General features: G+C 45.5%; 3 protein-coding genes and 3 long non-coding RNA genes across 16 annotated transcripts; 3 read left to right on the forward strand and 3 right to left on the reverse strand.

Annotated features, from left to right (window-relative positions):
• Window positions 1-13478: 13478 nt before the first annotated feature.
• On the reverse strand, window positions 13479-20497 carry LOC123431202. 5 transcript variants are annotated; one of them, XR_006623097.1, is made up of 5 exons: window positions 20244-20497; window positions 18205-19689; window positions 16027-16137; window positions 15379-15512; window positions 13479-13833 (listed from the first exon to the last, which is right to left on the reverse strand). It is a non-coding gene; the product is annotated as an uncharacterized LOC123431202 (long non-coding RNA). The 5 variants fall into 5 exon arrangements; XR_006623079.1 differs by lacking the exon at window positions 20244-20497 and having other exon boundaries at window positions 18205-18315; window positions 18408-19899; XR_006623076.1 differs by lacking the exon at window positions 20244-20497 and having other exon boundaries at window positions 18205-18318; window positions 18408-19899.
• Window positions 20498-22743: 2246 nt separating this feature from the next.
• Window positions 22744-26352, forward strand: LOC123404056 (beta-galactosidase 1-like). Its single transcript, XM_045097980.1, has 11 exons — window positions 22744-22908; window positions 23004-23279; window positions 23366-23458; window positions 23587-23739; window positions 23854-23942; window positions 24107-24212; window positions 24335-24422; window positions 24552-24673; window positions 24775-25133; window positions 25225-25313; window positions 25409-26352. Exons 1-11 carry the CDS (start codon window positions 22744-22746, stop codon window positions 26350-26352), a joined length of 2484 nt encoding a protein of 827 aa, XP_044953915.1.
• A 10582-nt stretch (window positions 26353-36934) lies between these two features.
• Window positions 36935-43953, reverse strand: LOC123431477. 5 transcript variants are annotated; one of them, XR_006623289.1, is made up of 5 exons: window positions 43700-43953; window positions 41661-43145; window positions 39483-39593; window positions 38835-38968; window positions 36935-37289 (listed from the first exon to the last, which is right to left on the reverse strand). It is a non-coding gene; the product is annotated as an uncharacterized LOC123431477 (long non-coding RNA). The 5 variants fall into 5 exon arrangements; XR_006623186.1 differs by lacking the exon at window positions 43700-43953 and having other exon boundaries at window positions 41661-41771; window positions 41864-43355; XR_006623135.1 differs by lacking the exon at window positions 43700-43953 and having other exon boundaries at window positions 41661-41774; window positions 41864-43355.
• A 2246-nt stretch (window positions 43954-46199) lies between these two features.
• Window positions 46200-49808, forward strand: LOC123431413 (beta-galactosidase 1-like). Its single transcript, XM_045115212.1, has 11 exons — window positions 46200-46364; window positions 46460-46735; window positions 46822-46914; window positions 47043-47195; window positions 47310-47398; window positions 47563-47668; window positions 47791-47878; window positions 48008-48129; window positions 48231-48589; window positions 48681-48769; window positions 48865-49808. The coding sequence occupies exons 1-11, from the start codon at window positions 46200-46202 to the stop codon at window positions 49806-49808; spliced, it is 2484 nt and encodes an 827-aa protein (XP_044971147.1).
• A 4058-nt stretch (window positions 49809-53866) lies between these two features.
• On the reverse strand, window positions 53867-59908 carry LOC123431754. 3 transcript variants are annotated; one of them, XR_006623511.1, is made up of 4 exons: window positions 58417-59908; window positions 58214-58324; window positions 56036-56146; window positions 53867-55521 (listed from the first exon to the last, which is right to left on the reverse strand). It is a non-coding gene; the product is annotated as an uncharacterized LOC123431754 (long non-coding RNA). The 3 variants fall into 3 exon arrangements; XR_006623451.1 differs by having other exon boundaries at window positions 58214-58327; XR_006623391.1 differs by having other exon boundaries at window positions 58214-59908.
• A 2844-nt stretch (window positions 59909-62752) lies between these two features.
• LOC123395075 (beta-galactosidase 1-like) lies at window positions 62753-66361 on the forward strand. The gene is made up of 11 exons (XM_045090009.1): window positions 62753-62917; window positions 63013-63288; window positions 63375-63467; window positions 63596-63748; window positions 63863-63951; window positions 64116-64221; window positions 64344-64431; window positions 64561-64682; window positions 64784-65142; window positions 65234-65322; window positions 65418-66361. Exons 1-11 carry the CDS (start codon window positions 62753-62755, stop codon window positions 66359-66361), a joined length of 2484 nt encoding a protein of 827 aa, XP_044945944.1.
• The last annotated feature ends 5497 nt before the right edge of the window (window positions 66362-71858 follow it).

Below are 71858 nucleotides of genomic sequence, written 5' to 3' on the forward strand. Positions count from 1 at the left end.
AACCTTCCGGTAATCAAATGAGGTCATCCTATATATCAATCTTCGTTTCCGGACCATTCCGGAAACCCTCGTGACGTCTGTGATCTCATCCGGGACTCCGAACAACATTCGGTAACCAACCATATAACTCAAATACGCATAAAACAACGTCGAACCTTAAGTGTGCAGACCCTCCGGGTTCGAGAACTATGTAGACATGACCCGAGAGACTCCTCGGTCAATATCCAATAGCGGGACCTGGATGCCCATATTGGATCCTACATATTCTACGAAGATCTTATCGTTTGAACCTCAGTGCCCAGGATTCATATAATCCCGTATGTCATTCCTTTTGAACTTCGGTATGTTACTTGCCCGAGATTCGATCGTCAGTATCCGTATACCTATTTCAATCTCGTTTACCGGCAAGTCTCTTTACTCGTTCTGTAATACAAGATCCCGCAACTTACAATAAGTCACATTGCTTGCAAGGCTTGTGTGTGATGTTGTATTACCGAGTGGGCCCCGAGATACCTCTCCGTCACACGGAGTGACAAATCCTTGTCTTGATCCATACTAACTCAACTAACACCTTCAGAGACACCTGTAGAGCATCTTTATAGTCACCCAGTTACGTTGCGACGTTTGATACACACAAAGCATTCCTCCGGTGTCAGTGAGTTATATGATCTCATGGTCATAGGAATAAATACTTGACACGCAGAAAACAGTAGCAACAAAATGACACGATCAACATGCTACGTCTATTAGTTTGGGTCTAGACCATCACGTGATTCTCCTAATGACGTGATCCAGTTATCAAGCAACAACACCTTGTTCATAATCATAAGACACTGACTATCTTTGATCAACTGGCTAGCCAACTAGAGGCTTGCTAGGGACGGTGTTTTGTCTATGTATCCACACATGCAAATGAATCTTCATTCAATACAATTATAGCATGGATAATAAACGATTATCTTCATACAGGAATTATAATAATAACTATATTTATTATTGTCTCTAGGGCATAATTCCAACAGTCACCCACTTGCACTAGAGTCAATAATCTAGCCATCACATCATCATGTGAATTACATTGTAATAAATCTAACACCCATACAGTTTTGGTGTTGATCATGTTTTTGCCATGGAAGAGGTTTAGTCAGCGGGTCTGCTACATTCAGATCCGTGTGCACTTTGTATATATTCACGTCCTCTCCCTCGACGTAGTCGCGGATGAGGTTGAAGCGTCGTTTGATGTGTCTGGTCTTCTTGTGAAATCGTGGTTCCTTTGCTAAGGCAATGGCACCCGTGTTGTCACAGAACAAGGTTATTGGATTCAGTGCGCTTGGCACCACTCCAAGATCCATCATGAACTGCTTCATCCAGACACCCTCCTTAGCCGCCTCCGAGGCAGCCATGTACTCCGCTTCACATGTAGAATCTGCTACGACGCTTTGCTTGGAACTGCACCAGCTTACCGCACCCCCATTAAGAATAAATACGTATCCGGTTTGCGACTTAGAGTCGTCCGGATCTGTGTCAAAGCTTGCATCGACGTAACCTTTTACGGCGAGCTCTTCGTCACCTCCATACACGAGAAACATCTCCTTAGTCCCTTTCAGGTATTTCAGGATATTCTTGACCGCTGTCCAGTGATCCACTCCTGGATTACTCTGGAACCTACCTGCCATACTTATGGCCAGGCTAACATCCGGTCTAGTGCACAGCAATGCATACATGATAGAACCTATGGCTGAAGCATAGGGGACGGAGCGCATATGCTCTCTATCTTCATCAGTTGCTGGGCACTGAGTCTTACTCAATCTCGTACCTTGTAAAACTGGCAAGAACCCTTTCTTGGACTGTTCCATTTTGAACCTCTTCAAAACTTTATCAAGGTATGTGCTTTGTGAAAGTCCTATCAGGCGTTTTGATCTATCCCTATAGATCTTAATGCCTAGAATGTAAGCAGCTTCTCCTAGGTCCTTCATAGAGAAACTTTTATTCAAGTAGTCCTTTATGCTCTCCAAAAACTCCACGTTGTATCCAATCAGCAATATGTCATCCACATATAATATTAGAAACGCCACAGAGCTCCCACTCACTTTCTTGTAAATACAAGATTCTCCAACCACTTGTATAAACCCAAATGCTTTGATCACCTCATCAAAACGTTTGTTCCAACTCCGAGATGCTTGCACCAGTCCATAAATGGATCGCTGGAGCTTGCACACCGTGTTAGCATTCTTAGGATCGACAAAACCTTCGGGTTGCATCATATACAATTCTTCCTTAAGGAAACCGTTAAGGAACGCCGTCTTGACATCCATCTGCCAGATTTCATAATCGAAAAATGCAGCTATTGCTAACATGATTCTGACGGACTTAAGCATCGCTACGGGTGAGAATGTCTCATCGTAGTCAACTCCTTGAACTTGTGAAAAACCCTTTGCCACAAGTCGAGCTTTATAAACGGTCACATTGCCGTCAGCGTTCGTCTTCCTCTTAAAGATCCATTTGTTCTGAATAGCCTTGCGGCCCTCAGGCAGTACTTCCAAAGTCCACACTTTGTTCTCATACATGGATCCTATCTCGGACTTCATGGCTTCTAGCCATTTGTTGGAATCTGGGCCCACCATTGCTTCTTCATAATTTGCAGGTTCATCGTTGTCCAACAACATGACTGATAAGACGGGATTACCGTACCACTCTGGAGCAGCACGTGGTCTCGTCGACCTGCGTGGTTCGACAGAAACTTGAACCGGAGTTTCATGATCATTATCATTAACTTCATCCTCAACCGATGTCGCAACGACAGAGGTTTCCCCTTGCCCTGCGCCACCATCCAGAGGGATGAGAGGTTCGACAACCTCGTCAAGTTCTATCTTCCTCCCACTCAATTCTCTCGAGAGAAACTCCTTCTCGAGAAAAGCTCCGTTTTTAGCAACAAACACTTTGCCCTCGGATTTGAGATAGAAGGTGTACCCAACTCTCTGTTTTGGGTAACCTATGAAGACGCACTTTTCCGCTTTGGGTTCCAGCTTTTCAGGCTGAAGCTTTTTGACATAAGCATCACATCCCCAAACTTTAAGAAACGACAACTTTGGCCTTTTGCCATACCACAGTTCGTATGGTGTCGTCTCAACGGATTTTGATGGTGCCCTATTTAAAGTGAATGCAGCTGTTTCTAATGCATAACCCCAAAACGATAACGGCAAATCGGTAAGAGACATCATAGATCGCACCATCTCTAATAAAGTATGATTACGACGTTCGGATACACCATTACGCTGTGGTGTTCCAGGCGGTGTCAACTGTGAAACAATTCCACATTGTCTTAAGTGAGCAGCAAACTCGAAACTCAGATATTCACCCCCACGATCAGACCGTAGGAACTTGATCTTCTTGTTACGATGATTTTCGACTTCACTCTGAAATTGCTTGAACTTTTCAAATGTTTCAGACTTGTGCTTCATTAAGTAGACATAACCATATCTACTCAAATCGTCAGTGAAGGTGAGAAAATAACGATATCCGTCGCGTGCCTCTACGCTCATCGGACCACACACATCGGTATGTATGATTTCCAACAAGTCACTTGCACGCTCCATTGTTCCGGAGAACGGAGTCTTAGTCATCTTGCCCATGAGGCACGGTTCGCACGTGTCAAGTGAATCAAAGTCAAGTGACTCCAAAAGTCCATCAGCATGGAGTTTCTTCATGCGCTTTACACCAATATGACCTAAGCGGCAGTGCCACAAAAATATGGCGCTATCATTGTTAACTCTAACTCTTTTGGTCTCCATGTTATGTATATGCGTATCGCTATCAAGATTCAATATGAACAATCCTCTCACATTAAGTGCATGACCATAAAAGATGTTACTCATAGAAATAGAACAACCATTATTCTCTGACTTAAAAGAGTAACCGTCTCGCAATAAACAAGATCCAGATATAATGTTCATGCTCAACGCAGGCACTAAATAACAATGATTTAAGTTCATCACTAATCCTGATGGTAACTGAAGTGACACTGTGCCGACGGCGATTGCATCAACCTTGGAACCATTTCCTACGCGCATCGTCACTTCATCTTTCGCCAGCCTTCGTCTATTCCGCAGTTCTTGTTTTGAGTTGCCAATATGAGCAACAGAACCGGTATCGAATACCCAGGCACTACTACGAGAGCCGGTTAAGTACACATCAATAACATGTATATCAAATATACCTGATTTTTCTTTGGCCACCTTCTTATCTACCAAATACTTGGGGCAATTGCGCTTCCAGTGACCCATACCCTTGCAATAGTAACACTCTGTTTGAGGCTTAGGTCCAGCTTTGGGTTTCTTCGTCGGATTGGCAACAGGCTTGCCGCTCTTCTTCGAATTGTCCTTCTTGCCTTTGCCGTTTCTCTTGAAACTAGTGGTCTTATTCACCATCAACACTTGATGCTCTTTACGGAGTTCAGACTCTGCGACTTTCAGCATCGCAAACAACTCGCCGGGAGACTTGTTCATCCCTTGCATGTTGTAGTTCAACACAAAGCCTTTATAGCTTGGCGGCAGTGATGGATTCTGTCAGTGATAGCTTCTTGCGGGAGTTCAATCCCCAGCTCAGCTAGACGGTTTGAGTACCCAGACATTTTGAGCACATGTTCACTGACAGACAAGTTTTCCTCCATCTTGCAAGCATAGAATTTATCGGAGGTCTCATACCTCTCGATCCGGGCGTTCTTCTGAAAGATAAACTTCAACTCCTGGAACATCTCAAATGCTCCATGACGCTCAAAGCGACGTTGAAGTCCCGGTTCTAAGCCATACAAGACTGCACATTGAACTATTGAGTAGTCCTCCTTACGTGCTAACCAAGCGTTCTTAACATCCTGATCAGCCGTAGCGGGTGGTTCATCTCCTAGCGCAGCATTAAGGACATAATCCTTCTTCCCAACTTGTAAGATTAGCTTAAGATTACGAGCCCAGTCTACAAAGTTGCTTCCATCATCTTTCAACTTAGCTTTCTCTAGGAACGTATTAAAATTCAGGATGACTGTCGCGTGAGCCATGATCTACAACACAAATATATTCAAAGTGGACTTAGACTATGTTCAAGATAATTACAGTTTAACTTAATCAAATTATTTGCTAAACTCCCACTCAAAAAATACATCTCTCCAGTCATTTGAGTGGTTCATGATCCACTTACACTAGCTCAAGTCCGATCATCACGTGAGTTGAGTATAGTTTCAGTGGTAAGCATCCCTATGCTAATCATATCATCCATATGATTCATGATCGACCTTTCGGTCTCATGTGTTCCGAGGCCATGTCTGCACATGCTAGGCTCGTCAAGCTTAACCCGAGTGTTCCGCGTGCGCAACTGTTTTGCACCCGTTGTATGTGAACGTTGAGTCTATCACACCCGATCATCACGTGGTGTCTCGAAACGACGAACTGTAGCAACGGTGCACAGTCGGGGAGAACACAATTTCGTCTTGAAATTTTAGTGAGAGATCACCTCATAATGCTACCGTCGTTCTTAGCAAAATAAGGTGCATAAAAGGATTATACATGCAATTCATAAGTGACATGATATGGCCATCATCACGTGCTTCTTGATCTCCATCACCAAAGTACCGGCACGATCTTCTTGTCACCGGCGCCACACCATGATCTCCATCAACGTGTTGCCATCGGGGTTGTCGTGCTACTCATGCTATTACTACTAAAGCTACATCCTAGCAAAATAGTAAACGCATCTGCAAGCACAAATGTTAGTATAAAGACAACCCTATGGCTCCTGCCGGTTGCCGTACCATCGACGTGCAAGTCGATATTTTCTATTACAACATGATCATCTCATACATCCAATATATCACATCACATCGTTGGCCATATCACATCACAAGCATACCCTGCAAAAACAAGCATATCACATCACAAGCATACCCTGCAAAAACAAGCATATCACATCACAAGCATCGTTGGCCATGAGTTGCTATTTAACCTCATCCAAGGACCTCCTCGGTCAAATCCGATTCAACTAAAGTTGGAGAAACCGACACTTGCCAGTCATCTTTGAGCAACGGGGTTACTCGTAACGATGAAACTAGTCTCTCGTAAGCGTACGAGTAATGTCGGTCCAAGCCGCTTCAATCCAACAATACCGCGGAATCAAGAAAAGACTAAGGAGGGCAGCAAAACGCACATCACCGCCCACAAAAACTTTTGTGTTCTACTCGAGAAGACATCTACGCATGAACCTAGCTCATGAATGCCACTGTTGGGGAACGTCGCATGGGAAACAAAAATTTTCCTACGCGCACGAAGACCTATCATGGTGATGTCCATCTACGAGAGGGGATGAGTGATCTACGTACCCTTGAAGACCGTACAGCAGAAGCGTTAGAGAACGCGGTTGATGTAGTGGAACGTCCTCACGTCCCTCGATCCGCCCCGCGAACAATCCCGCGATCAGTCCCACGATCTAGTACCGAACGGACGGCACCTCCGTGTTCAGCACACGTACAGCTCGACGATGATCTCAGCCTTCTTGATCCAGCAAGAGAGACGGAGAGGTAGAAGAGTTCTCCGGCAGCGTGACGGCGCTCCGAAGGTTGGTGATGACCTTGTCTCAGCAGGGCTCCGCCCGAGCTCCGCAGAAACGCGATCTAGAGGAAAAACCGTGGAGGTATGTGGTCGGGCTGCCGTGGAAAAGTCCTCTCAAATCAGCCCCAATACCTCCGTATATATAGGTGGGAGGGAGGGGACCTTGCCTTGTTTTTTTTTCTTTCTCTTTTGATTTTCCTTTGTATGGCGCATAGGGCCCTTTTGGGCTGTCCCACCAGCCCACTAAGGGCTGGTGCGCCACCCTTATGGCCTATGGGCTTCCACGGGGTGGGTTGCCCCCCCCCCCCCCCCGGTGAACTCCCGGAACCCATTCGTCATTCCCGGTACATTCCCGGTAACTCCGAAAACCTTCCGGTAATCAAATGAGGTCATCCTATATATCAATCTTCATTTCCGGATCATTTCGGAAACCCTCGTGACGTCCGTGATCTCATCCGGGACTCCGAACAACATTCGGTAACCAACCATATAACTCAAATACGCATAAAACAACGTCGAACCTTAAGTGTGCAGACCCTGCGGGTTCGAGAACTATGTAGACATGACCCGAGAGACTCTTCGGTCAATATCCAATAGCGGGACCTGGATGCCCATATTGGATCCTACATATTCTACGAAGATCTTATCGTTTGAACCTCAGTGCCAAGGATTCATATAATCCCGTATGTCATTCCCTTTGTCCTTCGGTATGTTACTTGCCCGAGATTCGATCGTCAGTATCCGTATACCTATTTTAATCTCATTTACCGGCAAGTCTCTTTACTCGTTCCGTAATACAAGATCCCGCAACTTACACTAAGTCACATTGCTTGCAAGGCTTGTGTGTGATGTTGTATTACCGAGTGGGCCCCGAGATACCTCTCCGTCACACGGAGTGACAAATCCCAGTCTTGATCCATAATAACTCAACTAACACCTTCGGAGACACCTGTAGAGCATCTTTATAGTCACCCAGTTACGTCGCGACGTTTGATACACACAAAGCATTCCTCCGGTGTCAGTGAGTTATATGTTCTCATGGTCATAGGAATAAATACTTGACACGCAGAAAACAGTAGCAACAAAATGACACGATCAACATGCTACGTCTATTAGTTTGGGTCTAGTCCATCACGTGATTCTCCTAATGACGTGATCCAGTTATCAAGCAACAACACCTTGTTCATAATCAGAAGACACTGACTATCTTTGATCAACTGGCTAGCCAACTAGAGGCTTGCTAGGGACGGTGTTTTGTCTATGTATCCACACATGCAAATGAATCTTCATTCAATACAATTATAGCATGGATAATAAACGATTATCTTGATACAGGAATTATAATAATAACTATATTTATTATTGCCTCTAGGGCATAATTCCAACAGAGGTTGGGTAAGAACTCCAGCAGCATGACGGCGTGGTGTCGATGGAGAGACGAGGTCTCCCAGCAGGGCTTCGCCAAGCACTGGCACAGAGGAGGAGGAAGAAGGGCAGGGCTGCACCGAGGGAGAGGCAAAAGTCTAATCTCCAATGGCCAAAAGTGCCCACTATATATAGGGGGCGGGGAGAGGGGGTGCCACCCCTAGGGTTCCCACCCTAGGTGGTGCGGCAGCCCCCCAGATGGGAGGTGCGGCGGCCAGAGGGGGAGGAGGGGGTGGCGCACCACCTGATGGGCCTTAGGCCCACCTGGCTTAGGGTTTGCCCCCCCTTTTCTCTCCCCTGCGCATTGGGCTGAGTGGGGAGGCACACCAGCCCACCTAGGGGCTGGTTCCCACCCCCACTTGGCCCATCTTACCTCCCGGGATTGTTGCCCCCCTTCGGTGGTCCCGGTGGTCCCGGTACGTTACCGGTGATGCCCGAAACACTTCCGGTATCCGAAACCATCCGTCCTATATATCAATCTTTACCTCCGGACCATTCTGGAGCTCCTCATGACGTCCGGGATCTCATCCGGGACTCCGAACAACTTTCGGTAACCTCGTATAACAATTCCCTATAACCCTAGCGTCATCGAACCTTAAGTGTGTAGACCCTACGGGTTCGGGAGATAGGCGGACATGACCGAGACACCTCTCTGGCCAATAACCATCAGCGGGGTCTGGATACCCATGGTGGCTCCCACTTGATCCACGATGATCTCATCGGATGAACCACGATGTCAAGGATTCAATCAATCCCGTATACAATTCCCTTTGTCTGTCGGTATAGAACTTGCCCAAGATTCGATCGTCGGTATACCAATACCTTGTTCAATCTCGTTACCCGTAAGTCTCTTTACTTGTTCCGTAGCACGTCATCGTGTGACTAACTCCTTAGTCACATTGAGCTCATGATGATGTTCTACCGAGTGGGCCCAGAGATACCTCTCCGTCACACGGAGTGACAAATCCCGATCTCGATTCTTACCAACCCAACACACACTTTCGGAGGTACCCGTAGTGCACCTTTATAGTCACCCAGTTACGTTGTGACGTTTGATACACCCAAAGCACTCCTACGATATCCGGGAGTTGCACAATCTCACGGTCGAAGGAAAAGATACTTGACATTAGAAAAGCTTTAGCATACGAACAATACGATCTAGTGCTATGCTTAGGATTGGGTCTTGTCCATCACATCATTCTCCAATGATGTGATCCCGTTATCAATGACATCTAATGCCCATGATCAGGAAACCATGATCATCTATTGACTAACGAGCTAGCCAACTAGAGGCTTGCTAGGGACACATTGTGATCTATTTATTCACACATGTATTACTGTTTCCTGTTAATACAATTGTAGCATGAACAATAGACAATTATCATGAACAAGGAAATATGATAATAACCATTTTATTATTGCCTCTAGGGCATATTTCCAACAGCCTTTTGGTCCCGGTTGGTGTCATCAACCGGGACTAAAGGCCCCCCTGCCTGGCTTGGCCCCAGCGGCCACGTGGAGGCCCATCTGTCCCGGTTCGTGTAAGAACCGGGACTAAAGGCAAAGGGCATTAGTAACGACCTTTTTGTCCCGGTTCCGAAACCGGTACAAAAGGTCCTTATGAATCGGGACAAAGGCCCTTTTTCTACTAGTGTATATATTCCGGCAACGTGCCCGGCTCACCACTCGTGTTGGGTGACTACGGGCGAACAAAGGCGGCCAAGTATTCCTACATTTTAGATGGAGAGTCAACCCTTAGTAAATGTCTATATTGTCACGCCAATTTATTTTCGACAAAGGGTGGATTTTATTCACTCAAAACTGACATTATTCGACAAAGGAGAGTGGTGCAGCACGGAGCAGTTACACATGACCCCACATCTGCGGTGCAAGGTACTAAACTGTTGCTATATGTCATTGGACCATATACAATATCATTCTTATGCATGTGATAATGCAGGGCTCTTGTGTCATTCATCAGTACGTAACACGATGTAACAACCTCATATTCTTCTCACACAGAGTTGACATGTAATTTTTTTGAGAGTTGAGTCAACATGCTGCCTGCCGGCGACATATAAGACTCGGGGGTGGGGTGGGGAGGGGGGAGCTTAACCGGCGACATGCCGCTTCACTTAATATAGTAAGTTGAGTCAAGTGCAAGTGCAAGTGCACCACAAGATTCTATGTTGCCGAGCCGTGTGGTGGTCGGTAGACTGTTCCACTGTATATTCCGGCAACGTGCCTGGCTCACCACTGTCGCTGGGTGGCTACCTGGGGTGAACAAAGGGGGCTGAGTATTCCTTCATTTTAGATGGTATAGGAGAGTTATATAACCCTTAGTAAATGTCTATATTGTCACGTCGATTTCTTTTCAACAAAGGGATTTGGGTGGTCAATTCTGAAATTTGGAATTGTCGTCTCTTTTCTGAAACTCTGAACTTTGCCACTTGATTGTGCCCAGTTAAAATGGACGAGCAGGCCGGCTAGGTGGAGTACTCTGAGACATGTGTATACTGGCAAAAATTTGATTTATTTTGTCTGATCTCTTTACTTCCCTGCCTACCACAACGCCTATAGCTACAGGCTGATGTGAAGAAGCATCTAAATAAGATGTACTTCGACGCGTCAAGTCAGACTTATAATGGCCGGCTGCATTGCTGCAGGCCACGTCCTCATCTCGCCGACTCCGAGTATATTTCAACTCGAAGTCGTTCCACGCGATAGTGACGCCACGCCGTCTCTTCCGATATCGCCGACGACTGATTCTTCTATGATATCTTCACCTCTGGATCAACAAAAACTGCCTCATAACCTAGCTCATAATACCACTTGTTAGAATAATCCGAGGCAATCCGTCGAAGAAAGTGATGACATAAGAAACATCCCACTCTCTGATATCAACAAGGTCTCACTAGGTGATTTGCCCGTCCTCAAGATGAATAGCAACAATTTTGCCATGTGCATGAAGTTTTGCAGCGAGCACCATCAAGTTTTAGTTTTGTTAGAAACAAGGATAATTTTTTTGCAGAAACTACCCTCAAGTTTTAGTTTTGCTACAAACAAGGACAAAATTTTAACAAGTCGGACAGAACTTTTCTCGAAATTTTGGCAGCATATTCTTCTGACACAGAGTTGGCAACAATACTGGCGATCGAGTTACACCCTCATATTCTTCTGACACAGAGTTGGCAACAATACTGGCGATCGAGTTACAACTAGGATGTAGGTTAACCGGCGACATGCCGCTCTCAACGTGCAAGTGCAGCAGCCCTATAACGTGCGTCCACATGGATCTCTGCAGTTGGCCGGTGGAAATCGATGGTGATTCCTATGTATTTCTGGCAATGTGCAGGCTCACTGCTGGCGCTGGGTGGCTACTAGGGGCGTACAAAGGCGGCTAAGTTTTCCTTCATTTTAAATGGTATTCTTGATTTGCGACAATCCTAAGGGCCTATTTAGCGGGAAAAATCTACCAAATACTTTACCTTGATTTTGGTGATACATTGGGTTTTTGAAGGCGGACCGAGAGGGAGCTCGAAGCACGCCTCCTGCAGGTGTAGATGGTCACGGTGGAACACATGCTTTGTGATTGATGAGATATTTTAGGAATTTTACGATGGAAGCCACCCGCAATTGCCCAACAATTTTGTGTGAATATTTACGAAAGACTATGGCTTTGACATTTAAAACATTTGGACATGTCCGAAATGTCTTTGACATTGATTGAAATATGAAAACAATAGAAATTTATGTGAGTATTTATAAATTATGTTTGTGAGCATCGTGAGTGTACCTTTTCAAAGCTACATTTTTGTTTTGTGCGTGTACCATACAGTATTGTACAGGTCGACCAGGATAGAAAACCATGCGTGTTAGGATCTTGTTGCATGCAGCGTCACCATACAATATGAAGGCTCATGCGAGGGATGGTTCCAACTAGACAAAGATAATCCGGTCTTGATAGAGGGGCAAGGCTGTCCCGTCGATAGTTTCCTTGAAAAACCCTGCGATCGCTATGCACGTAGGAAGGGGGTTTGACGAAAAAGCGACGAATAAGTGAACGTCACCAATTTTTTAGATAAGAAAAAGGAGAGGAAGGATGTTTACCGTTTGCTACTCTTAGAGCAGCTCTAGCAGACCCTTATATTACGGACCTATATCGCGCGTTTACGACTGGCGAGGGTTGCGGCAAAACATAACCCGCATCGTGGAACTGTAAAACAGAATATTCACGAATATTCTGTTCTATAGTTCCATGGGCGGGTTTTGTTCTGCCATGGCCCTTGCCAACCCGCAAATCTCAAGAATTCAAACTTACAATTTGGCATCAATTCCATTGATTTGTAGCAAATTTGAACAACCAAACACAATTTTCGCTCAAATTAAACCATTGTTTTTTTTATCAAGACACTAAAAAACATCATGCAAAAGCAACCACCATCTTCACCACCGTCTTGGTTCTCGTTTCTCTCCATAACCGCAAAAGAACCTCACGCAAAAGCCATTATCATCTCCGTGACCATCATCGTCAACATCATCACTCTCCATTTCCGCCACCCATTCCCCCACCGGCGCTGAAGTCATCACACCTTGCAGCCATCTTTCTTCTCTTCAAGATTTCTTTTCTTGCCATATCATGTCATTCTTTGGTGATGTCGTCCATTTTATTGTGATTCATTATCATGATCTTGTTCTCCTCTACAAGAAGCTTGGACAAAGCCTTGTTCTCCTCGGTAAGGGCTTTCCTCTCCTCAATGGCGGCCTTGCACAACCCCTCTTCCTTGAGTAAGGGCCACTTTCTTGCTTCTCCTGCGCTTTCTTCTCGGCCAACACCTGCTTCATCTCCTCATTTGATTGCACCATGATATCTATCTTATCACAACGCCTATAGCTACAGGCTGATGTGAAGAAGCATCTAAATAAGATGTACTTCGACGCGTCAAGTCAGACTTATAATGGCCGGCTGCATTGCTGCAGGCCACGTCCTCATCTCGCCGACTCCGAGTATATTTCAACTCGGCGTCGTTCCACGCGATAGTGACGCCACGCCGTCTCTTCCGATATCGCCGACGACTGATTCTTCTATGATATCTTCACCTCTGGATCAACAAAAACTGCCTCATAACCTAGCTCATAATACCACTTGTTAGAATAATCCGAGGCAATCCGTCGAAGAAAGTGATGACATAAGAAACATCCCACTGTCTGATATCAACAAGGTCTCACTAGGTGATTTGCCCGTCCTCAAGATGAATCGCAACAATTTTGCCATGTGCATGAAGTTTTGCAGCGAGCACCATCAAGTTTTAGTTTTGTTAGAAACAAGGATAATTTTTTTGCAGAAACTACCCTCAAGTTTTAGTTTTGCTACAAACAAGGACAAAATTTTAACAAGTCGGACAGAACTTTTCTCGAAATTTTGGCAGCATAACGGGTTGAAAGAAAATGGAAGGGAACTAGGACAACCATTTTGTATTTCACATAAGAGGGAAAGCAATGTATTGTGTGCCGCTACAACAACTCTGCCATCCACCAGCTCTTAACTATAGCCGGCCACCATACACAAAGGCGTAACACAACAGCCAGCCTATTACACACACCAACAAACCATCCATTGCCAAGGGCAACTCCATCCAGGTCCCATGTCCCGCCTTGTGGATTACAACCTAGTTTCTTTTCACGACGCCTCTTCCTTGAGTCCGGAAACCTTTCTCCTCCCGCACTGACCCGGCCACCAAAGCTAGGCTTGAATAAATGCGGAGGATCATCTTCTATTGCCTTTCAGAGCTAGCAGCACTTCATCTATGCAAAACTAACAAAAGAATTGTCACCGCATGTTAATTTTTATGCCAAACAAACTAACAACAAGAAGCTATGCATATTCTTCTTATTATTCCACTCAAATCATGGTGAAGTCAGATTTGATACAGGGGATTACTCCACTTTAAGATTATATACAATTTAAAGTTCAGAACCGAGTGACCATACCAGCAGAGGAGAGTAGTCTACTTTGAACCATGCTTGCGCCTTTGTTCTCAAATCACGCGAGAAAACCAAAACATACAAACTGTGCGTGCTATGCAGATGTGGAGGAGGGGGGAAGCTCACCATGTTTGCTAGGATGGGCAAGCAGCCATCCGTCTGCTAGTCCTTCCACATGACCAATGTCCAGTCTATAATGAGCAAGCTAAAAAAAGTGTAATGTATGTGTCCAGTAAACATGCACACAACAAAATAGCAATCGGCCGGTCATCTAATCTATGTAAAACAATTCAGTGATCCCACTCCTATCTTGCATTGTTTCATTGACAAAACCCATTAAAATGAGAGTCATGAATGAGTGAAAAGAAATACATGTTCTGTTATGGAGCTAGCAGTTAGGAAATAGCATGTCTAGCTTTCCAAATCAAGAAGATTTAGACAATCGAGCAACAATAGATGATCAAGCAACAGTGAAAATGACCAAATGAACTGTACATGATCATAGGAACGATTGATATCAGGAATGCACTGTTAGGGTACATAGGACAGAACATGCCAGAATTTGATAACAACCCTAGGAATCAAACAACCATGTCATCACTAGTAGACGAATCAGAGTTATAGTGTTTTAGAGGACATGCCATAAGGGGCTTCTTTATAACAAAGCCTGGTAAACCATCACACATATCACACAGCCAAAACATTCCAACCACTGGCATGGAGATCAACCAAGGACCAACTGCAACCAGCACACACATTACCCAGCACGTCGACAAGGGAAACACTCCAGCGCATGCAACACAATACCCGGCAAAAGACAAAAACTCATAGGACTAAAATTGAGGGCTAAATCCACTAATTATTTTACCATAATCACCACGAGAAGCACAAGTGCTTGCATTAGAGACCATCAGCGCAACCCAGAATCCTAGAAATTGCCATGTAATTAAATGTACCAAGGATGGATGGTCATCAGCACAAGTGCTTGCATTGCAAGACGAGTGTTTGTGACTCCTTGAGCATCTCAATGAGTTCAAATCGATTTCCGAATGCAACATCATATGTGAACTATAATTATGTGCAATAATTCTGCCAACATAAACAAAATGATACGAAAACAAGGCATGATCGTACTGAAGAAAACTAATAAAATGAGCCTACTACTAAGTTTTCCACTCATTCAAAATTCATTTGTACTTTCAAGTAATACTTTGACAAAAACTCAGGTATAACTTGGTATTTATAATATAGCAGGCCCCCAAAACAAAACGAAAATAACAAATGGCAACTCATATGTGACAATTCTAGTAAAAAGCAGCAGCAAGTGTGATAAAAGGAAGTTCTTGTACTAGGTTGTAGTAGCAGTTGCTAGTACCTTTCTTCACGGACAGATGAAGAACAATAATGTTCTCTTCCTTTTCCTGACTGAGATCAGCACCACAATCTAGAATGTAACTGAAGAAGGGCGGGTTTAAGCCATCCACGGTGTGCCCCAACCTCCAGGGGAACCTTGACAATGTAACAATTTAATTCATGACACTGACAAAGACCAACATGTATATATATTAGGAAGTAGTAACAAACATGAGCAGGCTAATGGACATGGGAAGTGTGTAATCGTGTAAGGACAGGCTATGGTTTGATATATTCCAAATTATCACCATTTACATGAAAACCAAAAAGAACTGGACATATATTCACATGTTGAGCTATACTGTTTTTCCTGAATCCGAATAATGATAGGATGCCCAGTTTACATAGTGCCTACTCCAGCCACCAAGTCTCTAATTTAGAAAGAATGGGCTATATTCTACACTAACCCAGCAACACAGACATGATGATTCACTCCAACTGTATTTGAATATAAAATATATGTTTGGACCCCGGCTAGTCCCAGGGCCTATGCTAGTCCCAGGTTCCATTGAAACTAGTATAGAGCTTGCAAGTTGCAATTGTTGCATCAACATTGTGTACAATGATGTTTTGCCGGGGGGATGAGAATAGGAACGCGATGATGTGACACCTTTTGCACGCATCCTGGATAGGAGCAGTTAGTAGATACGTGCTTTGCCGACTACTAGAACCGTGGTCCATGGCCATCAATACCACAAATGGAAGGACAGGCTAGTTGGTTCTGTAAATTGAAAAAAAAACATTATTTCCATGTCAAAGTATTATGATAACAATCCGAAAATAGGAAATGGCCGATACTGAAATTTAAAGTATTGAACGTCACAAGCATGGGTACAGCTAGTGTCACACGTCCAACAATCTAAAGTGAGACTACTGCTGCTATCACTGGCAGTGGAGCAGGAAAGGCGCTAGTTTTGACAACTTGTATGTGTACTACTGCAAATGAACCAGATCAACCATGCGGCTAACTGAAAAATGGAAACAAAGTCCTCCACATGCCTTGGAATTATTTCTCACATGTTGACCCGACAAACAATTAACTAGTTGATTACTCGGATGTATGCAGACCGTTATTTATTTCTTCAAGTAATTTTTCGTTTCAGGTGATCCAAGTCTAGCCAGAATTGCACGAGGAATCGTACTTGCAAAATTAACTTGATGCTCGCGAGACTGGAGAGTGCTGCTACATGCACAAATTCAGTCTTCCAGGTTGACCTCTCAAATATTTTAGGTCTTGATAGATGACCATGTCATGGGCTCATGGCAACCTATGGTCACCATAGTACTATTAGAGTATCTCTAGCAGACCCCCTAAAAGGGCCGAACCCGCAAAATAACCGCCAAAATACAGGTCAAGGCGGAAAATGCTGCTAGACCAGACCCCACTACCGCGTCCGGCCCGTAATTTTTTTTTGCGGGGCGCGACAAAATGCCCACCCTAACCCGCGAAAATGCAGGTTCTTCCGCCCACCCCGTCGGTGCCCTGTATATATCTAAGCGGTTAGTTGGTGGGACATTTCACCCGCGCTTTTCCCCCACCTACCGCCGCCGGGTGCCGCCTTCGATTCCGGCCGTACCAGCCGTCCGGATCATGACGGTGGGCCGCCGCAGTCCCAAGATCGGCCTCCACCACGCCCTCGTGCCTCGGCTTACCGGAAAGCTACAAATCGGTGGTTGTTTTGTCGCGACCACCAGATTGGCTTTTCCAGCCACCGTTGGCTGAACCAAAGCCATGGATTGGTCGGGAGCACCCCGCACAGCCTCGGCAAAGCGCGAGCGCCGCATGCAGGTACTGGTTCCATCCTCTAGTTGCTGGCGTCGGTTTGCCGGCAAGGACTCTTCCGGCCATCGCTTGGGCTCGGCTTGCCGATGCCACTCATAGAGTGCGATGACTGCCTAGAAACAGTGTTGCGGCTCACATCCAACACACGGCAGCACCTCGGATGGGTATTCTTCAAATGCAGAAACGACGGGGTATGCCCTTCTTCCTCTTCTGCTTTGTCAACTTATTTGGTTAAATTATGGTAGCTTATTGAGGTGTTCATCTGTGTAGGAAGGTAGATGCTAATTTTGGTATTGGAAAGAAGAATACATCGATCTATTGATAGAAAGAAACTTAATAGATGTTCGTGCACTCCTTAGTATAATTGAACCTAACGATGCAGCTGCATGTGCAATTAGAATAGATATTAGAGGTGAATCAACGTCTAATTGTTTAGAATCAAAGCCGAAGAATGAAGAATGCAAGATGAAGAACCCCTGGATCAACAATGAATGCATGGAGAAGATGTTGATCCAACTAGTGGGAGCAGTTATGGAAGTTGGATATCTTCTAAAATGTCTAATTGTGGTTCTTGTTTTTTTTGGTCTTGCTGTTTTAGCAATAATTTGGTGAATTATGATGTATCCAATGCCTTTGAAGAAAATAAAGAAGCAACTAAATGTGTTTTCATGCCTGAAAATGCAATGGAAATAATAGATTTCGCAGGCCAGCGTGGGCGGCGGCCCAGCAGACCCCGTAAAATGGACCCTCATAAAAGGATATTTTGCCGCACACGCCGGTCCACAAAAGGGTTTTTCCGCGAACTGCAAACGACTTTTGCGGATCGGCTTTATACGAGGTCTGCTATAGATGCTCTTACATATAAGCAGGAGTCAAATACACGAATTCAGACTGAAGAAGCCATACGTACATGTTCCATATATTATCATCTATCATATAAATGAAGCAGGTATTTGTTCTACCCGAGCGCAACCAGAGGGGAGCAGGGGAAGGAGAGGAGCTAACCATGACTGTTATGGAGCCGATGCCGAACAGGCAGCGGGTCCAACGAAAGAGCCTACCACCACACACCTCGATGAACCCCTTGTCATCTCGTGTACCGATGGAATCCTGCTGCTGCTGCACAAGAAGGACATAACGAATGTTGATCTCAAATGGAGAAGGAAAAGAAGAAATCATGTCCTAGTAATGGATCCAGTAACAAAGACCTGTCCTAGACGCTGGAGCGGGGCTCCATGGAGTTCAGCTTGGGGGTGCCCTCCCTGGGTGAGCTTGTCGAGCCCCACCAACACGTACCAATGTTTAGCACCTGCACATGCAGTGCAAAAAAGAGGTCAATCAACATACCAAAGTGATGAGAGGTTTATGACCATTGTCAACCTGAACCCATGGTCAATACTGTTCGATCTAGTACTGGTTTCCGTGTGGATGTGTGCCTAGCCAGTATTCAAATTTATTGATTGAGCTCAATCCTTCTGCTCATGAACTTGCTCGTAGGGCTGCACGGTGGGTTTTTCCTGAAAAGGATGGACCTTTCATGTAGTTAATTCTGCTGGTATGACTTTAATCTTGTTCCTCCAAAATGGGGTAGAACATGGTGGTTTGATGACATATTTATCTGTTGTGGTTACTCTCAGTATCCGGCAATTACTTTCACCAACTCAAGAAATTATACGAGGCCATGAAGTTCAAAATTTTGGATAGACATGTGTCACTTTTTAAAAAGAATGTTGATACAGAAGTGCATCTCTCTCGAAGAAAAAGATACAGCTTTTTTGAAAACACATATACTATAGATAGGCAAGAACCTGTTTTTTTTTTCTTTTCTTTTAGAACAAATATAATAGACTTGGCAAATGGCTGGACCTGTTTTACACGTTATTCAACAGAAGAGCATATAATGAACATTTTATTCCACAGTAATGTCAATGTGAGCACTCAAAAGCAATATGCTTCATTTCAATGGAGGAAAAAATATCCATTTGACACAGGGATACGGTCAATTTCAACAACAAAATAGGCAACATCACAGAAAAATAGAACTCCGGTGAGATTGTAGAGGTGTTGGCAAGAGCCTCTCTCTCTCCCAATGGATGCACACACGCGCGCAAGCTGTTGGAGCAAATTGACACAAGCAAAAACAGAGGAGGAGGAGAGCAGCACACACACAGATTTGTTTTGCAGGCAACGGATGCCTTTTTTCTTTCTTCTTGCTTGACCAACAACACACACCGGTTCTGCTTTTGATGTCCAGTTACAAAAATCATTTTCTTGTACCGAATTTGAGAGGGGAAGATGGGTTAGAGCAGCTTACTACCTTGACGAGCGAGGAGAACCAGAGGAGGGATGTCCATGGCGTACAGAGCAGCAGCACAACAAGCAGGTGCATGTCCCCTAGAGCAGCAGTACAGCAGGCGGATGAAACAACCTTCCTCTCCCATGGCGAAGGTGCTCGATCAGGGAGAGAGAAAAGGTGAGGTGAGGAAGAGCCTACAGAAATATTACGAGACCGAAAGTTGAAGATTTTGGAGAGACATGCGCGGCCTTCTTAAAAAGAATACTGATAGAGGCAAACTAGATGTACACAAAATAGAATAGAGCAGCTCATAATGTCTAGCACTATACACAAAATAGGCAACTTCAGAGAAAAATAGTAGTCGTACTCTAGTGAGATTGTAGGGAGGCGCCAAACCAGATGAGATCATGCGAATAACAAATCATTTTTTTGTAAAGATCTTTCAGGTAGGCAAGAACCTGTTTTTTTTTCGTTTTGAACAACTATAATAGAGCTGGCAAATGGTTGGCTCCTTCTTACAAGTCATTCAAAAGAATAGAACAGCTCCGTGATGTCTAGCACTCGAAAGCAATATGCTTCATTTCAAAGAAGGAAAAACAAAAAGACTCATTTGACAGAATAATAGGGCCAGTTCAACAACAAAATAGGCAACGTCGCAGAAAAATACTACTCTAATGAGCTGGATCATTTTCTTGTACCAAATCTGAGGAAATCTGAGAGGATGAGATGGGTCGGAGCAGCTTATTACTTCCTTTCTGGTTTAGGGTCTTGAGCAGCAGCACATGCCTCCTCTCCCATGGTGCCTTCCACGCTCGCCATGGCCGGTGATAGGGTTCAGGTTCCTCTTGCCTGCTAGGTCGCCATGGCCGCGGGCTAGGGAGGGAGGGACTGCTGCTGGTGTGGCCATGGCATCGAGCTAGGGTTTCGTCCTGAGCTGCTGGATTCGATCTGGGGTGTAGGGAGAGAAGGGTGGCGTAGAAGGCGGAGGCCGGAAGGTCGCCGACGAGTCTGGGAGTGTGGAGCTCGCCGGTTGTCGGAGAGGGAGGTGGTCATTGGCGGCTGGATGGGGATGGGGATGGGATGGGGATGGGGATGAGATGGGGTTGGGGTTGGGGTTGGGGGCGGGGTTGGTTGGGAATCGGGAAGGAGGGCCTATCGTCTCTACTGGTTGGTGTTTGGTTATCTTAAAAATCATTTTTAATTGGCACCGATGGGCCTGCCCGCTGCAATAGTTCAAAACCATGAAAAATTTCATGTGGTCTTGGCGGGCCTGTACGCGCCGGTTCGAAACGAATTTTCCTTCTGGCGCGGACCAACAAGAGCGCGCGAGCCATAGAAGGTTTTCGTCATCGACGAATGCTTCTGATTGGTCAGCGTTGAGCTCTCATGGATCGATCCCCTCCTTCCATTTGGTCCATTCATTTTTTCGAATCCAACGACATACACTTCACGTCACGTGGATCATGCTCATTGCTCTCTGTATATCCCGTTTAACGATTCTAGCCTAAACTTCCTTCACCTATTATATATAAATCTAAATGTAAAACCTAATAAACATGTTCAATACAAATATACTCCCTTCGTCTGGAATTACTTGTCGTAAAAGTAATAAAAATAAATGTATCTACAACTAAAATAAACCTAGATACATCCATTCCAAACGAAGGGACTACGAAACTAAGAAGACGTTCAACTTTGTTGGTATAAGTTTTTTCTTCATGTCTACCTCGTCCCGTGTTCCTCCCTCGTCTGATGGTGGACACCCGACTAGTCCCTATAAATTTGACCATCAACTTTGTTGGTATAAGTTTTTTCTTCATGTCTACCTCTCCTTTTGTTGCTATTATTTTGTCCCTATAAAAGGCACAGTGTCCACAACAGCAGCGATCAATTCATTGCATGCAATGGTATTAATTAGAAAAATTAACATTTTTTTTTCTTTTTTTTCTCTTCGTCTTGGCCGCGATGCACAACCTAAGATGACCTATACACCAAGAAGGAGGAAGTACCTCTCCTTGATACTACCCATAGTGGGAGTAACATAGGTAGTACTCCCTCAATCTGGGTTTTATAGAGCATGTGCTTAGTTCAACTTTGTTGATTCCATGCTTCATGGCGGTAAACGGGCTCAATGCAGTAAGGATCCCGGTGGGATGGTGGATTGCCACTGGAGATAACCCTCCGACTCCATACGTTGGAGGCTCTCTCCAAGCCTTGGACAACGCCTTTCGATGGGCAGAGTACGTAGTCTAATTCACGAAATTGATTTTTTTCGAAACTTATCAATACAAAATTAAAGGAATTATGAATTAATCAACACATTTGTGGATGTATTTGTAGGGCACGCAAGCTAGGAGTGATCATAGGCTTGCAAGAAGCTCTTCGGTTGGGATTATTTCTCAATCAACTTTCACTTTTGGCTATGTTGATGCAATTTCAAACAATGCTTTAGGTTGAATGGCCTACCACAGGAAGCTTCCGTGTCCTTGTACCTTTCTTACAGAATTTCTACCACAGGGAGTTTTTCCACATGGTTTCTCACGAAAGGTTTTTAATGAGGCAATATCAATGCAAGCATGGACGATATATGTCATTTTCTCTTTATTTTCCCACTGGGTTTTAGAAGGAGTTTTTCATGGCATATTGTATGTTTTCTTCTCAATTTTTTCCACAGGGTTTTGGAGGAGAACATTTCAAAGATGATGGGTCTCAAGGACAAGCGAGGATTAGGGGGTGTTAGGATTTATTTTAAACTAATTATAATAATTAGGGAATAATCCTCCCTTGTACAGAACCGCTTCGTGCGGGTTGCTAGCCAACCGACGCGACGGTTTTTTCACGACCCCCACGAGCGGACGCATCCGTTCGTGGCGACGGTTAATTCCCTGTGTATTTAATCCTCATGGATCATCAATGAAAGAGACAGTTCGATCAAATCATACTTTCACAGATGCATGTGCTCTCTCATCGCGACTCTCTCCCTTCCTAATCAAAGAATAGATAAAACGAATAGACCATCTGATTTAAAACAAGAGTCCATGTGAATATGCACTTCCATATACACACGCGTGCTTATCCTACTAATCCATGGCTCTAACGCAGTTTGTTAGCTGCACGCATGAGTGCGTGCGTGGCTCTTTGCTTATCCTACTAATCCACGCCAATATATCTTTCTTTCCCCAATAAATACACACGGCCGGCGGTGCGTGCGTGCATCCTTTCTTCTCCCTAGCTAGCAGCTTCTCGCCATGGAGCGCGTGTCGTGGCAACCACTTGCGCTCCTCCTCCTCGCGGCGGCCGCGGCCGTCGCCAGCGGCACTGAGGTCGGGTACGACGGCCGGTCGATGGTCATCGATGGCGAGCGCCGCCTCCTCATCTCCGGCTCCATCCACTACCCCAGGAGCACGCCAGAGGTATGCATTGCACACGGAGCAGCAGATGAATACACCATCGTCTCGTCTTAGTTTCCATGAATGAATTGTAAGTCTCGATCGTTGCTTGCCTGCAGATGTGGCCGGATCTGATCAGGAAGGCCAAGGAGGGCGGGCTGGACGCCATCGAGACGTACGTCTTCTGGAACGGCCACGAGCCTCGCCGCCGGCAGTACAACTTCGAGGGCAGCTACGACATCGTGCGCTTCTTCAAGGAGGTCCAGGACGCCGGCATGTACGCCATCCTCCGCATCGGCCCCTACATCTGCGGCGAGTGGAACTACGGCGGCCTGCCGGCATGGCTGCGCGACATCTCCGGCATGCAGTTCCGCATGCACAACAACCCCTTCGAGGTACCCACACTGCTAGCAGATCCTTCCCAACAATATAATGGTTTTCCTTGGAGGTCAAAATACGACCAAGTTATTGATGCTTGCAGCAAGAGATGGAGACCTTCACGACCCTCATCGTCGACAAGCTCAAGGAGGCCAAGATGTTCGCCGGACAGGGAGGCCCCATCATCCTCTCTCAGGTACGTAGTAACTAACTAATATTAATTATGTGAAACTTATCTAGCTTGCATTCCTAGCTACTTGTCGTCGACAAAAGAGTGGATCAGTGAATATAACATATATATATGTGAACAATTTACATATATAGATCGAGAACGAGTACGGGAACGTCATGGACAAGCTCAACAACGACGAGTCGGCGTCTGAGTACATCCACTGGTGCGCCGCCATGGCCAACAAGCAGAACGTAGGCGTGCCGTGGATCATGTGCCAGCAGGACCAAGACGTCCCACCCAACGTGGTCAGCGCATGCACATTTTCATCTTTCCTATTTTTGTCTCTACCAATTATTATTCTTCTTTCTTCCCAAGTGTAAAACAAAAAAAACTCAATGCTAAGTCTTCTTAATTACTAGATCAACACCTGCAACGGCTTCTACTGCCACGACTGGTTCCCCAAGAGGACCGACATCCCCAAGATCTGGACTGAGAACTGGACTGGCTGGTACCCTACATATATATATACCTGGATCAACCTTTATATATTAATTTTCCTTCTTTTTTTCTTATGGAACCTACATGCATATGCGCGAAATTGGTTAGCACGTTCTACTATATGTTGAATGAAGTTCAGATTGCTCTTACATTTTATCCACGATATATAATTAGGTTCAAAGCCTGGGACAAGCCTGATTTCCACCGGTCCGCCGAAGACATCGCCTTCTCTGTTGCCATGTTCTTCCAGACGCGAGGATCGCTCCAGAACTACTACATGGTGATTGATTTATAACTAATCTATACTTTTCTCTTCTACATTAATTTCCATCCTCTAGCAGGCTGGCATGAACTGAATTTTACATCATTTGACATGTTGATCGTCAATTTATATGTGATCAGTACCATGGTGGCACCAACTTTGGCCGCACGTCGGGTGGCCCATACATCACAACCAGCTATGACTACGATGCCCCTCTCGATGAGTACGGTACGTGAACCATCTCTTGTTGTTCCTTCAATTCATATATTCGTCCCAAGCTTATTTGCATCTTGTAAATTAATAATTAGTGTCAATATGCAAATCATATTCATTATCCTTTTATGTTTTTGTTTTCAGGTAACATCAGGCAGCCAAAATACGGGCACCTCAAGGACCTCCACAATGTCCTCAAGTCCATGGAGAAGATCCTACTCCATGGGGACTACAAGGACACCACCATGGGCAACACCAACGTCATGGTAACTAACATGCATTCACATACAATACAAAAATCCTAGCACTGTTTTTAATGGTGTTCACAACAAAATTGATCCATTTGGTTCATCAATATCTACACTAGGTTACCAAGTACACGCTGGACAACTCCTCTGCCTGCTTCATCAGCAACAAGTTCGACGACAAGGAGGTCAATGTGACCCTCGACGACGGCGCAACCCATGTCGTGCCCGCATGGTCCGTGAGCATCCTGCCGGACTGCAAGACCGTCGCGTACAACAGCGCCAAGATCAAGACACAGACGTCGGTGATGGTGAAGAGGCCGGGGGTGGAAACCGTGACGGATGGCCTTGCTTGGTCGTGGATGCCCGAGAACCTCCATCCTTTCATGACGGACGAGAAGGGTAACTTCAGGAAGAACGAGCTGCTCGAGCAGATCGCGACGTCGGGCGACCAGAGCGACTACCTATGGTACAGGACAAGGTAATCAAACATCTTGATGCTTAATACAGAACTACACTGTTGCATAAGATTGAAATATAAATTAATCTCTGGTGATGATCAAAATGTGCAGCTTGGAGCACAAGGGGGAATCGAACTACAAGTTGCACGTGAACACGACTGGCCATGAGCTCTACGCTTTCGTCAATGGCAAGCTTGTTGGTGAGCGTCCCAATATACTCTGAGTGGTTTGCACACTGATGGATTAATGAACTTGATCAAGCTAATGTTAATTGATTTGATTAATTGGCATGCAGGGAGGCACTACGCTCCTAATGGCGGATTCGTCTTCCAAATGGAGACACCGGTGAAGCTCCACTCTGGCAAGAACTACATCTCCCTCCTCAGCGCCACCATCGGGCTCAAGAACTATGGTGCTCTGTTCGAGATGATGCCCGCCGGCATCGTGGGAGGGCCGGTGAAGCTCGTCGACACCGTCACCAACACCACCGCCTACGACCTCTCCAACAGCTCCTGGTCCTACAAGGCCGGCCTCGCCGGCGAGTACAGGGAGACCCACCTCGACAAGGCCAAGGACCGCAGCCAATGGAGAGGCGGCACCATCCCGGTGCACCGCCCCTTCACCTGGTACAAGGCGACCTTTGAGGCCCCCACCGGTGAGGAGCCCGTGGTGGCGGACCTGCTGGGGCTTGGCAAGGGCGTGGTGTGGGTCAACGGCAACAACCTGGGCCGCTACTGGCCGTCATACGTCGCCGCGGACATGGACGGCTGCCGGCGGTGCGACTACCGCGGCACATTCATGGCGGATGGCGACGGGCAGAAGTGCCTCACTGGCTGCAACGAGCCGTCCCAGAGGTTCTACCATGTGCCACGGTCGTTCCTCAAGGCCGGCGAGCCCAACACGATGGTGCTGTTCGAGGAGGCCGGCGGCGACCCGACGAGGGTGAGCTTCCACACCGTCGCTGTCGGGGCGGCGTGCGCGGAGGCCGCCGAGGTCGGCGACGAGGTGGCGCTGGCGTGCAGCCATGGCAGGACCATCTCCAGCGTGGACGTGGCCAGCCTCGGCGTCACGCGCGGCAAGTGCGGCGCGTACCAGGGCGGCTGCGAGTCCAAGGCGGCGCTGGCGGCGTTCACGGCAGCGTGCGTCGGCAAGGAGTCGTGCACGGTGCGGCACACGGAGGACTTCCGCGCCGGGTCCGGGTGTGACTCCGGCGTGCTCACCGTGCAGGCAACCTGCTGATCCCCACATGAACCAAGGAATAAATTATAGTTAGTGTCGTTTAGGCTTAGTGTTAGCTAACGTCAATCAGGAGCTAGGCATATGTGTTAGGGGGCTAAGTAATTAGCCCAGAACAATTACATGGTTCGCTTCATGTGATTTTCGATGGAGATCATCGAGGTTAAACCAAGAATTTTTCGCCTCCTCGATCAGTTTGCTATAGGGTGAAGATTTTCGGTTGAAGAAACAGGCAGACAATACATATGCGTTGGTAATTTCTATTTCTTATATACATATGGGTTTGCTTATTTGAATCACAAGTAACAACGTGGGAAAATAAATTTTGCACCTTTAATTAAATTAAATATTTAACAGCATCCACGTATAGTTTAAAAAAATTAACTTTTTCTACATAATGTTCCATTCATTTGGCACAAACAAATACACTTATTTATTTTTAATGTTCTTTCTCATGTCTCATTCTGTTGATAATAAAAAGGTTTGTTTAAACTTCTTGTAAATCTAAATAATACGATTTTCCATTGCTTAACAAAAAAGTATTATTTCATTCTATTACATATATTTTCTGATTAACTCGCACAGTGGCCCTCTCAAGTGTGCGAGCAAGTGTTCTACTATAACCATCACAAACATTATGTAAATAACGTATCACTTATGTGGTAAAGTTCTTTAAATAAGTTATATGACATTTCGGGGAAAACATTTTAAATTGATGATCAAATGTGGTCTTCACATGCGATTGTTAGTGCTCTAAGTGTTAGCTACCGTGAGGAACAGGTTAATTATTCTGCAGGATATGTGTTAGGGGGCTAATTAGCCTAGAACAAATGCATGGTTCAGTTCATGTGATTTTTGATGGATCAAGGTTCAATCTAGAATTTGTTGGGGTGATTGTGGCAGCTCGTTTTGTTATGGGGAAGATTTTCCGTCGGAGACACAGGCACATGAAGAATTTGTTGCGGTGATTTTCCAAGTTTCATATGTACTCATCACATAGTTTGAAACAATAAGGTTCTGTAACTATCACAAATGTTATTCAATTAAAGTCCGGACCAGGAGCATATAGAATTTTAGATCCCACATCTGCGATGCTAGCTACATGTACTAAACTTTTGCTACACCTGGACGAATTCCATGTACCGTATCATTCTGATGCATGTGATAATGCAGGGCTCTTGTGTTAATTATGGTACTATATGCCTATGGACCATCTACAATATCATTCTTATGCATGCGATAACGCAGGCCTCTTGTGTCATTCATCAGCACGTAACACCCTCATATTCTTCTCACACATAGTTGACAATAAGAGTTACACTCGGGGGGGGGGGGGGGGGGGGCTAAACCGGCAGTGTGGTGCAGTACGGAGCAGTTACACATGACGCTGTAACATTCACTTACTCTGGGAGTTGGTCGTAATACTTGGTTAGGCCATGTTGAAGATCTTCTGTTCGCCCCTGTAAACACTGACGCAGTAACAAGTTCGCGAGTTTGCCTTAAAAAATGTACTATTATTCTATACTTGTAAGTTCTATATACTTCAGAGTCATACCAGACCAGGAGCATCTAGAATTTTAGATCCCACATCTGCGGTGCAAGGTACTAAACTGTTGCTACCTGAACGAATTCCATGTATCGTTCTTACTATCTCTTATGCATGTGATCTTGCATGGGCTCTTGTGTTGAGTATGGTATATGCCTCCTATGCATGTGTTATTCTTCACGTAACACCCTCATATTTTTCTGACACAGAGTTGGCAACAATACTGGCGATCGAGTTACAACTGGGATGTAGGTTAACCGGCGACATGCCGCTCTCAACGTGCAAGTGCAGCAGCCCTATAACGTGCGTCCACATGGATCTCTGCAGTTGGCCGGTGGAAATCCATGGTGATTCCTATGTATTTCTGGCAATGTGCAGGCTCACTGCTGGCGCTGGGTGGCTACTAGGGGCGTACAAAGGCGGCTAAGTTTTCCTTCATTTTAAATGGTATTCTTGATTTGCGACAATCCTAAGGGCCTATTTAGCGGGAAAAATCTACCAAAATACTTTACCTTGATTTTGGTGATACATTGGGTTTTCGAAGGCGGACCGAGAGGGAGCTCGAAGCACGCCTCCTGCAGGTGTAGATGGTCACGGTGGAACACATGGTTTGTGATTGATGAGATATTTTAGGAATTTTACGATGGAAGCCACCCGCAATTGCCCAACAATTTTGTGTGAATATTTACGAAAGAGTATGGCTTTGACATTTAAAACATTTGGACATGTCCGAAATGTCTTTGACATTGATTGAAATATGAAAACAATAGAAATTTATGTGAGTATAGTTTCAGTGGTAAGCATCCCTATGCTAATCATATCATCCATATGATTCATGATCGACCTTTCGGTCTCATGTGTTCCGAGGCCATGTCTGCACATGCTAGGCTCGTCAAGCTTAACCCGAGTGTTCCGCGTGCGCAACTGTTTTGCACCCGTTGTATGTGAACGTTGAGTCTATCACACCCGATCATCACGTGGTGTCTCGAAACGACGAACTGTAGCAACGGTGCACAGTCGGGGAGAACACAATTTCGTCTTGAAATTTTAGTGAGAGATCACCTCATAATGCTACCGTCGTTCTTAGCAAAATAAGGTGCATAAAAGGATTATACATGCAATTCATAAGTGACATGATATGGCCATCATCACGTGCTTCTTGATCTCCATCACCAAAGTACCGGCACGATCTTCTTGTCACCGGCGCCACACCATGATCTCCATCAACGTGTTGCCATCGGGGTTGTCGTGCTACTCATGCTATTACTACTAAAGCTACATCCTAGCAAAATAGTAAACGCATCTGCAAGCACAAATGTTAGTATAAAGACAACCCTATGGCTCCTGCCGGTTGCCGTACCATCGACGTGCAAGTCGATATTTTCTATTACAACATGATCATCTCATACATCCAATATATCACATCACATCGTTGGCCATATCACATCACAAGCATACCCTGCAAAAACAAGCATATCACATCACAAGCATACCCTGCAAAAACAAGCATATCACATCACAAGCATCGTTGGCCATGAGTTGCTATTTAACCTCATCCAAGGACCTCCTCGGTCAAATCCGATTCAACTAAAGTTGGAGAAACCGACACTTGCCAGTCATCTTTGAGCAACGGGGTTACTCGTAACGATGAAACTAGTCTCTCGTAAGCGTACGAGTAATGTCGGTCCAAGCCGCTTCAATCCAACAATACCGCGGAATCAAGAAAAGACTAAGGAGGGCAGCAAAACGCACATCACCGCCCACAAAAACTTTTGTGTTCTACTCGAGAAGACATCTACGCATGAACCTAGCTCATGAATGCCACTGTTGGGGAACGTCGCATGGGAAACAAAAATTTTCCTACGCGCACGAAGACCTATCATGGTGATGTCCATCTACGAGAGGGGATGAGTGATCTACGTACCCTTGAAGACCGTACAGCAGAAGCGTTAGAGAACGCGGTTGATGTAGTGGAACGTCCTCACGTCCCTCGATCCGCCCCGCGAACAATCCCGCGATCAGTCCCACGATCTAGTACCGAACGGACGGCACCTCCGTGTTCAGCACACGTACAGCTCGACGATGATCTCAGCCTTCTTGATCCAGCAAGAGAGACGGAGAGGTAGAAGAGTTCTCCGGCAGCGTGACGGCGCTCCGAAGGTTGGTGATGACCTTGTCTCAGCAGGGCTCCGCCCGAGCTCCGCAGAAACGCGATCTAGAGGAAAAACCGTGGAGGTATGTGGTCGGGCTGCCGTGGAAAAGTCCTCTCAAATCAGCCCCAATACCTCCGTATATATAGGTGGGAGGGAGGGGACCTTGCCTTGTTTTTTTTTCTTTCTCTTTTGATTTTCCTTTGTATGGCGCATAGGGCCCTTTTGGGCTGTCCCACCAGCCCACTAAGGGCTGGTGCGCCACCCTTATGGCCTATGGGCTTCCACGGGGTGGGTTGCCCCCCCCCCCCCCCCCGGTGAACTCCCGGAACCCATTCGTCATTCCCGGTACATTCCCGGTAACTCCGAAAACCTTCCGGTAATCAAATGAGGTCATCCTATATATCAATCTTCATTTCCGGATCATTTCGGAAACCCTCGTGACGTCCGTGATCTCATCCGGGACTCCGAACAACATTCGGTAACCAACCATATAACTCAAATACGCATAAAACAACGTCGAACCTTAAGTGTGCAGACCCTGCGGGTTCGAGAACTATGTAGACATGACCCGAGAGACTCTTCGGTCAATATCCAATAGCGGGACCTGGATGCCCATATTGGATCCTACATATTCTACGAAGATCTTATCGTTTGAACCTCAGTGCCAAGGATTCATATAATCCCGTATGTCATTCCCTTTGTCCTTCGGTATGTTACTTGCCCGAGATTCGATCGTCAGTATCCGTATACCTATTTTAATCTCATTTACCGGCAAGTCTCTTTACTCGTTCCGTAATACAAGATCCCGCAACTTACACTAAGTCACATTGCTTGCAAGGCTTGTGTGTGATGTTGTATTACCGAGTGGGCCCCGAGATACCTCTCCGTCACACGGAGTGACAAATCCCAGTCTTGATCCATAATAACTCAACTAACACCTTCGGAGACACCTGTAGAGCATCTTTATAGTCACCCAGTTACGTCGCGACGTTTGATACACACAAAGCATTCCTCCGGTGTCAGTGAGTTATATGTTCTCATGGTCATAGGAATAAATACTTGACACGCAGAAAACAGTAGCAACAAAATGACACGATCAACATGCTACGTCTATTAGTTTGGGTCTAGTCCATCACGTGATTCTCCTAATGACGTGATCCAGTTATCAAGCAACAACACCTTGTTCATAATCAGAAGACACTGACTATCTTTGATCAACTGGCTAGCCAACTAGAGGCTTGCTAGGGACGGTGTTTTGTCTATGTATCCACACATGCAAATGAATCTTCATTCAATACAATTATAGCATGGATAATAAACGATTATCTTGATACAGGAATTATAATAATAACTATATTTATTATTGCCTCTAGGGCATAATTCCAACAGAGGTTGGGTAAGAACTCCAGCAGCATGACGGCGTGGTGTCGATGGAGAGACGAGGTCTCCCAGCAGGGCTTCGCCAAGCACTGGCACAGAGGAGGAGGAAGAAGGGCAGGGCTGCACCGAGGGAGAGGCAAAAGTCTAATCTCCAATGGCCAAAAGTGCCCACTATATATAGGGGGCGGGGAGAGGGGGTGCCACCCCTAGGGTTCCCACCCTAGGTGGTGCGGCAGCCCCCCAGATGGGAGGTGCGGCGGCCAGAGGGGGAGGAGGGGGTGGCGCACCACCTGATGGGCCTTAGGCCCACCTGGCTTAGGGTTTGCCCCCCCTTTTCTCTCCCCTGCGCATTGGGCTGAGTGGGGAGGCACACCAGCCCACCTAGGGGCTGGTTCCCACCCCCACTTGGCCCATCTTACCTCCCGGGATTGTTGCCCCCCTTCGGTGGTCCCGGTGGTCCCGGTACGTTACCGGTGATGCCCGAAACACTTCCGGTATCCGAAACCATCCGTCCTATATATCAATCTTTACCTCCGGACCATTCTGGAGCTCCTCATGACGTCCGGGATCTCATCCGGGACTCCGAACAACTTTCGGTAACCTCGTATAACAATTCCCTATAACCCTAGCGTCATCGAACCTTAAGTGTGTAGACCCTACGGGTTCGGGAGATAGGCGGACATGACCGAGACACCTCTCTGGCCAATAACCATCAGCGGGGTCTGGATACCCATGGTGGCTCCCACTTGATCCACGATGATCTCATCGGATGAACCACGATGTCAAGGATTCAATCAATCCCGTATACAATTCCCTTTGTCTGTCGGTATAGAACTTGCCCAAGATTCGATCGTCGGTATACCAATACCTTGTTCAATCTCGTTACCCGTAAGTCTCTTTACTTGTTCCGTAGCACGTCATCGTGTGACTAACTCCTTAGTCACATTGAGCTCATGATGATGTTCTACCGAGTGGGCCCAGAGATACCTCTCCGTCACACGGAGTGACAAATCCCGATCTCGATTCTTACCAACCCAACACACACTTTCGGAGGTACCCGTAGTGCACCTTTATAGTCACCCAGTTACGTTGTGACGTTTGATACACCCAAAGCACTCCTACGATATCCGGGAGTTGCACAATCTCACGGTCGAAGGAAAAGATACTTGACATTAGAAAAGCTTTAGCATACGAACAATACGATCTAGTGCTATGCTTAGGATTGGGTCTTGTCCATCACATCATTCTCCAATGATGTGATCCCGTTATCAATGACATCTAATGCCCATGATCAGGAAACCATGATCATCTATTGACTAACGAGCTAGCCAACTAGAGGCTTGCTAGGGACACATTGTGATCTATTTATTCACACATGTATTACTGTTTCCTGTTAATACAATTGTAGCATGAACAATAGACAATTATCATGAACAAGGAAATATGATAATAACCATTTTATTATTGCCTCTAGGGCATATTTCCAACAGCCTTTTGGTCCCGGTTGGTGTCATCAACCGGGACTAAAGGCCCCCCTGCCTGGCTTGGCCCCAGCGGCCACGTGGAGGCCCATCTGTCCCGGTTCGTGTAAGAACCGGGACTAAAGGCAAAGGGCATTAGTAACGACCTTTTTGTCCCGGTTCCGAAACCGGTACAAAAGGTCCTTATGAATCGGGACAAAGGCCCTTTTTCTACTAGTGTATATATTCCGGCAACGTGCCCGGCTCACCACTCGTGTTGGGTGACTACGGGCGAACAAAGGCGGCCAAGTATTCCTACATTTTAGATGGAGAGTCAACCCTTAGTAAATGTCTATATTGTCACGCCAATTTATTTTCGACAAAGGGTGGATTTTATTCACTCAAAACTGACATTATTCGACAAAGGAGAGTGGTGCAGCACGGAGCAGTTACACATGACCCCACATCTGCGGTGCAAGGTACTAAACTGTTGCTATATGTCATTGGACCATATACAATATCATTCTTATGCATGTGATAATGCAGGGCTCTTGTGTCATTCATCAGTACGTAACACGATGTAACAACCTCATATTCTTCTCACACAGAGTTGACATGTAATTTTTTTGAGAGTTGAGTCAACATGCTGCCTGCCGGCGACATATAAGACTCGGGGGTGGGGTGGGGAGGGGGGAGCTTAACCGGCGACATGCCGCTTCACTTAATATAGTAAGTTGAGTCAAGTGCAAGTGCAAGTGCACCACAAGATTCTATGTTGCCGAGCCGTGTGGTGGTCGGTAGACTGTTCCACTGTATATTCCGGCAACGTGCCTGGCTCACCACTGTCGCTGGGTGGCTACCTGGGGTGAACAAAGGGGGCTGAGTATTCCTTCATTTTAGATGGTATAGGAGAGTTATATAACCCTTAGTAAATGTCTATATTGTCACGTCGATTTCTTTTCAACAAAGGGATTTGGGTGGTCAATTCTGAAATTTGGAATTGTCGTCTCTTTTCTGAAACTCTGAACTTTGCCACTTGATTGTGCCCAGTTAAAATGGACGAGCAGGCCGGCTAGGTGGAGTACTCTGAGACATGTGTATACTGGCAAAAATTTGATTTATTTTGTCTGATCTCTTTACTTCCCTGCCTACCACAACGCCTATAGCTACAGGCTGATGTGAAGAAGCATCTAAATAAGATGTACTTCGACGCGTCAAGTCAGACTTATAATGGCCGGCTGCATTGCTGCAGGCCACGTCCTCATCTCGCCGACTCCGAGTATATTTCAACTCGAAGTCGTTCCACGCGATAGTGACGCCACGCCGTCTCTTCCGATATCGCCGACGACTGATTCTTCTATGATATCTTCACCTCTGGATCAACAAAAACTGCCTCATAACCTAGCTCATAATACCACTTGTTAGAATAATCCGAGGCAATCCGTCGAAGAAAGTGATGACATAAGAAACATCCCACTCTCTGATATCAACAAGGTCTCACTAGGTGATTTGCCCGTCCTCAAGATGAATAGCAACAATTTTGCCATGTGCATGAAGTTTTGCAGCGAGCACCATCAAGTTTTAGTTTTGTTAGAAACAAGGATAATTTTTTTGCAGAAACTACCCTCAAGTTTTAGTTTTGCTACAAACAAGGACAAAATTTTAACAAGTCGGACAGAACTTTTCTCGAAATTTTGGCAGCATATTCTTCTGACACAGAGTTGGCAACAATACTGGCGATCGAGTTACACCCTCATATTCTTCTGACACAGAGTTGGCAACAATACTGGCGATCGAGTTACAACTAGGATGTAGGTTAACCGGCGACATGCCGCTCTCAACGTGCAAGTGCAGCAGCCCTATAACGTGCGTCCACATGGATCTCTGCAGTTGGCCGGTGGAAATCGATGGTGATTCCTATGTATTTCTGGCAATGTGCAGGCTCACTGCTGGCGCTGGGTGGCTACTAGGGGCGTACAAAGGCGGCTAAGTTTTCCTTCATTTTAAATGGTATTCTTGATTTGCGACAATCCTAAGGGCCTATTTAGCGGGAAAAATCTACCAAATACTTTACCTTGATTTTGGTGATACATTGGGTTTTTGAAGGCGGACCGAGAGGGAGCTCGAAGCACGCCTCCTGCAGGTGTAGATGGTCACGGTGGAACACATGCTTTGTGATTGATGAGATATTTTAGGAATTTTACGATGGAAGCCACCCGCAATTGCCCAACAATTTTGTGTGAATATTTACGAAAGACTATGGCTTTGACATTTAAAACATTTGGACATGTCCGAAATGTCTTTGACATTGATTGAAATATGAAAACAATAGAAATTTATGTGAGTATTTATAAATTATGTTTGTGAGCATCGTGAGTGTACCTTTTCAAAGCTACATTTTTGTTTTGTGCGTGTACCATACAGTATTGTACAGGTCGACCAGGATAGAAAACCATGCGTGTTAGGATCTTGTTGCATGCAGCGTCACCATACAATATGAAGGCTCATGCGAGGGATGGTTCCAACTAGACAAAGATAATCCGGTCTTGATAGAGGGGCAAGGCTGTCCCGTCGATAGTTTCCTTGAAAAACCCTGCGATCGCTATGCACGTAGGAAGGGGGTTTGACGAAAAAGCGACGAATAAGTGAACGTCACCAATTTTTTAGATAAGAAAAAGGAGAGGAAGGATGTTTACCGTTTGCTACTCTTAGAGCAGCTCTAGCAGACCCTTATATTACGGACCTATATCGCGCGTTTACGACTGGCGAGGGTTGCGGCAAAACATAACCCGCATCGTGGAACTGTAAAACAGAATATTCACGAATATTCTGTTCTATAGTTCCATGGGCGGGTTTTGTTCTGCCATGGCCCTTGCCAACCCGCAAATCTCAAGAATTCAAACTTACAATTTGGCATCAATTCCATTGATTTGTAGCAAATTTGAACAACCAAACACAATTTTCGCTCAAATTAAACCATTGTTTTTTTTATCAAGACACTAAAAAACATCATGCAAAAGCAACCACCATCTTCACCACCGTCTTGGTTCTCGTTTCTCTCCATAACCGCAAAAGAACCTCACGCAAAAGCCATTATCATCTCCGTGACCATCATCGTCAACATCATCACTCTCCATTTCCGCCACCCATTCCCCCACCGGCGCTGAAGTCATCACACCTTGCAGCCATCTTTCTTCTCTTCAAGATTTCTTTTCTTGCCATATCATGTCATTCTTTGGTGATGTCGTCCATTTTATTGTGATTCATTATCATGATCTTGTTCTCCTCTACAAGAAGCTTGGACAAAGCCTTGTTCTCCTCGGTAAGGGCTTTCCTCTCCTCAATGGCGGCCTTGCACAACCCCTCTTCCTTGAGTAAGGGCCACTTTCTTGCTTCTCCTGTGCTTTCTTCTCGGCCAACACCTGCTTCATCTCCTCATTTGATTGCACCATGATATCTATCTTATCACAACGCCTATAGCTACAGGCTGATGTGAAGAAGCATCTAAATAAGATGTACTTCGACGCGTCAAGTCAGACTTATAATGGCCGGCTGCATTGCTGCAGGCCACGTCCTCATCTCGCCGACTCCGAGTATATTTCAACTCGGCGTCGTTCCACGCGATAGTGACGCCACGCCGTCTCTTCCGATATCGCCGACGACTGATTCTTCTATGATATCTTCACCTCTGGATCAACAAAAACTGCCTCATAACCTAGCTCATAATACCACTTGTTAGAATAATCCGAGGCAATCCGTCGAAGAAAGTGATGACATAAGAAACATCCCACTGTCTGATATCAACAAGGTCTCACTAGGTGATTTGCCCGTCCTCAAGATGAATCGCAACAATTTTGCCATGTGCATGAAGTTTTGCAGCGAGCACCATCAAGTTTTAGTTTTGTTAGAAACAAGGATAATTTTTTTGCAGAAACTACCCTCAAGTTTTAGTTTTGCTACAAACAAGGACAAAATTTTAACAAGTCGGACAGAACTTTTCTCGAAATTTTGGCAGCATAACGGGTTGAAAGAAAATGGAAGGGAACTAGGACAACCATTTTGTATTTCACATAAGAGGGAAAGCAATGTATTGTGTGCCGCTACAACAACTCTGCCATCCACCAGCTCTTAACTATAGCCGGCCACCATACACAAAGGCGTAACACAACAGCCAGCCTATTACACACACCAACAAACCATCCATTGCCAAGGGCAACTCCATCCAGGTCCCATGTCCCGCCTTGTGGATTACAACCTAGTTTCTTTTCACGACGCCTCTTCCTTGAGTCCGGAAACCTTTCTCCTCCCGCACTGACCCGGCCACCAAAGCTAGGCTTGAATAAATGCGGAGGATCATCTTCTATTGCCTTTCAGAGCTAGCAGCACTTCATCTATGCAAAACTAACAAAAGAATTGTCACCGCATGTTAATTTTTATGCCAAACAAACTAACAACAAGAAGCTATGCATATTCTTCTTATTATTCCACTCAAATCATGGTGAAGTCAGATTTGATACAGGGGATTACTCCACTTTAAGATTATATACAATTTAAAGTTCAGAACCGAGTGACCATACCAGCAGAGGAGAGTAGTCTACTTTGAACCATGCTTGCGCCTTTGTTCTCAAATCACGCGAGAAAACCAAAACATACAAACTGTGCGTGCTATGCAGATGTGGAGGAGGGGGGAAGCTCACCATGTTTGCTAGGATGGGCAAGCAGCCATCCGTCTGCTAGTCCTTCCACATGACCAATGTCCAGTCTATAATGAGCAAGCTAAAAAAAGTGTAATGTATGTGTCCAGTAAACATGCACACAACAAAATAGCAATCGGCCGGTCATCTAATCTATGTAAAACAATTCAGTGATCCCACTCCTATCTTGCATTGTTTCATTGACAAAACCCATTAAAATGAGAGTCATGAATGAGTGAAAAGAAATACATGTTCTGTTATGGAGCTAGCAGTTAGGAAATAGCATGTCTAGCTTTCCAAATCAAGAAGATTTAGACAATCGAGCAACAATAGATGATCAAGCAACAGTGAAAATGACCAAATGAACTGTACATGATCATAGGAACGATTGATATCAGGAATGCACTGTTAGGGTACATAGGACAGAACATGCCAGAATTTGATAACAACCCTAGGAATCAAACAACCATGTCATCACTAGTAGACGAATCAGAGTTATAGTGTTTTAGAGGACATGCCATAAGGGGCTTCTTTATAACAAAGCCTGGTAAACCATCACACATATCACACAGCCAAAACATTCCAACCACTGGCATGGAGATCAACCAAGGACCAACTGCAACCAGCACACACATTACCCAGCACGTCGACAAGGGAAACACTCCAGCGCATGCAACACAATACCCGGCAAAAGACAAAAACTCATAGGACTAAAATTGAGGGCTAAATCCACTAATTATTTTACCATAATCACCACGAGAAGCACAAGTGCTTGCATTAGAGACCATCAGCGCAACCCAGAATCCTAGAAATTGCCATGTAATTAAATGTACCAAGGATGGATGGTCATCAGCACAAGTGCTTGCATTGCAAGACGAGTGTTTGTGACTCCTTGAGCATCTCAATGAGTTCAAATCGATTTCCGAATGCAACATCATATGTGAACTATAATTATGTGCAATAATTCTGCCAACATAAACAAAATGATACGAAAACAAGGCATGATCGTACTGAAGAAAACTAATAAAATGAGCCTACTACTAAGTTTTCCACTCATTCAAAATTCATTTGTACTTTCAAGTAATACTTTGACAAAAACTCAGGTATAACTTGGTATTTATAATATAGCAGGCCCCCAAAACAAAACGAAAATAACAAATGGCAACTCATATGTGACAATTCTAGTAAAAAGCAGCAGCAAGTGTGATAAAAGGAAGTTCTTGTACTAGGTTGTAGTAGCAGTTGCTAGTACCTTTCTTCACGGACAGATGAAGAACAATAATGTTCTCTTCCTTTTCCTGACTGAGATCAGCACCACAATCTAGAATGTAACTGAAGAAGGGCGGGTTTAAGCCATCCACGGTGTGCCCCAACCTCCAGGGGAACCTTGACAATGTAACAATTTAATTCATGACACTGACAAAGACCAACATGTATATATATTAGGAAGTAGTAACAAACATGAGCAGGCTAATGGACATGGGAAGTGTGTAATCGTGTAAGGACAGGCTATGGTTTGATATATTCCAAATTATCACCATTTACATGAAAACCAAAAAGAACTGGACATATATTCACATGTTGAGCTATACTGTTTTTCCTGAATCCGAATAATGATAGGATGCCCAGTTTACATAGTGCCTACTCCAGCCACCAAGTCTCTAATTTAGAAAGAATGGGCTATATTCTACACTAACCCAGCAACACAGACATGATGATTCACTCCAACTGTATTTGAATATAAAATATATGTTTGGACCCCGGCTAGTCCCAGGGCCTATGCTAGTCCCAGGTTCCATTGAAACTAGTATAGAGCTTGCAAGTTGCAATTGTTGCATCAACATTGTGTACAATGATGTTTTGCCGGGGGGATGAGAATAGGAACGCGATGATGTGACACCTTTTGCACGCATCCTGGATAGGAGCAGTTAGTAGATACGTGCTTTGCCGACTACTAGAACCGTGGTCCATGGCCATCAATACCACAAATGGAAGGACAGGCTAGTTGGTTCTGTAAATTGAAAAAAAAACATTATTTCCATGTCAAAGTATTATGATAACAATCCGAAAATAGGAAATGGCCGATACTGAAATTTAAAGTATTGAACGTCACAAGCATGGGTACAGCTAGTGTCACACGTCCAACAATCTAAAGTGAGACTACTGCTGCTATCACTGGCAGTGGAGCAGGAAAGGCGCTAGTTTTGACAACTTGTATGTGTACTACTGCAAATGAACCAGATCAACCATGCGGCTAACTGAAAAATGGAAACAAAGTCCTCCACATGCCTTGGAATTATTTCTCACATGTTGACCCGACAAACAATTAACTAGTTGATTACTCGGATGTATGCAGACCGTTATTTATTTCTTCAAGTAATTTTTCGTTTCAGGTGATCCAAGTCTAGCCAGAATTGCACGAGGAATCGTACTTGCAAAATTAACTTGATGCTCGCGAGACTGGAGAGTGCTGCTACATGCACAAATTCAGTCTTCCAGGTTGACCTCTCAAATATTTTAGGTCTTGATAGATGACCATGTCATGGGCTCATGGCAACCTATGGTCACCATAGTACTATTAGAGTATCTCTAGCAGACCCCCTAAAAGGGCCGAACCCGCAAAATAACCGCCAAAATACAGGTCAAGGCGGAAAATGCTGCTAGACCAGACCCCACTACCGCGTCCGGCCCGTAATTTTTTTTTGCGGGGCGCGACAAAATGCCCACCCTAACCCGCGAAAATGCAGGTTCTTCCGCCCACCCCGTCGGTGCCCTGTATATATCTAAGCGGTTAGTTGGTGGGACATTTCACCCGCGCTTTTCCCCCACCTACCGCCGCCGGGTGCCGCCTTCGATTCCGGCCGTACCAGCCGTCCGGATCATGACGGTGGGCCGCCGCAGTCCCAAGATCGGCCTCCACCACGCCCTCGTGCCTCGGCTTACCGGAAAGCTACAAATCGGTGGTTGTTTTGTCGCGACCACCAGATTGGCTTTTCCAGCCACCGTTGGCTGAACCAAAGCCATGGATTGGTCGGGAGCACCCCGCACAGCCTCGGCAAAGCGCGAGCGCCGCATGCAGGTACTGGTTCCATCCTCTAGTTGCTGGCGTCGGTTTGCCGGCAAGGACTCTTCCGGCCATCGCTTGGGCTCGGCTTGCCGATGCCACTCATAGAGTGCGATGACTGCCTAGAAACAGTGTTGCGGCTCACATCCAACACACGGCAGCACCTCGGATGGGTATTCTTCAAATGCAGAAACGACGGGGTATGCCCTTCTTCCTCTTCTGCTTTGTCAACTTATTTGGTTAAATTATGGTAGCTTATTGAGGTGTTCATCTGTGTAGGAAGGTAGATGCTAATTTTGGTATTGGAAAGAAGAATACATCGATCTATTGATAGAAAGAAACTTAATAGATGTTCGTGCACTCCTTAGTATAATTGAACCTAACGATGCAGCTGCATGTGCAATTAGAATAGATATTAGAGGTGAATCAACGTCTAATTGTTTAGAATCAAAGCCGAAGAATGAAGAATGCAAGATGAAGAACCCCTGGATCAACAATGAATGCATGGAGAAGATGTTGATCCAACTAGTGGGAGCAGTTATGGAAGTTGGATATCTTCTAAAATGTCTAATTGTGGTTCTTGTTTTTTTTGGTCTTGCTGTTTTAGCAATAATTTGGTGAATTATGATGTATCCAATGCCTTTGAAGAAAATAAAGAAGCAACTAAATGTGTTTTCATGCCTGAAAATGCAATGGAAATAATAGATTTCGCAGGCCAGCGTGGGCGGCGGCCCAGCAGACCCCGTAAAATGGACCCTCATAAAAGGATATTTTGCCGCACACGCCGGTCCACAAAAGGGTTTTTCCGCGAACTGCAAACGACTTTTGCGGATCGGCTTTATACGAGGTCTGCTATAGATGCTCTTACATATAAGCAGGAGTCAAATACACGAATTCAGACTGAAGAAGCCATACGTACATGTTCCATATATTATCATCTATCATATAAATGAAGCAGGTATTTGTTCTACCCGAGCGCAACCAGAGGGGAGCAGGGGAAGGAGAGGAGCTAACCATGACTGTTATGGAGCCGATGCCGAACAGGCAGCGGGTCCAACGAAAGAGCCTACCACCACACACCTCGATGAACCCCTTGTCATCTCGTGTACCGATGGAATCCTGCTGCTGCTGCACAAGAAGGACATAACGAATGTTGATCTCAAATGGAGAAGGAAAAGAAGAAATCATGTCCTAGTAATGGATCCAGTAACAAAGACCTGTCCTAGACGCTGGAGCGGGGCTCCATGGAGTTCAGCTTGGGGGTGCCCTCCCTGGGTGAGCTTGTCGAGCCCCACCAACACGTACCAATGTTTAGCACCTGCACATGCAGTGCAAAAAAGAGGTCAATCAACATACCAAAGTGATGAGAGGTTTATGACCATTGTCAACCTGAACCCATGGTCAATACTGTTCGATCTAGTACTGGTTTCCGTGTGGATGTGTGCCTAGCCAGTATTCAAATTTATTGATTGAGCTCAATCCTTCTGCTCATGAACTTGCTCGTAGGGCTGCACGGTGGGTTTTTCCTGAAAAGGATGGACCTTTCATGTAGTTAATTCTGCTGGTATGACTTTAATCTTGTTCCTCCAAAATGGGGTAGAACATGGTGGTTTGATGACATATTTATCTGTTGTGGTTACTCTCAGTATCCGGCAATTACTTTCACCAACTCAAGAAATTATACGAGGCCATGAAGTTCAAAATTTTGGATAGACATGTGTCACTTTTTAAAAAGAATGTTGATACAGAAGTGCATCTCTCTCGAAGAAAAAGATACAGCTTTTTTGAAAACACATATACTATAGATAGGCAAGAACCTGTTTTTTTTTTCTTTTCTTTTAGAACAAATATAATAGACTTGGCAAATGGCTGGACCTGTTTTACACGTTATTCAACAGAAGAGCATATAATGAACATTTTATTCCACAGTAATGTCAATGTGAGCACTCAAAAGCAATATGCTTCATTTCAATGGAGGAAAAAATATCCATTTGACACAGGGATACGGTCAATTTCAACAACAAAATAGGCAACATCACAGAAAAATAGAACTCCGGTGAGATTGTAGAGGTGTTGGCAAGAGCCTCTCTCTCTCCCAATGGATGCACACACGCGCGCAAGCTGTTGGAGCAAATTGACACAAGCAAAAACAGAGGAGGAGGAGAGCAGCACACACACAGATTTGTTTTGCAGGCAACGGATGCCTTTTTTCTTTCTTCTTGCTTGACCAACAACACACACCGGTTCTGCTTTTGATGTCCAGTTACAAAAATCATTTTCTTGTACCGAATTTGAGAGGGGAAGATGGGTTAGAGCAGCTTACTACCTTGACGAGCGAGGAGAACCAGAGGAGGGATGTCCATGGCGTACAGAGCAGCAGCACAACAAGCAGGTGCATGTCCCCTAGAGCAGCAGTACAGCAGGCGGATGAAACAACCTTCCTCTCCCATGGCGAAGGTGCTCGATCAGGGAGAGAGAAAAGGTGAGGTGAGGAAGAGCCTACAGAAATATTACGAGACCGAAAGTTGAAGATTTTGGAGAGACATGCGCGGCCTTCTTAAAAAGAATACTGATAGAGGCAAACTAGATGTACACAAAATAGAATAGAGCAGCTCATAATGTCTAGCACTATACACAAAATAGGCAACTTCAGAGAAAAATAGTAGTCGTACTCTAGTGAGATTGTAGGGAGGCGCCAAACCAGATGAGATCATGCGAATAACAAATCATTTTTTTGTAAAGATCTTTCAGGTAGGCAAGAACCTGTTTTTTTTTCGTTTTGAACAACTATAATAGAGCTGGCAAATGGTTGGCTCCTTCTTACAAGTCATTCAAAAGAATAGAACAGCTCCGTGATGTCTAGCACTCGAAAGCAATATGCTTCATTTCAAAGAAGGAAAAACAAAAAGACTCATTTGACAGAATAATAGGGCCAGTTCAACAACAAAATAGGCAACGTCGCAGAAAAATACTACTCTAATGAGCTGGATCATTTTCTTGTACCAAATCTGAGGAAATCTGAGAGGATGAGATGGGTCGGAGCAGCTTATTACTTCCTTTCTGGTTTAGGGTCTTGAGCAGCAGCACATGCCTCCTCTCCCATGGTGCCTTCCACGCTCGCCATGGCCGGTGATAGGGTTCAGGTTCCTCTTGCCTGCTAGGTCGCCATGGCCGCGGGCTAGGGAGGGAGGGACTGCTGCTGGTGTGGCCATGGCATCGAGCTAGGGTTTCGTCCTGAGCTGCTGGATTCGATCTGGGGTGTAGGGAGAGAAGGGTGGCGTAGAAGGCGGAGGCCGGAAGGTCGCCGACGAGTCTGGGAGTGTGGAGCTCGCCGGTTGTCGGAGAGGGAGGTGGTCATTGGTGGCTGGATGGGGATGGGGATGGGATGGGGATGGGGATGAGATGGGGTTGGGGTTGGGGTTGGGGGCGGGGTTGGTTGGGAATCGGGAAGGAGGGCCTATCGTCTCTACTGGTTGGTGTTTGGTTATCTTAAAAATCATTTTTAATTGGCACCGATGGGCCTGCCCGCTGCAATAGTTCAAAACCATGAAAAATTTCATGTGGTCTTGGCGGGCCTGTACGCGCCGGTTCGAAACGAATTTTCCTTCTGGCGCGGACCAACAAGAGCGCGCGAGCCATAGAAGGTTTTCGTCATCGACGAATGCTTCTGATTGGTCAGCGTTGAGCTCTCATGGATCGATCCCCTCCTTCCATTTGGTCCATTCATTTTTTCGAATCCAACGACATACACTTCACGTCACGTGGATCATGCTCATTGCTCTCTGTATATCCCGTTTAACGATTCTAGCCTAAACTTCCTTCACCTATTATATATAAATCTAAATGTAAAACCTAATAAACATGTTCAATACAAATATACTCCCTTCGTCTGGAATTACTTGTCGTAAAAGTAATAAAAATAAATGTATCTACAACTAAAATAAACCTAGATACATCCATTCCAAACGAAGGGACTACGAAACTAAGAAGACGTTCAACTTTGTTGGTATAAGTTTTTTCTTCATGTCTACCTCGTCCCGTGTTCCTCCCTCGTCTGATGGTGGACACCCGACTAGTCCCTATAAATTTGACCATCAACTTTGTTGGTATAAGTTTTTTCTTCATGTCTACCTCTCCTTTTGTTGCTATTATTTTGTCCCTATAAAAGGCACAGTGTCCACAACAGCAGCGATCAATTCATTGCATGCAATGGTATTAATTAGAAAAATTAACATTTTTTTTTCTTTTTTTTCTCTTCGTCTTGGCCGCGATGCACAACCTAAGATGACCTATACACCAAGAAGGAGGAAGTACCTCTCCTTGATACTACCCATAGTGGGAGTAACATAGGTAGTACTCCCTCAATCTGGGTTTTATAGAGCATGTGCTTAGTTCAACTTTGTTGATTCCATGCTTCATGGCGGTAAACGGGCTCAATGCAGTAAGGATCCCGGTGGGATGGTGGATTGCCACTGGAGATAACCCTCCGACTCCATACGTTGGAGGCTCTCTCCAAGCCTTGGACAACGCCTTTCGATGGGCAGAGTACGTAGTCTAATTCACGAAATTGATTTTTTTCGAAACTTATCAATACAAAATTAAAGGAATTATGAATTAATCAACACATTTGTGGATGTATTTGTAGGGCACGCAAGCTAGGAGTGATCATAGGCTTGCAAGAAGCTCTTCGGTTGGGATTATTTCTCAATCAACTTTCACTTTTGGCTATGTTGATGCAATTTCAAACAATGCTTTAGGTTGAATGGCCTACCACAGGAAGCTTCCGTGTCCTTGTACCTTTCTTACAGAATTTCTACCACAGGGAGTTTTTCCACATGGTTTCTCACGAAAGGTTTTTAATGAGGCAATATCAATGCAAGCATGGACGATATATGTCATTTTCTCTTTATTTTCCCACTGGGTTTTAGAAGGAGTTTTTCATGGCATATTGTATGTTTTCTTCTCAATTTTTTCCACAGGGTTTTGGAGGAGAACATTTCAAAGATGATGGGTCTCAAGGACAAGCGAGGATTAGGGGGTGTTAGGATTTATTTTAAACTAATTATAATAATTAGGGAATAATCCTCCCTTGTACAGAACCGCTTCGTGCGGGTTGCTAGCCAACCGACGCGACGGTTTTTTCACGACCCCCACGAGCGGACGCATCCGTTCGTGGCGACGGTTAATTCCCTGTGTATTTAATCCTCATGGATCATCAATGAAAGAGACAGTTCGATCAAATCATACTTTCACAGATGCATGTGCTCTCTCATCGCGACTCTCTCCCTTCCTAATCAAAGAATAGATAAAACGAATAGACCATCTGATTTAAAACAAGAGTCCATGTGAATATGCACTTCCATATACACACGCGTGCTTATCCTACTAATCCATGGCTCTAACGCAGTTTGTTAGCTGCACGCATGAGTGCGTGCGTGGCTCTTTGCTTATCCTACTAATCCACGCCAATATATCTTTCTTTCCCCAATAAATACACACGGCCGGCGGTGCGTGCGTGCATCCTTTCTTCTCCCTAGCTAGCAGCTTCTCGCCATGGAGCGCGTGTCGTGGCAACCACTTGCGCTCCTCCTCCTCGCGGCGGCCGCGGCCGTCGCCAGCGGCACTGAGGTCGGGTACGACGGCCGGTCGATGGTCATCGATGGCGAGCGCCGCCTCCTCATCTCCGGCTCCATCCACTACCCCAGGAGCACGCCAGAGGTATGCATTGCACACGGAGCAGCAGATGAATACACCATCGTCTCGTCTTAGTTTCCATGAATGAATTGTAAGTCTCGATCGTTGCTTGCCTGCAGATGTGGCCGGATCTGATCAGGAAGGCCAAGGAGGGCGGGCTGGACGCCATCGAGACGTACGTCTTCTGGAACGGCCACGAGCCTCGCCGCCGGCAGTACAACTTCGAGGGCAGCTACGACATCGTGCGCTTCTTCAAGGAGGTCCAGGACGCCGGCATGTACGCCATCCTCCGCATCGGCCCCTACATCTGCGGCGAGTGGAACTACGGCGGCCTGCCGGCATGGCTGCGCGACATCTCCGGCATGCAGTTCCGCATGCACAACAACCCCTTCGAGGTACCCACACTGCTAGCAGATCCTTCCCAACAATATAATGGTTTTCCTTGGAGGTCAAAATACGACCAAGTTATTGATGCTTGCAGCAAGAGATGGAGACCTTCACGACCCTCATCGTCGACAAGCTCAAGGAGGCCAAGATGTTCGCCGGACAGGGAGGCCCCATCATCCTCTCTCAGGTACGTAGTAACTAACTAATATTAATTATGTGAAACTTATCTAGCTTGCATTCCTAGCTACTTGTCGTCGACAAAAGAGTGGATCAGTGAATATAACATATATATATGTGAACAATTTACATATATAGATCGAGAACGAGTACGGGAACGTCATGGACAAGCTCAACAACGACGAGTCGGCGTCTGAGTACATCCACTGGTGCGCCGCCATGGCCAACAAGCAGAACGTAGGCGTGCCGTGGATCATGTGCCAGCAGGACCAAGACGTCCCACCCAACGTGGTCAGCGCATGCACATTTTCATCTTTCCTATTTTTGTCTCTACCAATTATTATTCTTCTTTCTTCCCAAGTGTAAAACAAAAAAAACTCAATGCTAAGTCTTCTTAATTACTAGATCAACACCTGCAACGGCTTCTACTGCCACGACTGGTTCCCCAAGAGGACCGACATCCCCAAGATCTGGACTGAGAACTGGACTGGCTGGTACCCTACATATATATATACCTGGATCAACCTTTATATATTAATTTTCCTTCTTTTTTTCTTATGGAACCTACATGCATATGCGCGAAATTGGTTAGCACGTTCTACTATATGTTGAATGAAGTTCAGATTGCTCTTACATTTTATCCACGATATATAATTAGGTTCAAAGCCTGGGACAAGCCTGATTTCCACCGGTCCGCCGAAGACATCGCCTTCTCTGTTGCCATGTTCTTCCAGACGCGAGGATCGCTCCAGAACTACTACATGGTGATTGATTTATAACTAATCTATACTTTTCTCTTCTACATTAATTTCCATCCTCTAGCAGGCTGGCATGAACTGAATTTTACATCATTTGACATGTTGATCGTCAATTTATATGTGATCAGTACCATGGTGGCACCAACTTTGGCCGCACGTCGGGTGGCCCATACATCACAACCAGCTATGACTACGATGCCCCTCTCGATGAGTACGGTACGTGAACCATCTCTTGTTGTTCCTTCAATTCATATATTCGTCCCAAGCTTATTTGCATCTTGTAAATTAATAATTAGTGTCAATATGCAAATCATATTCATTATCCTTTTATGTTTTTGTTTTCAGGTAACATCAGGCAGCCAAAATACGGGCACCTCAAGGACCTCCACAATGTCCTCAAGTCCATGGAGAAGATCCTACTCCATGGGGACTACAAGGACACCACCATGGGCAACACCAACGTCATGGTAACTAACATGCATTCACATACAATACAAAAATCCTAGCACTGTTTTTAATGGTGTTCACAACAAAATTGATCCATTTGGTTCATCAATATCTACACTAGGTTACCAAGTACACGCTGGACAACTCCTCTGCCTGCTTCATCAGCAACAAGTTCGACGACAAGGAGGTCAATGTGACCCTCGACGACGGCGCAACCCATGTCGTGCCCGCATGGTCCGTGAGCATCCTGCCGGACTGCAAGACCGTCGCGTACAACAGCGCCAAGATCAAGACACAGACGTCGGTGATGGTGAAGAGGCCGGGGGTGGAAACCGTGACGGATGGCCTTGCTTGGTCGTGGATGCCCGAGAACCTCCATCCTTTCATGACGGACGAGAAGGGTAACTTCAGGAAGAACGAGCTGCTCGAGCAGATCGCGACGTCGGGCGACCAGAGCGACTACCTATGGTACAGGACAAGGTAATCAAACATCTTGATGCTTAATACAGAACTACACTGTTGCATAAGATTGAAATATAAATTAATCTCTGGTGATGATCAAAATGTGCAGCTTGGAGCACAAGGGGGAATCGAACTACAAGTTGCACGTGAACACGACTGGCCATGAGCTCTACGCTTTCGTCAATGGCAAGCTTGTTGGTGAGCGTCCCAATATACTCTGAGTGGTTTGCACACTGATGGATTAATGAACTTGATCAAGCTAATGTTAATTGATTTGATTAATTGGCATGCAGGGAGGCACTACGCTCCTAATGGCGGATTCGTCTTCCAAATGGAGACACCGGTGAAGCTCCACTCTGGCAAGAACTACATCTCCCTCCTCAGCGCCACCATCGGGCTCAAGAACTATGGTGCTCTGTTCGAGATGATGCCCGCCGGCATCGTGGGAGGGCCGGTGAAGCTCGTCGACACCGTCACCAACACCACCGCCTACGACCTCTCCAACAGCTCCTGGTCCTACAAGGCCGGCCTCGCCGGCGAGTACAGGGAGACCCACCTCGACAAGGCCAAGGACCGCAGCCAATGGAGAGGCGGCACCATCCCGGTGCACCGCCCCTTCACCTGGTACAAGGCGACCTTTGAGGCCCCCACCGGTGAGGAGCCCGTGGTGGCGGACCTGCTGGGGCTCGGCAAGGGCGTGGTGTGGGTCAACGGCAACAACCTGGGCCGCTACTGGCCGTCATACGTCGCCGCGGACATGGACGGCTGCCGGCGGTGCGACTACCGCGGCACATTCATGGCGGATGGCGACGGGCAGAAGTGCCTCACTGGCTGCAACGAGCCGTCCCAGAGGTTCTACCATGTGCCACGGTCGTTCCTCAAGGCCGGCGAGCCCAACACGATGGTGCTGTTCGAGGAGGCCGGCGGCGACCCGACGAGGGTGAGCTTCCACACCGTCGCTGTCGGGGCGGCGTGCGCGGAGGCCGCCGAGGTCGGCGACGAGGTGGCGCTGGCGTGCAGCCATGGCAGGACCATCTCCAGCGTGGACGTGGCCAGCCTCGGCGTCACGCGCGGCAAGTGCGGCGCGTACCAGGGCGGCTGCGAGTCCAAGGCGGCGCTGGCGGCGTTCACGGCAGCGTGCGTCGGCAAGGAGTCGTGCACGGTGCGGCACACGGAGGACTTCCGCGCCGGGTCCGGGTGTGACTCCGGCGTGCTCACCGTGCAGGCAACCTGCTGATCCCCACATGAACCAAGGAATAAATTATAGTTAGTGTCGTTTAGGCTTAGTGTTAGCTAACCTCAATCAGGAGCTAGGCATATGTGTTAGGGGGCTAAGTAATTAGCCCAGAACAATTACATGGTTCGCTTCATGTGATTTTCGATGGAGATCATCGAGGTTAAACCAAGAATTTTTCGCCTCCTCGATCAGTTTGCTATAGGGTGAAGATTTTCGGTTGAAGAAACAGGCAGACAATACATATGCGTTGGTAATTTCTATTTCTTATATACATATGGGTTTGCTTATTTGAATCACAAGTAACAACGTGGGAAAATAAATTTTGCACCTTTAATTAAATTAAATATTTAACAGCATCCACGTATAGTTTAAAAAAATTAACTTTTTCTACATAATGTTCCATTCATTTGGCACAAACAAATACACTTATTTATTTTTAATGTTCTTTCTCATGTCTCATTCTGTTGATAATAAAAAGGTTTGTTTAAACTTCTTGTAAATCTAAATAATACGATTTTCCATTGCTTAACAAAAAAGTATTATTTCATTCTATTACATATATTTTCTGATTAACTCGCACAGTGGCCCTCTCAAGTGTGCGAGCAAGTGTTCTACTATAACCATCACAAACATTATGTAAATAACGTATCACTTATGTGGTAAAGTTCTTTAAATAAGTTATATGACATTTCGGGGAAAACATTTTAAATTGATGATCAAATGTGGTCTTCACATGCGATTGTTAGTGCTCTAAGTGTTAGCTACCGTGAGGAACAGGTTAATTATTCTGCAGGATATGTGTTAGGGGGCTAATTAGCCTAGAACAAATGCATGGTTCAGTTCATGTGATTTTTGATGGATCAAGGTTCAATCTAGAATTTGTTGGGGTGATTGTGGCAGCTCGTTTTGTTATGGGGAAGATTTTCCGTCGGAGACACAGGCACATGAAGAATTTGTTGCGGTGATTTTCCAAGTTTCATATGTACTCATCACATAGTTTGAAACAATAAGGTTCTGTAACTATCACAAATGTTATTCAATTAAAGTCCGGACCAGGAGCATATAGAATTTTAGATCCCACATCTGCGATGCTAGCTACATGTACTAAACTTTTGCTACACCTGGACGAATTCCATGTACCGTATCATTCTGATGCATGTGATAATGCAGGGCTCTTGTGTTAATTATGGTACTATATGCCTATGGACCATCTACAATATCATTCTTATGCATGCGATAACGCAGGCCTCTTGTGTCATTCATCAGCACGTAACACCCTCATATTCTTCTCACACATAGTTGACAATAAGAGTTACACTCGGGGGGGGGGGGGCTAAACCGGCAGTGTGGTGCAGTACGGAGCAGTTACACATGACGCTGTAACATTCACTTACTCTGGGAGTTGGTCGTAATACTTGGTTAGGCCATGTTGAAGATCTTCTGTTCGCCCCTGTAAACACTGACGCAGTAACAAGTTCGCGAGTTTGCCTTAAAAAATGTACTATTATTCTATACTTGTAAGTTCTATATACTTCAGAGTCATACCAGACCAGGAGCATCTAGAATTTTAGATCCCACATCTGCGGTGCAAGGTACTAAACTGTTGCTACCTGAACGAATTCCATGTATCGTTCTTACTATCTCTTATGCATGTGATCTTGCATGGGCTCTTGTGTTGAGTATGGTATATGCCTCCTATGCATGTGTTATTCTTCACGTAACACCCTCATATTTTTCTGACACAGAGTTGGCAACAATACTGGCGATCGAGTTACAACTGGGATGTAGGTTAACCGGCGACATGCCGCTCTCAACGTGCAAGTGCAGCAGCCCTATAACGTGCGTCCACATGGATCTCTGCAGTTGGCCGGTGGAAATCCATGGTGATTCCTATGTATTTCTGGCAATGTGCAGGCTCACTGCTGGCGCTGGGTGGCTACTAGGGGCGTACAAAGGCGGCTAAGTTTTCCTTCATTTTAAATGGTATTCTTGATTTGCGACAATCCTAAGGGCCTATTTAGCGGGAAAAATCTACCAAAATACTTTACCTTGATTTTGGTGATACATTGGGTTTTCGAAGGCGGACCGAGAGGGAGCTCGAAGCACGCCTCCTGCAGGTGTAGATGGTCACGGTGGAACACATGGTTTGTGATTGATGAGATATTTTAGGAATTTTACGATGGAAGCCACCCGCAATTGCCCAACAATTTTGTGTGAATATTTACGAAAGAGTATGGCTTTGACATTTAAAACATTTGGACATGTCCGAAATGTCTTTGACATTGATTGAAATATGAAAACAATAGAAATTTATGTGAGTATTTATAAATTATGTTTGTGAGCATCGTGAGTGTACCTTTTCAAAGCTACATTTTTGTTTTGTGCGTGTACCATACAGTATTGTACAGGTCGACCAGGATAGAAAACCATGCGTGTTAGGATCTTGTTGCATGCAGCGTCACCATACAATATGAAGGCTCATGCGAGGGATGGTTCCAACTAGACAAAGATAATCCGGTCTTGATAGAGGGGCAAGGCTGTCCCGTCGACAGTTTTCTTGAAAAACCCTGCGATCGCTATGCACGTAGGAAGGGGGTTTGACAAAAAAGCGACGAATAGGTGAACGTCACCAATTTTTTAGATAAGAAAAAGGAGAAGAAGGATGTTTACCGTTTGCTAGCAGACCCTTATATTACGGACCTATATCGCGCGTTTACAGTTTGCAAAAAATCGCTTTTTACGACTAGCGAGGGTCGCGGCAAAACATAACCCGCATCGTGGAACTATAAAACAGAATATTCACGAATATTCTGTTCTACAGTTTCATGGGCAGGTTCTGTTCTGCCATGGCCCTTGCCAACCCGCAAATCGCAAGAATTCAAACTTACAATTTGGCATCAATTCCATTGATTTGTAGCAAATTTGAACAACCAAACACAATTTTCGCTCAAATTAAACCATTGTTTTTTTTATCAAGACACTAAAGAACATCATGCAAAAGCAACCACCATCTTCACCACCGTCTTGGTTCTCGTTTCTCTCCACAACCCCAAAAGAATCTCACGCAAAAGCCATTATCATCTCCGTGACCATCATCGTCAACATCATCACTCTCCATTTCCGCCACCCATTCCCCCACCGGCGCTGAAGTCATCACACCTTGCAGCCATCATTCTTCTCTTCAAGATTTCTTTTCTTGCCATATCATGTCATTCTTTGGTGATGTCGTTCATTTTATTGTGATTCATTGTCATGATCTTGTTCTCCTCTGCAAGAAGCTTGGACAAAGCCTTGTTCTCCTCGGTAAGGGCTTTCCTCTCCTCAATGGCGGCCTTGCACAACCCTTCTTCCTTGAGTAAGGGCCACTTTCTTGCTTCTCCTGCGCTTTCTTCTCGGCCAACTCCTGCTTCATCTCCTCATTTGATTGCACCATGATATCTATCTTATCATGCAAGCTTGATGCCTTCGATTCCCTCTTGATCTTGTCCTTCGCCTTTTTGTTTCCATCCGACTTGTTCTTGTTTCTTGGGCCATCATCATCTTCATCATCATCATCCGTCTCGGTGAGGGAGCCATTCTTCGGTGGGGATTCTTCCTCAATGAACTCCCAGTTTTGGCTATGTTGATGCAATTTCGAACAATGCTCTAGGTTGAATGACCTACCATGGGAAGCTTCCATGTCCTTGTACCTTTCTTGCACAATTACTCCTAAAAAACAAAAACAAAATTCAACATATGAAACATGTTTCAAACATTTAAAGTACAACGTGAGAAAGAACTCACATAGTTCAATTCAACGGTATCACTTGGTGGTGCATTGCGGTCTTATTCCAAGCAAGCAGCCCAACGGCTACAAACCGGCTTGATAGCGTCCCAACGACCTTGAAGAGACCTCAAGGTGAGCGGTGTTCTATTGGGATACTTCGCCATGAAGCAGAGGAATTGACCCTCTATCATTTGCCAATAGCACTTGGCGGTTTGTCTGTGATGGTCGTCGCATCAAGAGACACAACTTCCCACGCCTTGATAAAAAACTAACAAAAGAATTGTCACCGCATGTTAATTTTTATGCCAAACAAACTAACAACAAGAAGCTATGCATATTCTTCTTATTATTCCACTCAAATCATGGTGAAGTCAGATTTGATACAGGGGATTACTCCACTTTAAGATTATATACAATTTAAAGTTCAGAACCGAGTGACCATACCAGCAGAGGAGAGTAGTCTACTTTGAACCATGCTTGCGCCTTTGTTCTCAAATCACGCGAGAAAACCAAAACATACAAACTGTGCGTGCTATGCAGATGTGGAGGAGGGGGGAAGCTCACCATGTTTGCTAGGATGGGCAAGCAGCCATCCGTCTGCTAGTCCTTCCACATGACCAATGTCCAGTCTATAATGAGCAAGCTAAAAAAAGTGTAATGTATGTGTCCAGTAAACATGCACACAACAAAATAGCAATCGGCCGGTCATCTAATCTATGTAAAACAATTCAGTGATCCCACTCCTATCTTGCATTGTTTCATTGACAAAACCCATTAAAATGAGAGTCATGAATGAGTGAAAAGAAATACATGTTCTGTTATGGAGCTAGCAGTTAGGAAATAGCATGTCTAGCTTTCCAAATCAAGAAGATTTAGACAATCGAGCAACAATAGATGATCAAGCAACAGTGAAAATGACCAAATGAACTGTACATGATCATAGGAACGATTGATATCAGGAATGCACTGTTAGGGTACATAGGACAGAACATGCCAGAATTTGATAACAACCCTAGGAATCAAACAACCATGTCATCACTAGTAGACGAATCAGAGTTATAGTGTTTTAGAGGACATGCCATAAGGGGCTTCTTTATAACAAAGCCTGGTAAACCATCACACATATCACACAGCCAAAACATTCCAACCACTGGCATGGAGATCAACCAAGGACCAACTGCAACCAGCACACACATTACCCAGCACGTCGACAAGGGAAACACTCCAGCGCATGCAACACAATACCCGGCAAAAGACAAAAACTCATAGGACTAAAATTGAGGGCTAAATCCACTAATTATTTTACCATAATCACCACGAGAAGCACAAGTGCTTGCATTAGAGACCATCAGCGCAACCCAGAATCCTAGAAATTGCCATGTAATTAAATGTACCAAGGATGGATGGTCATCAGCACAAGTGCTTGCATTGCAAGACGAGTGTTTGTGACTCCTTGAGCATCTCAATGAGTTCAAATCGATTTCCGAATGCAACATCATATGTGAACTATAATTATGTGCAATAATTCTGCCAACATAAACAAAATGATACGAAAACAAGGCATGATCGTACTGAAGAAAACTAATAAAATGAGCCTACTACTAAGTTTTCCACTCATTCAAAATTCATTTGTACTTTCAAGTAATACTTTGACAAAAACTCAGGTATAACTTGGTATTTATAATATAGCAGGCCCCCAAAACAAAACGAAAATAACAAATGGCAACTCATATGTGACAATTCTAGTAAAAAGCAGCAGCAAGTGTGATAAAAGGAAGTTCTTGTACTAGGTTGTAGTAGCAGTTGCTAGTACCTTTCTTCACGGACAGATGAAGAACAATAATGTTCTCTTCCTTTTCCTGACTGAGATCAGCACCACAATCTAGAATGTAACTGAAGAAGGGCGGGTTTAAGCCATCCACGGTGTGCCCCAACCTCCAGGGGAACCTTGACAATGTAACAATTTAATTCATGACACTGACAAAGACCAACATGTATATATATTAGGAAGTAGTAACAAACATGAGCAGGCTAATGGACATGGGAAGTGTGTAATCGTGTAAGGACAGGCTATGGTTTGATATATTCCAAATTATCACCATTTACATGAAAACCAAAAAGAACTGGACATATATTCACATGTTGAGCTATACTGTTTTTCCTGAATCCGAATAATGATAGGATGCCCAGTTTACATAGTGCCTACTCCAGCCACCAAGTCTCTAATTTAGAAAGAATGGGCTATATTCTACACTAACCCAGCAACACAGACATGATGATTCACTCCAACTGTATTTGAATATAAAATATATGTTTGGACCCCGGCTAGTCCCAGGGCCTATGCTAGTCCCAGGTTCCATTGAAACTAGTATAGAGCTTGCAAGTTGCAATTGTTGCATCAACATTGTGTACAATGATGTTTTGCCGGGGGGATGAGAATAGGAACGCGATGATGTGACACCTTTTGCACGCATCCTGGATAGGAGCAGTTAGTAGATACGTGCTTTGCCGACTACTAGAACCGTGGTCCATGGCCATCAATACCACAAATGGAAGGACAGGCTAGTTGGTTCTGTAAATTGAAAAAAAAACATTATTTCCATGTCAAAGTATTATGATAACAATCCGAAAATAGGAAATGGCCGATACTGAAATTTAAAGTATTGAACGTCACAAGCATGGGTACAGCTAGTGTCACACGTCCAACAATCTAAAGTGAGACTACTGCTGCTATCACTGGCAGTGGAGCAGGAAAGGCGCTAGTTTTGACAACTTGTATGTGTACTACTGCAAATGAACCAGATCAACCATGCGGCTAACTGAAAAATGGAAACAAAGTCCTCCACATGCCTTGGAATTATTTCTCACATGTTGACCCGACAAACAATTAACTAGTTGATTACTCGGATGTATGCAGACCGTTATTTATTTCTTCAAGTAATTTTTCGTTTCAGGTGATCCAAGTCTAGCCAGAATTGCACGAGGAATCGTACTTGCAAAATTAACTTGATGCTCGCGAGACTGGAGAGTGCTGCTACATGCACAAATTCAGTCTTCCAGGTTGACCTCTCAAATATTTTAGGTCTTGATAGATGACCATGTCATGGGCTCATGGCAACCTATGGTCACCATAGTACTATTAGAGTATCTCTAGCAGACCCCCTAAAAGGGCCGAACCCGCAAAATAACCGCCAAAATACAGGTCAAGGCGGAAAATGCTGCTAGACCAGACCCCACTACCGCGTCCGGCCCGTAATTTTTTTTTGCGGGGCGCGACAAAATGCCCACCCTAACCCGCGAAAATGCAGGTTCTTCCGCCCACCCCGTCGGTGCCCTGTATATATCTAAGCGGTTAGTTGGTGGGACATTTCACCCGCGCTTTTCCCCCACCTACCGCCGCCGGGTGCCGCCTTCGATTCCGGCCGTACCAGCCGTCCGGATCATGACGGTGGGCCGCCGCAGTCCCAAGATCGGCCTCCACCACGCCCTCGTGCCTCGGCTTACCGGAAAGCTACAAATCGGTGGTTGTTTTGTCGCGACCACCAGATTGGCTTTTCCAGCCACCGTTGGCTGCACCAAAGCCATGGATTGGTCGGGAGCACCCCGCACAGCCTCGGCAAAGCGCGAGCGCCGCATGCAGGTACTGGTTCCATCCTCTAGTTGCTGGCGTCGGTTTGCCGGCAAGGACTCTTCCGGCCATCGCTTGGGCTCGGCTTGCCGATGCCACTCATAGAGTGCGATGACTGCCTAGAAACAGTGTTGTGGCTCACATCCAACACACGGCAGCACCTCGGATGGGTATTCTTCAAATGCAGAAACGACGGGGTATGCCCTTCTTCCTCTTCTGCTTTGTCAACTTATTTGGTTAAATTATGGTAGCTTATTGAGGTGTTCATCTGTGTAGGAAGGTAGATGCTAATTTTGGTATTGGAAAGAAGAATACATCGATCTATTGATAGAAAGAAACTTAATAGATGTTCGTGCACTCCTTAGTATAATTGAACCTAACGATGCAGCTGCATGTGCAATTAGAATAGATATTAGAGGTGAATCAACGTCTAATTGTTTAGAATCAAAGCCGAAGAATGAAGAATGCAAGATGAAGAACCCCTGGATCAACAATGAATGCATGGAGAAGATGTTGATCCAACTAGTGGGAGCAGTTATGGAAGTTGGATATCTTCTAAAATGTCTAATTGTGGTTCTTGTTTTTTTTGGTCTTGCTGTTTTAGCAATAATTTGGTGAATTATGATGTATCCAATGCCTTTGAAGAAAATAAAGAAGCAACTAAATGTGTTTTCATGCCTGAAAATGCAATGGAAATAATAGATTTCGCAGGCCAGCGTGGGCGGCGGCCCAGCAGACCCCGTAAAATGGACCCTCATAAAAGGATATTTTGCCGCACACGCCGGTCCACAAAAGGGTTTTTCCGCGAACTGCAAACGACTTTTGCGGATCGGCTTTATACGAGGTCTGCTATAGATGCTCTTACATATAAGCAGGAGTCAAATACACGAATTCAGACTGAAGAAGCCATACGTACATGTTCCATATATTATCATCTATCATATAAATGAAGCAGGTATTTGTTCTACCCGAGCGCAACCAGAGGGGAGCAGGGGAAGGAGAGGAGCTAACCATGACTGTTATGGAGCCGATGCCGAACAGGCAGCGGGTCCAACGAAAGAGCCTACCACCACACACCTCGATGAACCCCTTGTCATCTCGTGTACCGATGGAATCCTGCTGCTGCTGCACAAGAAGGACATAACGAATGTTGATCTCAAATGGAGAAGGAAAAGAAGAAATCATGTCCTAGTAATGGATCCAGTAACAAAGACCTGTCCTAGACGCTGGAGCGGGGCTCCATGGAGTTCAGCTTGGGGGTGCCCTCCCTGGGTGAGCTTGTCGAGCCCCACCAACACGTACCAATGTTTAGCACCTGCACATGCAGTGCAAAAAAGAGGTCAATCAACATACCAAAGTGATGAGAGGTTTATGACCATTGTCAACCTGAACCCATGGTCAATACTGTTCGATCTAGTACTGGTTTCCGTGTGGATGTGTGCCTAGCCAGTATTCAAATTTATTGATTGAGCTCAATCCTTCTGCTCATGAACTTGCTCGTAGGGCTGCACGGTGGGTTTTTCCTGAAAAGGATGGACCTTTCATGTAGTTAATTCTGCTGGTATGACTTTAATCTTGTTCCTCCAAAATGGGGTAGAACATGGTGGTTTGATGACATATTTATCTGTTGTGGTTACTCTCAGTATCCGGCAATTACTTTCACCAACTCAAGAAATTATACGAGGCCATGAAGTTCAAAATTTTGGATAGACATGTGTCACTTTTTAAAAAGAATGTTGATACAGAAGTGCATCTCTCTCGAAGAAAAAGATACAGCTTTTTTGAAAACACATATACTATAGATAGGCAAGAACCTGTTTTTTTTTTCTTTTCTTTTAGAACAAATATAATAGACTTGGCAAATGGCTGGACCTGTTTTACACGTTATTCAACAGAAGAGCATATAATGAACATTTTATTCCACAGTAATGTCAATGTGAGCACTCAAAAGCAATATGCTTCATTTCAATGGAGGAAAAAATATCCATTTGACACAGGGATACGGTCAATTTCAACAACAAAATAGGCAACATCACAGAAAAATAGAACTCCGGTGAGATTGTAGAGGTGTTGGCAAGAGCCTCTCTCTCTCCCAATGGATGCACACACGCGCGCAAGCTGTTGGAGCAAATTGACACAAGCAAAAACAGAGGAGGAGGAGAGCAGCACACACACAGATTTGTTTTGCAGGCAACGGATGCCTTTTTTCTTTCTTCTTGCTTGACCAACAACACACACCGGTTCTGCTTTTGATGTCCAGTTACAAAAATCATTTTCTTGTACCGAATTTGAGAGGGGAAGATGGGTTAGAGCAGCTTACTACCTTGACGAGCGAGGAGAACCAGAGGAGGGATGTCCATGGCGTACAGAGCAGCAGCACAACAAGCAGGTGCATGTCCCCTAGAGCAGCAGTACAGCAGGCGGATGAAACAACCTTCCTCTCCCATGGCGAAGGTGCTCGATCAGGGAGAGAGAAAAGGTGAGGTGAGGAAGAGCCTACAGAAATATTACGAGACCGAAAGTTGAAGATTTTGGAGAGACATGCGCGGCCTTCTTAAAAAGAATACTGATAGAGGCAAACTAGATGTACACAAAATAGAATAGAGCAGCTCATAATGTCTAGCACTATACACAAAATAGGCAACTTCAGAGAAAAATAGTAGTCGTACTCTAGTGAGATTGTAGGGAGGCGCCAAACCAGATGAGATCATGCGAATAACAAATCATTTTTTTGTAAAGATCTTTCAGGTAGGCAAGAACCTGTTTTTTTTTCGTTTTGAACAACTATAATAGAGCTGGCAAATGGTTGGCTCCTTCTTACAAGTCATTCAAAAGAATAGAACAGCTCCGTGATGTCTAGCACTCGAAAGCAATATGCTTCATTTCAAAGAAGGAAAAACAAAAAGACTCATTTGACAGAATAATAGGGCCAGTTCAACAACAAAATAGGCAACGTCGCAGAAAAATACTACTCTAATGAGCTGGATCATTTTCTTGTACCAAATCTGAGGAAATCTGAGAGGATGAGATGGGTCGGAGCAGCTTATTACTTCCTTTCTGGTTTAGGGTCTTGAGCAGCAGCACATGCCTCCTCTCCCATGGTGCCTTCCACGCTCGCCATGGCCGGTGATAGGGTTCAGGTTCCTCTTGCCTGCTAGGTCGCCATGGCCGCGGGCTAGGGAGGGAGGGACTGCTGCTGGTGTGGCCATGGCATCGAGCTAGGGTTTCGTCCTGAGCTGCTGGATTCGATCTGGGGTGTAGGGAGAGAAGGGTGGCGTAGAAGGCGGAGGCCGGAAGGTCGCCGACGAGTCTGGGAGTGGGGAGCTCGCCGGTTGTCGGAGAGGGAGGTGGTCATTGGCGGCTGGATGGGGATGGGGATGGGATGGGGATGGGGATGAGATGGGGTTGGGGTTGGGGTTGGGGGCGGGGTTGGTTGGGAATCGGGAAGGAGGGCCTATCGTCTCTACTGGTTGGTGTTTGGTTATCTTAAAAATCATTTTTAATTGGCACCGATGGGCCTGCCCGCTGCAATAGTTCAAAACCATGAAAAATTTCATGTGGTCTTGGCGGGCCTGTACGCGCCGGTTCGAAACGAATTTTCCTTCTGGCGCGGACCAACAAGAGCGCGCGAGCCATAGAAGGTTTTCGTCATCGACGAATGCTTCTGATTGGTCAGCGTTGAGCTCTCATGGATCGATCCCCTCCTTCCATTTGGTCCATTCATTTTTTCGAATCCAACGACATACACTTCACGTCACGTGGATCATGCTCATTGCTCTCTGTATATCCCGTTTAACGATTCTAGCCTAAACTTCCTTCACCTATTATATATAAATCTAAATGTAAAACCTAATAAACATGTTCAATACAAATATACTCCCTTCGTCTGGAATTACTTGTCGTAAAAGTAATAAAAATAAATGTATCTACAACTAAAATAAACCTAGATACATCCATTCCAAACGAAGGGACTACGAAACTAAGAAGACGTTCAACTTTGTTGGTATAAGTTTTTTCTTCATGTCTACCTCGTCCCGTGTTCCTCCCTCGTCTGATGGTGGACACCCGACTAGTCCCTATAAATTTGACCATCAACTTTGTTGGTATAAGTTTTTTCTTCATGTCTACCTCTCCTTTTGTTGCTATTATTTTGTCCCTATAAAAGGCACAGTGTCCACAACAGCAGCGATCAATTCATTGCATGCAATGGTATTAATTAGAAAAATTAACATTTTTTTTTCTTTTTTTTCTCTTCGTCTTGGCCGCGATGCACAACCTAAGATGACCTATACACCAAGAAGGAGGAAGTACCTCTCCTTGATACTACCCATAGTGGGAGTAACATAGGTAGTACTCCCTCAATCTGGGTTTTATAGAGCATGTGCTTAGTTCAACTTTGTTGATTCCATGCTTCATGGCGGTAAACGGGCTCAATGCAGTAAGGATCCCGGTGGGATGGTGGATTGCCACTGGAGATAACCCTCCGACTCCATACGTTGGAGGCTCTCTCCAAGCCTTGGACAATGCCTTTCGATGGGCAGAGTACGTAGTCTAATTCACGAAATTGATTTTTTTCGAAACTTATCAATACAAAATTAAAGGAATTATGAATTAATCAACACATTTGTGGATGTATTTGTAGGGCACGCAAGCTAGGAGTGATCATAGGCTTGCAAGAAGCTCTTCGGTTGGGATTATTTCTCAATCAACTTTCACTTTTGGCTATGTTGATGCAATTTCAAACAATGCTTTAGGTTGAATGGCCTACCACAGGAAGCTTCCGTGTCCTTGTACCTTTCTTACAGAATTTCTACCACAAGGAGTTTTTCCACATGGTTTCTCACGAAAGGTTTTTAATGAGGCAATATCAATGCAAGCATGGACGATATATGTCATTTTCTCTTTATTTTCCCACTGGGTTTTAGAAGGAGTTTTTCATGGCATATTGTATGTTTTCTTCTCAATTTTTTCCACAGGGTTTTGGAGGAGAACATTTCAAAGATGATGGGTCTCAAGGACAAGCGAGGATTAGGGGGTGTTAGGATTTATTTTAAACTAATTATAATAATTAGGGAATAATCCTCCCTTGTACAGAACCGCTTCGTGCGGGTTGCTAGCCAACCGACGCGACGGTTTTTTCACGACCCCCACGAGCGGACGCATCCGTTCGTGGCGACGGTTAATTCCCTGTGTATTTAATCCTCATGGATCATCAATGAAAGAGACAGTTCGATCAAATCATACTTTCACAGATGCATGTGCTCTCTCATCGCGACTCTCTCCCTTCCTAATCAAAGAATAGATAAAACGAATAGACCATCTGATTTAAAACAAGAGTCCATGTGAATATGCACTTCCATATACACACGCGTGCTTATCCTACTAATCCATGGCTCTAACGCAGTTTGTTAGCTGCACGCATGAGTGCGTGCGTGGCTCTTTGCTTATCCTACTAATCCACGCCAATATATCTTTCTTTCCCCAATAAATACACACGGCCGGCGGTGCGTGCGTGCATCCTTTCTTCTCCCTAGCTAGCAGCTTCTCGCCATGGAGCGCGTGTCGTGGCAACCACTTGCGCTCCTCCTCCTCGCGGCGGCCGCGGCCGTCGCCAGCGGCACTGAGGTCGGGTACGACGGCCGGTCGATGGTCATCGATGGCGAGCGCCGCCTCCTCATCTCCGGCTCCATCCACTACCCCAGGAGCACGCCAGAGGTATGCATTGCACACGGAGCAGCAGATGAATACACCATCGTCTCGTCTTAGTTTCCATGAATGAATTGTAAGTCTCGATCGTTGCTTGCCTGCAGATGTGGCCGGATCTGATCAGGAAGGCCAAGGAGGGCGGGCTGGACGCCATCGAGACGTACGTCTTCTGGAACGGCCACGAGCCTCGCCGCCGGCAGTACAACTTCGAGGGCAGCTACGACATCGTGCGCTTCTTCAAGGAGGTCCAGGACGCCGGCATGTACGCCATCCTCCGCATCGGCCCCTACATCTGCGGCGAGTGGAACTACGGCGGCCTGCCGGCATGGCTGCGCGACATCTCCGGCATGCAGTTCCGCATGCACAACAACCCCTTCGAGGTACCCACACTGCTAGCAGATCCTTCCCAACAATATAATGGTTTTCCTTGGAGGTCAAAATACGACCAAGTTATTGATGCTTGCAGCAAGAGATGGAGACCTTCACGACCCTCATCGTCGACAAGCTCAAGGAGGCCAAGATGTTCGCCGGACAGGGAGGCCCCATCATCCTCTCTCAGGTACGTAGTAACTAACTAATATTAATTATGTGAAACTTATCTAGCTTGCATTCCTAGCTACTTGTCGTCGACAAAAGAGTGGATCAGTGAATATAACATATATATATGTGAACAATTTACATATATAGATCGAGAACGAGTACGGGAACGTCATGGACAAGCTCAACAACGACGAGTCGGCGTCTGAGTACATCCACTGGTGCGCCGCCATGGCCAACAAGCAGAACGTAGGCGTGCCGTGGATCATGTGCCAGCAGGACCAAGACGTCCCACCCAACGTGGTCAGCGCATGCACATTTTCATCTTTCCTATTTTTGTCTCTACCAATTATTATTCTTCTTTCTTCCCAAGTGTAAAACAAAAAAAACTCAATGCTAAGTCTTCTTAATTACTAGATCAACACCTGCAACGGCTTCTACTGCCACGACTGGTTCCCCAAGAGGACCGACATCCCCAAGATCTGGACTGAGAACTGGACTGGCTGGTACCCTACATATATATATACCTGGATCAACCTTTATATATTAATTTTCCTTCTTTTTTTCTTATGGAACCTACATGCATATGCGCGAAATTGGTTAGCACGTTCTACTATATGTTGAATGAAGTTCAGATTGCTCTTACATTTTATCCACGATATATAATTAGGTTCACAGCCTGGGACAAGCCTGATTTCCACCGGTCCGCCGAAGACATCGCCTTCTCTGTTGCCATGTTCTTCCAGACGCGAGGATCGCTCCAGAACTACTACATGGTGATTGATTTATAACTAATCTATACTTTTCTCTTCTACATTAATTTCCATCCTCTAGCAGGCTGGCATGAACTGAATTTTACATCATTTGACATGTTGATCGTCAATTTATATGTGATCAGTACCATGGTGGCACCAACTTTGGCCGCACGTCGGGTGGCCCATACATCACAACCAGCTATGACTACGATGCCCCTCTCGATGAGTACGGTACGTGAACCATCTCTTGTTGTTCCTTCAATTCATATATTCGTCCCAAGCTTATTTGCATCTTGTAAATTAATAATTAGTGTCAATATGCAAATCATATTCATTATCCTTTTATGTTTTTGTTTTCAGGTAACATCAGGCAGCCAAAATACGGGCACCTCAAGGACCTCCACAATGTCCTCAAGTCCATGGAGAAGATCCTACTCCATGGGGACTACAAGGACACCACCATGGGCAACACCAACGTCATGGTAACTAACATGCATTCACATACAATACAAAAATCCTAGCACTGTTTTTAATGGTGTTCACAACAAAATTGATCCATTTGGTTCATCAATATCTACACTAGGTTACCAAGTACACGCTGGACAACTCCTCTGCCTGCTTCATCAGCAACAAGTTCGACGACAAGGAGGTCAATGTGACCCTCGACGACGGCGCAACCCATGTCGTGCCCGCATGGTCCGTGAGCATCCTGCCGGACTGCAAGACCGTCGCGTACAACAGCGCCAAGATCAAGACACAGACGTCGGTGATGGTGAAGAGGCCGGGGGTGGAAACCGTGACGGATGGCCTTGCTTGGTCGTGGATGCCCGAGAACCTCCATCCTTTCATGACGGACGAGAAGGGTAACTTCAGGAAGAACGAGCTGCTCGAGCAGATCGCGACGTCGGGCGACCAGAGCGACTACCTATGGTACAGGACAAGGTAATCAAACATCTTGATGCTTAATACAGAACTACACTGTTGCATAAGATTGAAATATAAATTAATCTCTGGTGATGATCAAAATGTGCAGCTTGGAGCACAAGGGGGAATCGAACTACAAGTTGCACGTGAACACGACTGGCCATGAGCTCTACGCTTTCGTCAATGGCAAGCTTGTTGGTGAGCGTCCCAATATACTCTGAGTGGTTTGCACACTGATGGATTAATGAACTTGATCAAGCTAATGTTAATTGATTTGATTAATTGGCATGCAGGGAGGCACTACGCTCCTAATGGCGGATTCGTCTTCCAAATGGAGACACCGGTGAAGCTCCACTCTGGCAAGAACTACATCTCCCTCCTCAGCGCCACCATCGGGCTCAAGAACTATGGTGCTCTGTTCGAGATGATGCCCGCCGGCATCGTGGGAGGGCCGGTGAAGCTCGTCGACACCGTCACCAACACCACCGCCTACGACCTCTCCAACAGCTCCTGGTCCTACAAGGCCGGCCTCGCCGGCGAGTACAGGGAGACCCACCTCGACAAGGCCAAGGACCGCAGCCAATGGAGAGGCGGCACCATCCCGGTGCACCGCCCCTTCACCTGGTACAAGGCGACCTTTGAGGCCCCCACCGGTGAGGAGCCCGTGGTGGCGGACCTGCTGGGGCTCGGCAAGGGCGTGGTGTGGGTCAACGGCAACAACCTGGGCCGCTACTGGCCGTCATACGTCGCCGCGGACATGGACGGCTGCCGGCGGTGCGACTACCGCGGCACATTCATGGCGGATGGCGACGGGCAGAAGTGCCTCACTGGCTGCAACGAGCCGTCCCAGAGGTTCTACCATGTGCCACGGTCGTTCCTCAAGGCCGGCGAGCCCAACACGATGGTGCTGTTCGAGGAGGCCGGCGGCGACCCGACGAGGGTGAGCTTCCACACCGTCGCTGTCGGGGCGGCGTGCGCGGAGGCCGCCGAGGTCGGCGACGAGGTGGCGCTGGCGTGCAGCCATGGCAGGACCATCTCCAGCGTGGACGTGGCCAGCCTCGGCGTCACGCGCGGCAAGTGCGGCGCGTACCAGGGCGGCTGCGAGTCCAAGGCGGCGCTGGCGGCGTTCACGGCAGCGTGCATCGGCAAGGAGTCGTGCACGGTGCGGCACACGGAGGACTTCCGCGCCGGGTCCGGGTGTGACTCCGGCGTGCTCACCGTGCAGGCAACCTGCTGATCCCCACATGAACCAAGGAATAAATTATAGTTAGTGTCGTTTAGGCTTAGTGTTAGCTAACGTCAATCAGGAGCTAGGCATATGTGTTAGGGGGCTAAGTAATTAGCCCAGAACAATTACATGGTTCGCTTCATGTGATTTTCGATGGAGATCATCGAGGTTAAACCAAGAATTTTTCGCCTCCTCGATCAGTTTGCTATAGGGTGAAGATTTTCGGTTGAAGAAACAGGCAGACAATACATATGCGTTGGTAATTTCTATTTCTTATATACATATGGGTTTGCTTATTTGAATCACAAGTAACAACGTGGGAAAATAAATTTTGCACCTTTAATTAAATTAAATATTTAACAGCATCCACGTATAGTTTAAAAAAATTAACTTTTTCTACATAATGTTCCATTCATTTGGCACAAACAAATACACTTATTTATTTTTAATGTTCTTTCTCATGTCTCATTCTGTTGATAATAAAAAGGTTTGTTTAAACTTCTTGTAAATCTAAATAATACGATTTTCCATTGCTTAACAAAAAAGTATTATTTCATTCTATTACATATATTTTCTGATTAACTCGCACAGTGGCCCTCTCAAGTGTGCGAGCAAGTGTTCTACTATAACCATCACAAACATTATGTAAATAACGTATCACTTATGTGGTAAAGTTCTTTAAATAAGTTATATGACATTTCGGGGAAAACATTTTAAATTGATGATCAAATGTGGTCTTCACATGCGATTGTTAGTGCTCTAAGTGTTAGCTACCGTGAGGAACAGGTTAATTATTCTGCAGGATATGTGTTAGGGGGCTAATTAGCCTAGAACAAATGCATGGTTCAGTTCATGTGATTTTTGATGGATCAAGGTTCAATCTAGAATTTGTTGGGGTGATTGTGGCAGCTCGTTTTGTTATGGGGAAGATTTTCCGTCGGAGACACAGGCACATGAAGAATTTGTTGCGGTGATTTTCCAAGTTTCATATGTACTCATCACATAGTTTGAAACAATAAGGTTCTGTAACTATCACAAATGTTATTCAATTAAAGTCCGGACCAGGAGCATATAGAATTTTAGATCCCACATCTGCGATGCTAGCTACATGTACTAAACTTTTGCTACACCTGGACGAATTCCATGTACCGTATCATTCTGATGCATGTGATAATGCAGGGCTCTTGTGTTAATTATGGTACTATATGCCTATGGACCATCTACAATATCATTCTTATGCATGCGATAACGCAGGCCTCTTGTGTCATTCATCAGCACGTAACACCCTCATATTCTTCTCACACATAGTTGACAATAAGAGTTACACTCGGGGGGGGGGGGGGGGGCTAAACCGGCAGTGTGGTGCAGTACGGAGCAGTTACACATGACGCTGTAACATTCACTTACTCTGGGAGTTGGTCGTAATACTTGGTTAGGCCATGTTGAAGATCTTCTGTTCGCCCCTGTAAACACTGACGCAGTAACAAGTTCGCGAGTTTGCCTTAAAAAATGTACTATTATTCTATACTTGTAAGTTCTATATACTTCAGAGTCATACCAGACCAGGAGCATCTAGAATTTTAGATCCCACATCTGCGGTGCAAGGTACTAAACTGTTGCTACCTGAACGAATTCCATGTATCGTTCTTACTATCTCTTATGCATGTGATCTTGCATGGGCTCTTGTGTTGAGTATGGTATATGCCTCCTATGCATGTGTTATTCTTCACGTAACACCCTCATATTTTTCTGACACAGAGTTGGCAACAATACTGGCGATCGAGTTACAACTGGGATGTAGGTTAACCGGCGACATGCCGCTCTCAACGTGCAAGTGCAGCAGCCCTATAACGTGCGTCCACATGGATCTCTGCAGTTGGCCGGTGGAAATCCATGGTGATTCCTATGTATTTCTGGCAATGTGCAGGCTCACTGCTGGCGCTGGGTGGCTACTAGGGGCGTACAAAGGCGGCTAAGTTTTCCTTCATTTTAAATGGTATTCTTGATTTGCGACAATCCTAAGGGCCTATTTAGCGGGAAAAATCTACCAAAATACTTTACCTTGATTTTGGTGATACATTGGGTTTTCGAAGGCGGACCGAGAGGGAGCTCGAAGCACGCCTCCTGCAGGTGTAGATGGTCACGGTGGAACACATGGTTTGTGATTGATGAGATATTTTAGGAATTTTACGATGGAAGCCACCCGCAATTGCCCAACAATTTTGTGTGAATATTTACGAAAGAGTATGGCTTTGACATTTAAAACATTTGGACATGTCCGAAATGTCTTTGACATTGATTGAAATATGAAAACAATAGAAATTTATGTGAGTATTTATAAATTATGTTTGTGAGCATCGTGAGTGTACCTTTTCAAAGCTACATTTTTGTTTTGTGCGTGTACCATACAGTATTGTACAGGTCGACCAGGATAGAAAACCATGCGTGTTAGGATCTTGTTGCATGCAGCGTCACCATACAATATGAAGGCTCATGCGAGGGATGGTTCCAACTAGACAAAGATAATCCGGTCTTGATAGAGGGGCAAGGCTGTCCCGTCGACAGTTTTCTTGAAAAACCCTGCGATCGCTATGCACGTAGGAAGGGGGTTTGACAAAAAAGCGACGAATAGGTGAACGTCACCAATTTTTTAGATAAGAAAAAGGAGAAGAAGGATGTTTACCGTTTGCTAGCAGACCCTTATATTACGGACCTATATCGCGCGTTTACAGTTTGCAAAAAATCGCTTTTTACGACTAGCGAGGGTCGCGGCAAAACATAACCCGCATCGTGGAACTATAAAACAGAATATTCACGAATATTCTGTTCTACAGTTTCATGGGCAGGTTCTGTTCTGCCATGGCCCTTGCCAACCCGCAAATCGCAAGAATTCAAACTTACAATTTGGCATCAATTCCATTGATTTGTAGCAAATTTGAACAACCAAACACAATTTTCGCTCAAATTAAACCATTGTTTTTTTTATCAAGACACTAAAGAACATCATGCAAAAGCAACCACCATCTTCACCACCGTCTTGGTTCTCGTTTCTCTCCACAACCCCAAAAGAATCTCACGCAAAAGCCATTATCATCTCCGTGACCATCATCGTCAACATCATCACTCTCCATTTCCGCCACCCATTCCCCCACCGGCGCTGAAGTCATCACACCTTGCAGCCATCATTCTTCTCTTCAAGATTTCTTTTCTTGCCATATCATGTCATTCTTTGGTGATGTCGTTCATTTTATTGTGATTCATTGTCATGATCTTGTTCTCCTCTGCAAGAAGCTTGGACAAAGCCTTGTTCTCCTCGGTAAGGGCTTTCCTCTCCTCAATGGCGGCCTTGCACAACCCTTCTTCCTTGAGTAAGGGCCACTTTCTTGCTTCTCCTGCGCTTTCTTCTCGGCCAACTCCTGCTTCATCTCCTCATTTGATTGCACCATGATATCTATCTTATCATGCAAGCTTGATGCCTTCGATTCCCTCTTGATCTTGTCCTTCGCCTTTTTGTTTCCATCCGACTTGTTCTTGTTTCTTGGGCCATCATCATCTTCATCATCATCATCCGTCTCGGTGAGGGAGCCATTCTTCGGTGGGGATTCTTCCTCAATGAACTCCCAGTTTTGGCTATGTTGATGCAATTTCGAACAATGCTCTAGGTTGAATGACCTACCATGGGAAGCTTCCATGTCCTTGTACCTTTCTTGCACAATTACTCCTAAAAAACAAAAACAAAATTCAACATATGAAACATGTTTCAAACATTTAAAGTACAACGTGAGAAAGAACTCACATAGTTCAATTCAACGGTATCACTTGGTGGTGCATTGCGGTCTTATTCCAAGCAAGCAGCCCAACGGCTACAAACCGGCTTGATAGCGTCCCAACGACCTTGAAGAGACCTCAAGGTGAGCGGTGTTCTATTGGGATACTTCGCCATGAAGCAGAGGAATTGACCCTCTATCATTTGCCAATAGCACTTGGCGGTTTGTCTGTGATGGTCGTCGCATCAAGAGACACAACTTCCCACGCCTTGATAAAAAATTGATCTTCCAATGGTGTGTAGTTCTTGGATCTTGCACCTTTTTTCTTGCTCTTGGTTGAACGCTGCCTTGTCAACCTCCATTACCCCATCTTCTTCCTCACCGCAATCGTGCACGTCATCATCCAACTCATTGTAAACATAATAACACTTTTTCTATCAATAGGGGTCGAGCTCGGTTCGCACTCCCACCCCATGAATCTCGAAGTTGGCAACCGATACGAGTCTGTTCGGGACACTTTTTCAGCGTGAAAATATAAAATGACGGTTATTTTGCGGGTTCGCGAGATATACGAGGTCTGCTAGAGTTTCTATTAACCATATGCACGAGTGCCGAGGAGACCTCTTGTACTGTGCATCCTCAAAACCCCAGTTATCAATAAATTACTCCATCTTCTAAAATTCAGATTGCATGTCTTAAATTCTTGCTCGTTCTTAGTCCGCATTTAGGGTTTCATCTTTGTATTAGGTTCACCATGTTTCCAACATACTGAATAACCGTATCAGAGTCATTTGAGCAATTGCTAAGGCACACTCTCGATTGTTTGTTGCAGTCAGATCATCAAACTCTCCCCACCAAAAACCATACTATTTGATCAAGATATATGTGACAGCCCGATGCCGACGTTCCAGAAGATTCCCCCTTCTTTCCGTTTTCGTCGTGTGTCTGTTTTTTTTTGTCGTGTCATCATCGCATCATTCGCATCATCTGCATTGCATCGGCATCTCCGTTGCCGTCAGTTTTCAAACTTGCATCCGCTAGTAGTTGCCGGTCTTCGTCGTTGTCCGTTCTGAGCCCAACCGCACTCGCACGCGCCCGCGGCACCGTCGAAACCCTGTTTTAAAAACGCGTTTAAAACTTCCTCTGATCGAGGTGAAACTTGGCACGCGGTCGAGATTTGATATAGCTAGGCCACCTGTCGAATTTCGTCGCGATCGGAGACCGTCTGGTACCCGAACGGTCGTCCGTACCGGCACCGTCTTCGGTTATTCGTCGGACGTCTGTCGGTGTTCTAAAATTCGTGCCGCGCCGCCCGTTCTCCCTCTCTTCTCCGGATATTCCCTCTACACGGCCACTTAGCACGTCCCGCGTTCGGAATTGTTTAATTCCAGCCGCGCGGTTGAAACCGGGGCGAAAAACTGTTAAACCTAGCCCCCCCCCCCCATTTGTTATAAATAGACCCCCTCCTAAAATTTAGGCAGCTAACCCTAGCCACCTCGGGATCCACGCCGTCCCGAAACCCTAGCCGCCCCCACAGCCTCTCTCCTCCCCCAGCCGCCGCGGGCCCGCCGAGCCCAGATCGGGCCCGGGCAGGCCCATCTGCGCGCCGCCGCCCGTGCCCGCAGCAGCAGCCCCGTCGCCGGCCGGAGCCCCGCCGTCCTCGGCCCCGTGCGTCCCCGGACCCGCCTCGGTCCCGCCGCCTCCCGCCGGCCACCGGCAGCCGCCGGAGCGCCGCGCTC

This window comes from Hordeum vulgare, chromosome 1H, assembly GCF_904849725.1.
Source record: "Hordeum vulgare subsp. vulgare chromosome 1H, MorexV3_pseudomolecules_assembly, whole genome shotgun sequence".
Classification (NCBI taxonomy): Eukaryota; Viridiplantae; Streptophyta; class Magnoliopsida; order Poales; family Poaceae; genus Hordeum; species Hordeum vulgare.

Excerpts from the sequence above, each read along its gene's own strand:
- LOC123404056 (XM_045097980.1), top strand. The coding sequence starts at position 22,744 with ATGGAGCGCGTGTCGTGGCAACCACTTGCGCTCCTCCTCCTCGCGGCG. Across the intron at positions 22,909-23,003 it reads ACCCCAGGAGCACGCCAGAG|ATGTGGCCGGATCTGATCAG; the intron begins GTATGCATTGCA and ends GCTTGCCTGCAG. Across the intron at positions 24,213-24,334 it reads CGCTCCAGAACTACTACATG|TACCATGGTGGCACCAACTT; the intron begins GTGATTGATTTA and ends ATATGTGATCAG.
- LOC123431413 (XM_045115212.1), top strand. The coding sequence starts at position 46,200 with ATGGAGCGCGTGTCGTGGCAACCACTTGCGCTCCTCCTCCTCGCGGCG. Across the intron at positions 48,590-48,680 it reads TACCTATGGTACAGGACAAG|CTTGGAGCACAAGGGGGAAT; the intron begins GTAATCAAACAT and ends CAAAATGTGCAG. Across the intron at positions 48,770-48,864 it reads CGTCAATGGCAAGCTTGTTG|GGAGGCACTACGCTCCTAAT; the intron begins GTGAGCGTCCCA and ends ATTGGCATGCAG.
- LOC123395075 (XM_045090009.1), top strand. The coding sequence starts at position 62,753 with ATGGAGCGCGTGTCGTGGCAACCACTTGCGCTCCTCCTCCTCGCGGCG. Across the intron at positions 63,749-63,862 it reads AAGACGTCCCACCCAACGTG|ATCAACACCTGCAACGGCTT; the intron begins GTCAGCGCATGC and ends CTTAATTACTAG. Across the intron at positions 63,952-64,115 it reads ACTGAGAACTGGACTGGCTG|GTTCACAGCCTGGGACAAGC; the intron begins GTACCCTACATA and ends ATATATAATTAG.